Source organism: Hevea brasiliensis, chromosome 2, assembly GCF_030052815.1.
Source record: "Hevea brasiliensis isolate MT/VB/25A 57/8 chromosome 2, ASM3005281v1, whole genome shotgun sequence".
NCBI lineage: Eukaryota > Viridiplantae > Streptophyta > Magnoliopsida > Malpighiales > Euphorbiaceae > Hevea > Hevea brasiliensis.
In genome coordinates this window covers 17,966,482-18,038,570 of record NC_079494.1, presented here as the reverse complement: position 1 = coordinate 18,038,570, position 72,089 = coordinate 17,966,482, and the positions used below count along the sequence as shown (strand labels likewise).

The 72,089-nt window shown below is 33.0% G+C and overlaps 1 protein-coding gene and 1 pseudogene across 10 annotated transcripts; one reads left to right on the top strand and one right to left on the bottom strand.

Annotated features, from left to right (window-relative positions):
• Positions 1-14,606: 14,606 nt before the first annotated feature.
• LOC110659958 (probable aldo-keto reductase 2) lies at positions 14,607-51,897 on the top strand (annotated as a pseudogene).
• A 14,840-nt stretch (positions 51,898-66,737) lies between these two features.
• On the bottom strand, positions 66,738-69,165 carry LOC110660008 (cell division control protein 48 homolog D-like). Of its 10 annotated transcripts, none has more exons than XR_009143268.1 (3): positions 68,722-69,165; positions 68,572-68,614; positions 66,738-68,448 (listed from the first exon to the last, which is right to left on the bottom strand). XR_009143268.1 is itself a non-coding variant. In XM_058134739.1 (3 exons), the coding sequence occupies exons 1-3, from the start codon at positions 69,069-69,071 to the stop codon at positions 66,904-66,906; spliced, it is 318 nt and encodes a 105-aa protein (XP_057990722.1). In that variant the 5' UTR covers positions 69,072-69,158; the 3' UTR covers positions 66,738-66,903. The 10 variants fall into 10 exon arrangements, 1 of the variants encoding a protein (XP_057990722.1); XM_058134739.1 differs by lacking the exon at positions 68,572-68,614 and having other exon boundaries at positions 66,738-67,020; positions 68,722-68,887; positions 69,037-69,158; XR_002495856.2 differs by having other exon boundaries at positions 66,738-67,020; positions 67,127-69,165.
• Between the last annotated feature and the right edge of the window lie 2,924 nt (positions 69,166-72,089).

Genomic DNA, 72,089 nt, shown 5'->3' with positions numbered 1-72,089 from the left:
ATAGTGTCCGTGTCACCTCACCATCTTCAGTGCATTGGTAGGACACTAGGTTTCATTTTGGTATTTTGTAACTAACTTTTATTTTCTTTTGTGAAATTAAAACTTATGTAATGTATTTTGATGTTCATGTAAATAATGGAAATTGTGTTTGTGAATGGAAAAGTGAATATTTATTTATGACTTTTACATGATTATTACATGAGATGAACGATTGAGAAATGGAAATGTTGTTGAAAAATATTGAGATTTTGATATGGGAGTTTGAGATGATTGAATATGATTATAGGAAGTGTTTTTCACAGGTTCCGAAGAACTGTTTTCTCCATTTATAGCCGGTACTCTGCCGGATTTTCTATAAAATTTTCGGAATCCCAAATAAATTATAATTTCGATAAATGGCTTAAATAAATTATATTTCATAAACTATATTCAAAACTATGACAAAAATTGATTAAGGTAAAATAGAGTGTGCCGATACACCGTGTGGCATTGCTTACTCGGATATTCTGTACACGGGTAAGGGGTGTCACATGCTCAAGGTTGGCAACACATCAAACTCAAAATTTACAAATCTCAAAATCATGCAATAAATTCTTAAATGCATAAAAAAATTTATATTTAATTTATATAATTTCATTCAATAAGTTAAAGTTCTCAACACAATAAAAATCATAAATCATATAATAAACTTATTCAAATCAATTTGGAAGTGAAAAATAACAAAAGAGTTAGTTGTGTACAAACCTCTTTCGTTGACTTGTTTTAATCAAATTTCCTTTCTTCCTTCGAAGATCCCATTTCAACTGAAACACGAAGTTTTAAAGTGTTTCAGTATCCATTCCAAACCAACTATAATAATTAATTCCACTAATTCATTTTTGCATACTAAATTTACTTAGAAAGTTTTCTCCTAAGAATTGAATTCTTGTATGTGGTATGTTATGGTTACTATTCATTTGACCAATTGGTCAAAATGTTGACTTTTCCATACTTAATAGATATGCCATTTCCAAATACCCTATAATACCACATTTTGGGTCTTAATTTTGTTGGCACTGGTTGCCAATTGGATTTCAAAGTTCCTTAAGTAAAATTCCAAAATTTCAGTTTTTGGGTACCCAAGTTTACTGTTCCATTGACCATATCTACAGTGGAAATTTGGCCACACTTCCTTCATCAAAGTTGTTTCTTAATGTCTTAGCTTTAATTCTATTTTTGAATCACTCCATTTGGAGTTTTGTAGCTCAAGTTAGGCATATTTTTCTAAGGTTGGCTGGATTGGTCCAAACCCAGAATTCTGGGTACCATTTTGGTTCTGGCAGTTTTGAGCAATCAACTTTGATTGACAATTTGACTTAGTTATGGGCAGAATTTGGGATTGTGTTCTTCATCAAAGTTGTAGTATTATGTCATAGATTTCCAATGGTATAAAATTTAGGTCATTTGGACCTTCCTAGACCAAGTTATGACCATTAGAACAAGTACTGTTCTTATGATCAGTTTTGTACAGGGGCAGTGTGCCTAATCTGGATTTGACCTAATTTTACACCAATTTTTGTTCAGTGTTAGGGCAAGGTTTCTCCACCAAAATTGTTTCATTATGTATTAATTTCCATCTCCAATTAGCCTCACACTAATTGGGGTAACCAATTTTCAGTTATAACTATTTGAATGGGTAAGGGTCAAGCTATCTAGAATTGGACATCACACATTGACAATCCCATTTCAATTTTAACCATTCAAACACATTCTAAATGACTCCAATTGACTATTTCAAACCTCAATTAGGTCCAATTGCATCAAATCTCAAAATCTCTAATTTTTTCCCCAATTTCTCATGGTTCAAGAACCATAATTTATCAATAACTCTAATTCATACAATTTAATGTCCACATCATATATTTAACATTACACAAGTTTTAAATCATGATATAACTTCATCAAACACTTCAATTCCCATCAACCCTAGGCTGGCCGAAATTTATGTAGTCTTTTAACATGTCATTTTGTTTCATTTTTCAATAATTTCTTACTTAGTTCAATTGGCTAAGCATGAATATAAAGAGGAAATTGGAAAATTCATCACTAACCTTTTTGTTGGATTTTCCAAGTCTTTATTTCTTCAATTTTTCCTTTTCTTTCTTGCTCCAATCTTCTTTTCAAGACTCAAAGACAAGGTTTAATTAAGGGGACTATGAGATTTATGGCTAGAATGAGGATTTATGGAAGCTTGAAGGGAGCTTTCATGGTGGAAGCGAAAAACAAAGAGAGAGATCAGAGAGAAGTAAGGGACGACATAGGTAGGGAGGAAGACAACTTTTTTGTTTTCTTTTAATTTTTGTTATTATTTAAGTGTAATTATCCCCAAAATAAATAAATTACAATTTAAAATAATTTTTGTCTCATGCTTGCATCACTTAAGTGATGTCATGGTGATGTCATTAAGTTTGATTTTTAATTTCTTTTCTCTTCCTTTCCATAAACTCTTCACTTTAAAATCTAATTTTCATAAATTTGATTTCTCACATATTAATGGACATTTAGGCCAATAGTCACCTCTAAGGGTGAATTGACCAATTTGCCCCTCGCTGGTCTGATCCAGTTTACCAATAATTTAGTATTTCTTCCGAAACCCTGATCTAATTATTTGACCTACTTATCAACTCTTTTTTGTGATTTTTTCTTTTCCACTAGCTTCACAATAATTCTTAGGACTGTGGTGTCATAATTTCCCATTCAAAATTAGGGTTGGAACTGACCTCGCAGTCACTTTCCGGTAAGGTCACGCATCGCTGTAACTCCCGGCTCATTTAACCTTTTATGTTCTATTTTTCTTATTTATATTTTGCCTTCTGGTAATTACTATTAATTTTTGTTCAGGGCTTTTCTAGGTGATATAAGCATATGTCTAGACATCCTGACTATCCGGACAGACACGGGTCACCGAAACAGTGGAATGTATAGACTGCTTAATATAAGGGTGTTACATTGTAGATTGCTTTGTCGTTGTGTATAACATGGCATTGATTGAAAATTTTATGTCATGACCTAAGTTGCGTGAATTGTGGCAACACCAATGTTTGAAATTATTTGATAAAATATTTTTGAAAATATGAGCGTTAGATGAATGTTGAAAACTCTTATTATATTTTTGGTAAATTGTGCTTACTTCAAGTATTAAATTATAGTTGTGCACCACTGAGTATAATACTCAGCGATAACTTGTTTGCTGTCGCAGGTAGGAGTAAGAAGAAGTCTGCTTAGACGGCTGAGTGAGTTGTAGATTGGAGCCTTTTTGTGGTCTCATTTTCGGGTATATTAGAACCACCCATTGTATTTTTCTTTTTGATGTAATTACAATACATATATGTATATGATCATGAATATTGAGCAGTTGTATAAAAAGTCTTATATAATATTTGAGTTTGCAAATTTTGAAATCTTACTTTTGTATATATGTGTTGATTGCTTGAAATGAATTGTGACATGTTGAAAATGTTGAGTTGGATTTGGATATTATTGCAAATTGATTTTTCAGGTGAATTGAAGAACTATTTTCTTATATTTATAACTGTTATTCTGTCAAAATTTTATAAAATTTTAAAAATGCAAAAAAAAAAAAAAATTTATGACATCTAACCAAATTTTAAAAGGACACTTTAACCACTATTTTATGATCACTTAAAACTCTCAAATGTGTTAGAATTGTTTTAAAATCTATTGTAGTATATTTAATGAGTTATCAGTAGGTGAAGTTCAGTAATTCATTAGATATGCTACGGGATCATGTTATGCCTTACAAAAGGATAAGGTATGACAGAAAAGTTTAGAGTAGTGCCAATTGAGGATAAGTTGAGAGAAGGGAGATTAAAGTGGTTTGGTCATGTGAAGCGTAGACATACAGAGGCTCCAGTTAGATAAGTAGAGCACATTGGGTTAGAGGATAGAAAGAAAAGAAGGGGTAGACCTAAACTGACTTGGAGGAGAGTAGTACAATATGACCTAGAAGTATTACATATTTCCAAGGATTTAACCCAAAATCATTTAGAGTGGAGAAAGAGAATCTATATAGCTAATCCTAATAAATTTTTGGGATAAAGGCTTAGTTGAGTTGAGTTGAGTTGAGTTGTTGTGATATTGAATTGGAGAAATTGGTATAATGACAGATTCCAACAATTATAAAAAAAATATAATTAAAAAGTTATTTTAATTGTCATTTCCTATTATAATAAATTGCTTAAATATTCAATTTTTTAATTATTATATTGATGTATTGTAAATTTTTATTATAGTTATATCCCTTGAAGATGATGAAGTAGTGAAAAATGAGGTTGTTGACAATAAGACTCGATATGTTAGTCGAAATGAAAAAGATATAAACGCTCTAATGAACACAGTGGTCTACAATGAAGGTGAGGCATATAGGCTATATAATGATTATGCTATTGGAGTTGGTTTTAGCATTAGGAGAGGAACCACTAGATATCATGTTGGCATAAGGGATATTTCACAAAAAGAGTATTACTGTTCAAATGAAGGTTTTAGTAAAAAAGTTAAACTTTATGAAACAAGATATCGTAATAGATTTGAAACAAAAATTGGTTGTCCAGCTATGGTCCGTTTTACAATTGTAGATGGCATGTGGAAGGTCACAAAGTTTACATCAGACTATAACCATAAATTTGCATCACCTAGTGAAATTCACCTCTTGAGGTCTAATAGAGAGTTAACTACTTCCAAAGCTAGTGTCATAAACTCAATGATCAATGCAGGTATGAGTACCAAACATGCTTATGCTTATTTGTCTAAAGAAGTTGGGGGGAAGTGAATGTGTTGGTTTTACCAAAAGAGATTGCTATAATTATATTAATAAGCAAAAAATGATTTTGATTGCAATAGGTGATTCTCTTGAGTTTTGGTATATGTTAGCTGGTATAATCGAGTCAGTATATAATTTCTCCATAAAAATAGTTACTCAATAAAAATAAAAAGATAAAACTCATTATTTTATTAATGAAAATATACAAGTTCACCTAATAATTTACTCTGATCCATATCTCGACGTCAATATTGGAGTTTTTTGACATTGGAATCTGGCCAAAGCGTTGTAGCTCCTCACATGTCAATCTTGGTTTATGGTGTTGGTCCATGATCATGGAAGTGAAAAATCATGCATAAAAGAAGAAAGAGTACCACGTACGCAACAAATTTTCTAGTCCACTTGCTTCTCTTTGTGTGACAACACGCTCTCTGATGACTTTACATATTGTTTGTTTAAAAAAATAATAGTATGCAACAAACAAAAATCAAAAGGTGTAAGTGTACAATAATATATTTGTATTATATATAAACCATTACATTAAATAAATTCTCCCGATACGCCTTGGAATTCAGATAAGAGTCGCAAAAGGGCGGCATTTAGAAGCACCATGATGCATGTTCCATGGCATCTTACGTAATCAATCAAATAGGGACAATGATGCATGTCCCATGGAGGATATCTCTTGAATATATAACAAATTATTATTTTTTAAAATTTAAATTTTATACTTATAATTATAAATTTTTATATTTAAAAGTAATTTTATTCAATATTTTTTGAAGTTAACTTTTCAATTCAAGAATTATTTTAAAAAAATTTTTTTTTATACATTATACTTATTGTTCATATTTGTGATTTAATTTTTTTTATATGTAATTTTAAAAATTTTTTATACTAATTAACTAATAAATATTAAAATATTTTAAATTTTTTTTATTTTCTTAAGTATATATATTATATTAAAAATTAAAATACCTCTTATAAATTAATGAAGACTATAAAATATAACCATTTATATATTAGCAGTTTTAGATTATCATTTCATGTTCTTCTAAATATTCTTTTGTAAATCAATGAATATGAAATTTTTATAATATTTTTTTGTTATTGCATATATATATATATGTAAAATAAAATTTAATTGGTTATTGAAAATCATAATTAATTTTAAAATGAAGAGAATTCTCTTTATATTATTTATAATATTAAAAAATTAAAAAAATAATTAATTATAAAATCGTTAAAAAAATTCTTTTTCTACTAAAATTTTATTTTAATTAAGTTTAAAAGTATAAAATCATTGGAGAAAAATGGGAGTTCTTTATAACTTTACTTTGATTGAATTCAAAAAGTCATAGTAGGTAAAGTGTTAGGTTTAGGTAATGGTTAAAACGCTAATATTTTTTTTACAATCTATGCATGTAAGAATAATCTTATACATAAAATTTAAAGAATTAAAAAAAAAGAAAATAATAGTCTATGTACTTGAATGACCATACCACCAAAAAACAGGCCATCTGCGACGGCAAAATCCGTTTCTGAAAGGGCTATTTTCCGTCGCTAAAGATTTTAGCTACTAATTTACGATGGACAAGTTTTCATCGCTAAAACACTCGTCAGAAAATTTTGCGACCAAAATTTCTAGCCGTCGCTAACATTTAGCGACGGACTTAGCGACACTATATGCCTTCACTAATATAAATGAAACCGAATTAATTTTTCGTTGCTAGTGTCGTCAGAAAAATGCCATCGCTAATCCATAAAAAATATGTATCTAATTTTGTTACTAAATCCGTCGCTAAAGTCATATGATCAGTCGATAATGCATAAATAATTTTTATAATTTTAAATAATTTTAAAATTTCATCACTAATTCGTCGTAAATCTGTCAAAAAAGTAATATTATTTATCATTAAATTTATTATTTTTTTAATTATTATGTTATTCCTGTAGAATAAATTAATAAAAAAATCTATAAATAAATACAATATATTAATTATAATTTTCCTAATCAACATAATTAAAATGCATATATTAATAAAGTTGTAAAATAGTCCATACAAAGTAGCCAATATTAACAAAATGTAAGTTAAAATACAATCATATTCAGAATAAGTACTATTAATATTTCACACATAATAATATCTTTAAATGGAAACATAAATAACATAGTCAATTATCTAGATTATCCTATGGATTTGTGGAGTCTGAAGTGATTGTATGTGAAGATGTTGCAAACTGAGTACCACCTGTGGTCTTTAACTCCTTTCGCACCTGATTAAGTATTTCTGCCATCATCTCAGCCTTCATTCGTGATGTTTTTTCATCTATAAGTTGCTGAATTTTCTCTTATGTCATCGCAGGCTGAGAAGATGACCTAGGATAAACAGATGTGCATGATTGGGAGGTAGATGATCCACTTGTTTGAGATTTTGCAGAAGACCCAAAACTATACACCCTTCCTTTATTAAAGCCTCCAAATACTTCTATCCACTTATCAATATCAAATATTGGTGGGGATTCAGAATTAGAACCATATTTCTCCATAATTGCACTTGCATAATCTTCCTGAACACATGTAATACAGTAATATCTTATTAAATAAATAGCCAACACACATAACCTTACATTATAGTCCAATATAACTTAATGACAATGAAATTAAATTGGAAAAATATTGTGGTAAAATTAATATTTTCAAAGAAACTTACATCGACCCGTCGTGATTTACCATCAATGAAAACACCATCAGTACCCTTTTTGGTGTGAGTTGCTCAAAATACTTCAATCTTATTTGGTGGCCTACCTAACTTCTTTGTCTACAAAATAAAAATTATCATATTGTATAATCAACAAAATACATACTAAACAATTTTACAACCAACAAAATGCATAACTATAAATAAAACGATGATCTGAGTTAGTTAATTTTGAAATATTTTTTGGGTGTCTTGTTGGCTTTCTATGGAAATAAATGGATGTTGTCAGCAATTCTTTCATAAAATTGTTGAGGTTTTCACAGTATTGGAGTTGATTTTTTTGTTGAAGTAAGCGTTTCAAAGTGTGTATTTTTCTGAAGTAGAAGCAGTTTTGAGTTATAGAACACAGAAATTGGAACACAAAAATGAAGCGAAGGTGAACGAGAGCAGCTCAATAAAGAAAATGAATTGCTGTAGCTCAAAATATTAGATAAAATGGGAGTTGAGCATGCACTTAAGAGGTGTGTGAGAGAATGCATTAAGCTAAGAGAGTTGAGTTCTAGAATTGAAAAAGAGGCTAACGAATTGAATACATTATTGCAAGGTGTTGCATTTTACTGGATAAGTAGGCCATCAATGAGCTTAAGGGAAATAATTGGGAATTAGAATGTTCAAGATTGAAAGATGAAACCGAGATGGACATTTATAAAAGGTAATTTGATGAAATGGAGTTATGAATTTCGAGTTTGGAGCAAATACAATGTTGTTGATTAAGCTTCTACAATTCTTAGGATTTTTGGGGAGCTTTTTTGGGAAAAAAAAGAGAAGAATTTGTACAGTGAAAATATAAAAAGGTTCATCATTCAAATCAGGTCAGTTGATAAGGGAATGATGCAATTTCAAATAGTCCAACAGGATACTTGTTATGAGTAGTGCAGGGTAGTAGAAGGGTGTGGGAATTAATGGGCCTGGGAAGCTTAAAGTATATACTAGAAGGAGATTCAAGGAAGTTGTATCAGATGGGCCATAAGAGAATTATAGATGTTGATCATTATTTCTACAGCCCCCTACAGATGTTAATTAAGTTGCAGAGCCAAGCTTGTGTCCCAGAGAACCTACCTTGTTTTACCTTGCAATTAATAAGCAACTTAAAATTGTTTTGTGATCAGAAACATACAAGAAATATAATTAATGTTACTTTTCGTACATCATGATATTTCTTTTCCAGATTGAGTCCTCATTACTTTATTCCAAACACACAAGGGGTGCACCTAATAATTTCTCCTTATGGTTAATTATTAGATGCATCGGGAATATTAAAAAATAGTGCTCATTCTCTCACAAAAAAATGAGTCATTCCTACAATTTCTCCTTATTGGAGCCATTTTTCTCATTCAAAGCTACAATTGCTGCCAAAATCATCTACATAAAACGGCAAAACTCTTACAGAATTAGAATAAATTGTGACGTGTCCTTATCAGAAAAAATCAAGAACCTGCAAAAAGTCTACATTCTTACAGTAAGGGTTTGAAGGGAAATAGCTTGCAGTAATATTCTAAGACCCCTTTTTCATAGGGTTGCCATAAACTAAGCTAGAGAAAATTTCATTTGATTATACAGAAACCCTTTTCCTTTCTTGGGAAATATGACTACTGAGCACTAGCAACTAAAGATAAAGAAACTGAAATTGACTAAAAGCAAACCTGTGATCACGAAAATGCAAAGTGAGGATATGCTGAATAATAATAAAAGAAAAATTAACCCATATGCAACAAAGAATTTAACGCTATTGCTTCAATAGATGCCAAAATCATCTCAACACCACCAAAACACAAAGAGAAATTAAGAATTTTGCAAATTAGACAATGCAATTTACCAAAAAAAATTCCAATACATGCATGATGAGAAGGTTTAGAAGAAAGTAAACTTTTCAGGATTACAAAAAAATAAAATTGAAATCGTTATTTTCCATTTGAACACCACAAATTGAATAGCAGTGACACAAACTAAGGCAACGAAAACCAAAATTGTGTTCAAAAGAATGCCCAAGTTTTTTTACTCTTAATCTGAGAAAGTTAAAAGTGTAGCAGCAGCAACAAACCATTGCAAACTCAAATCGGGTAATTCTATAGAAACTCAAGAAAATATCACTTTTTTTTTTAATGTTACAAACAAGAAAAGTAATGAAAGATGAACAATAACGTATCAATTAGAACAAAACCCATTAAAAATTATTAAGACAATATTAAGAAATATTAAAGACAATTTTCTTTTCTTTTCTTTTCTTTTCTTTTCTTTTCATTTTGGAGGGAGTAGAAAGAAACAGTGATGTGGATGTACATCAAGGTAAGGAGGGAGTGATGGAGGTTCATTAACCTCTTCAGCAGCCATTAATATTTCCCAGGAGAGAGCGAGATAGAGTGGGAAAGTGAAAACTTCTTTCACTATGCTTTTGGGATCATCAAGCCTAAGTAGCAACTGATGCAGTAAGATATTTTTTAGTGAAATATCTTTCACTACTACGCTTTTGGGATCATCAAGCCTAAGTAATAGCAGATGTAGTAAGACATATTTTAATCCAATTCAAAATCAGACTAGTCTAATCTAAAACTAAAATCAAATCAAAATTAAAACCAAATTACTTACCTGTTGAGCGCTAAAACCACAAGCAGGAACTTGAAAATGACAGTTGGGCTTTGTGCACAATCGATAATGGTGACCTGTGATGGCAACGACGGTGGTGGATTGCCACAAACGGAAAGAGGGAGCAACTCATTATTGTCGAGAAAGAGAGAGGAAGAGGTGTTTTGAAAGAAAGAGGATAAAATGTGGCTGTCGACTTTAGGGATTAAAGTCTTAAAATCCAAAATTTTTGACGGATTTCTGACAGAAATATTATCCGTCACAAATTTCATTCATACTCCGTTGCTAATTGTTTTAATATCCATCAATATTCCCTTAAATTGAAATCCGTCACTAATCCGTTGAAAGTCTATTGCTAAAAGAAATTTTTGCTGACGGATTTATTTCCGTCGCAAATTCCGTCTCTGAAAAAACTATTTTTTTGTGGTGACTCATCATGTAAGATCTCATTCTCGAACACATAAAAATAAATATTAGTATTATATTTTTGAGGTGATATTATTTTTTAGAATATATATAAATATTGATACATTTGCAATTTGTTAGCAATTAGCCTTTTAGTGCAATTTTTTTTCCATCTTTTTAGTTTTTCATTTGTTTTAAAATTTCATCGTTTATTGCACTTAAGTAAACAATGACGCTATTAATATAAAATTTCTTATCATTATATTTTCATACATTACAATAAAGTAATAAATTTTGATAATTAATTAAAAATTTTCCATAAAAGACAAAATCATAAAAAATAAAATTATCATTTAAAATTTCAATTTGATATTCATCAATATTTTTAAAAATAGAAAAGTTTTTAAAAAAGTAAACTTTTTATTTTTTCAGTTAAATTTTATAAAAATATCAATTTTATTTTAAGAAAAGTGATTTTTTTAATTTAATTTTTATAAAACAAACTAATTTTTTTTAAGAAAAAGAAAGCAATGATTTTTATATAAACTATCTTTTTTATAACGTGCGTTATACATTGTATTCATTGTAATTTCTAATAATTTAATTTTTTTATACAATTCTATAAAAATTTTAATACTAATTAACTAATAAATATTAAAATATTTTGTAAATTTGTTTCTGTATTTTGTTGAGAATATGTTTAAGAAATTTTCCTTTATTTAAAATTAATTTTACTTATTAAAATAATGGTTTTGATTAACTTAATTAAGTATTATTTAATTACGTTTTTCTTTTCTTTTTTTTTTTTTAACTTTTTTATGTTACATTTAAATTACATGTATTTGTGATTTTAAAACTTATAGATTTAGTTATGTGGAAATTGGTTTAAAATTCTATTAGAATTCCTATTCTTTATTAAGATTTCATTAATTGATGTATTGATTACTTTATTTTTATTAACCAATTAAAATAAAATAAAATAAATTTTTTATTATCATAATACTAAATTATTATGGGTAATTTTGACAATTTTTAATTATATATTTTAATTAGTTTTCTTGCAACGTGTTGTGGTGCATATTCATAATTAAACTTAATTATGCAATTTCATTCCATTTAAATCTTTGGTTTTATAATTTTATTCAAAATTTTATAATTTTATCAATTTTATTATGATTTTATAATTCAATCACAATTTCATTTAACAAAATTTATTTAATTATAATTAAAATATATAGAAGAATTGTTTCAAAAATATACATATAACTAAATTAATTTATAGGCATAAACTAACGCTAGTATAATTTAAATGTAATATAAAAAAGTATAAAAAAAAACAAAAAAAGTAACTAAATATTACTTAATTAAGTTAATAATTAAAACCATTAATTCAAGAAGTAAAATGAATTTTCAATACAGGAAAATTTCAACAACATATCCAATTTTAAAATAAAAACTTATATAAAATAAGAAATATTATATAAAATTATAAATAGAATTCTATTTTAAATTAAATTAGAAAAATTGATTAAAATATATGTGTTATAACAAGCACGCAAATCTAAGGTACACACACAAATCACACAATCACATAGTAAACACACTCAAATCGCATAATCGCACAGTATTAAAAAGAGAAGAAGAATAACACAAGATTTAACGTGATTCAACCGTAAGATCTACATCCACGAGTAAGATAAGAGAAAAAATTTTACTATAATGAAAATAGTAAGATACAATCAATCAGAACTCTCAAACCCTAATCTCAGTTTGTTTCCTGAATATCTCACAACTCTACTGTAAATTGTAGAATATTACAATATTTATATTAGTCCATACCACGGGGGCGTTACCCCTATTGGCCCGTACCTTCCGATACCACCACAGATCTCACTTTTTATCCCAATCGGGTCGCAGCGTGAAACTTTTAGGTCGGTTTACAATTCGGGTCCATGGAAAAACATATCCCAAAATTCAAAACCACAAAATAACAATATGATTGAAATATTAATAGTGTACTAAAATGATAAATTAATTAAATATAAATAAAAAATAGTTTTGTGGAAATTGGTTTAAAATTCCTATTCTTTATTAAGATTTTATTAATTAATGTATAATTAATTTAGTTTTTAAATAAAATTAATCTTTTGTTATCTAAATGCTAAATTATTATTAGTATTTTTGATAATCTTTAATTATATATTTTATTTGATTTTCTTGCAACGTGCACATCGCACGTTATTTGTGCATATTCATAATTAAACTTTTATATAAGCAATGTTTTGTTATTTCTCTTCTTATAATAATAATAATAATAATAATAATAATAATAATAATAATAATAATAATAATAATAATAATAATAATAATAATAACTAATTAAAAAATCATCCAGTAACGAAAAATAAAAATATATCTTACATTTTTTAATTAATCATTATTGTATTATTGTAGTGGAAAAAACTTCTTTTCCATAAGGTAAGATTGTTATTTTATTTTTTTATTATATTTTTTATATTATAAATCTTTTAATATTATAAATAATATAAAACTTAAAGATATTTTTTATTTATTTTAAGTTGTAATAAAAAAAATTTCATTGAGTGCAAATTACATAGAATTTAAGTACAAATAAAATTAAGAATTTTTAAATTTATCTAAACTCTAAATTAATTTAAATAATAAAAATTTAAAAGAAATTAATTTTTAATAGTCAATTTTTTTTATTGTTATATTAATAAATTATTAAGGGCATTTTGGGCAATGCTAATGTTTCCTCTCCCCTTCATATATTTATATATAATGTAGAAAATTTTTGATTTTAGTAAAATTTTTTGTAAAATTTTATTTTGAATATAATAAAAAAATTAATTAAATAGAATTTAATTGTAAATAGAATTAAAAATTTTAAATATATATATATATATATATATTAATTTTATTAAAATAATATTAAAATTTTAATTTAAATTAACTATTATAATATTAAAAAATAAATTATGAGACATTTAGCGGCAAATATTTTACCACTAAAATTATTATTGATAATGTAGAATATTGTATCATTATAAAAGATTTAGAGACAAATTTCTGTCGCTAAAGATTAGCAATGATAATTTTAAAATATTTTTATTGCTAAATAGTATTAACAACTAATTTATATGTATTAGTTGTTATTGACTTTATGTATTATTCGCGACGAATTATTTATTTGTCACTATAAATACTTTTTTTATATTTTTATAAATAATAAATAGATTAATAACATTTATTAATTTTTATTTATTAATTTTTTATTTTAGTTAATTACTTCTTATAAATTTTTATATTTAATTAAAGTTAAGTATGAATAGGATTAATAAATTTTAAATTCATATGAACTCTAAAATTAATAATTTTAAATTTATATGAACTTTAAAATTAATTTTAATAATAAAAATATAATTATAATTAATTTTAAAAATGAAATGTAATTTGGATTAAGTTAATGTTCCCTCTCTCTTCATACATTTATATAGGATATCGATAATTTTTACATAAATGTGATAAAATTCTTTGATCTTTTTGTAAAATTTTATATTATATTTATATATTTTCATTATATATTATTTAAAATATATTTATGCGAATATAATATGATTTGGATTAATTTCAAATCATTGAAATTAAGTTAAGTGAATTGAAAATTAAATTGAACAATATTTTATAAATTCAAATTTATCAAAAAAAAGATCAATTTTAATATTTTTTTTATAAATTTTAAATTAAATAGGATTGAAATGATAATTTAATACCATTTAAACTAATCTTATTTTAGAAAAGACTGAAAAAAAAAAATAATTATTGGATTCATTCATCCCAATCATTCTCAAACTGAAAAACCAAAATTAAGCTGGCCCTTTAATTTACTTCGAAATCGAACCAAAGTGGCCATGCGCACATAAATTTTTCCTAACACTAAATACACGTACAGAAATGAGCAAGCCTGCAAGTGAACATCAACTTTATTCTTGGCACAAAAAAGAAAACATCAACTTTATTACCACATTTTGGTGGCTGCTTCTTCTACTTCTTAGTTCTCACAGAGAATTTTTTTGTTAGAAATGTCAAGAGTAGCAGTGAAGAGGATAAAGCTTGGATCGCAAGGGCTGGAGGTATCAGCACAGGGGCTTGGGTGCATGAGCATGTCAACCGTCTATGGCCCTCCAAATTCCGAATCCATTATGATCACTCTCATTCACCACGCCATCAACACCGGCGTCACTTTCCTCTATACCTCTGACTCCTATGGACCGCATACCAATGAAATTCTTCTGGGCAAGATTTGATTTTGCCATTTTGGCTCTAGCTTTTTGTTGTTATTATTTTTATTATTCTTTTATGGGAAAACGAATGAGCATTGAATTTGCATAGGCACTTAAAGGAGAGATGAGAAAGACAATGGAATTGGCCACCAAATTTTCCTTCAGCATTAAGGATGGGAAGGTGGAGATTTGAGCGGATCTAGCCTATGTGAGGGCTGCTTGTGAGGGTAGCTTGAAGCGCCTTGATGTTGATTGTATTGATCTTTATTACCAACATTGCGTTGATATCTTTGTTCCCATTGAAATCATAGTTTGCCCTTCTCTCTCTCTCTCTCATATGCAATTCTTTTTTAGTTAATTTCTTTGATAAATTAGGCAATTGCACTTATCTAATATTACCAAATATTATGACTTTATAGGAATAATCTTAACATTCTGAAGTGAAAAATGAAAACCAACTGGTCTTCATTAATTTTGAGGGAAGTGAGGGGAAATGAAGAAAAATGAAATTTGTTTGCTGTTTATGATAATTAGGAAGAAAACATAGCAAAAGAGAGGGAGAAATTTTCACTACAAAATGGGTATCAACGATGGATTTTTCAGTGCTCTTTTTTCCAACGCTGTAGTTGAAATGGATATCAGATGAACAAAAATCTGTCGTTGATACCCTCATCAGTAATTTTTGCGACAGAACTTTGTTGCCATTGGTAAATTTAGTGACGCCAAACTGCCATTGCTAATATTAGCAAAGCAAGCCACCATCGCTCAGTCCATAGCTAAATCCTTGATGTTCTTTTCTTGTTCCTTGGTGGTGGTGGTGTATCCGTAAGGGTAAGTCCTTGAAAACTTACCAAATCCAATTGCCTCCGACAAATTTTCAGCATAGCTTGGCAAACAAAAGTTTTTTGTTTTTTCTTTCTTTTGTAGCATCTCTATTGTTCATCTCACATCCAAAAGAGCTCAAAATCAATTAACATGCAAGGATCTTTTCTTCCATCTCAGAACTGGATTTATCTTCCATAGATTTGCATTCATTAAGGGCCATCAATTCCCTTATTCTAATATGAGGTCATCATTACTGTGATTGCAAGCTCAAGGCATAAATGACAGTTGTTCTTTTTCTTCTTCTTGAAAGGATATGGCTAGAACAAATTGAATTATTGAGAATAAAGCCTAGCTCATTTAGTTAAACTTCAAATTGCTGATTTTGGCACTGAATTTTTGCATTTACATTTGAAATCATCTTCTTCGATTTATTATTCTTCTGAGATGATTTCTTGGTGTAGGGTTCTGAAATTATCTTCTAATTCTTCTAGATTTCAAGAATCGGTATCTTTATCCATTTCCACTTGCTAAGAGCTTGTATTCATTGATGTGAAGATGGTCTAAATTTTATAAACCTATTTCATTAGAAAATAATTTAGTTGGCTAACAACTTAAGAATTGTGGGTGTGTCAAATACTATGTACATTAACTGTGCACTTTTCTGACTTCTCTCAAATGGTTGTGGGAACTGACTAGACTTAATACAACTTCATCAAAACTCACTTTAAATTGAACAATTAAAGTAGTTGGAAATTGTATTTGAATAGCAGGCATGTAAATTTAAGACACAAACATAAATCGCACAATCATACAGTATAGAAAAGAGAAGAATAACACAAGATTTAACTTGGTTCAACTGTAAGGTCTACGTCAACAGGCAAGATAAGAGAAAAAGTTTCACTATGATGAAAAAGCAAGACACAATCGCTCACAACTCTCAAACCCTAACCCTAGTGTGTTTTTCGAATATCTCACAATTCTCTTACAAAAGGTAGAATATTACAATATTTATACTGATCCATACCATGAGGGCATTGCTCCCGTACCACCATAGATCTCACTTTTTATCCCAATCGGATTGCAATGCGAAACTTTCCGATTTGATCACAATTCGTGTCCATTAATACATATCCAAAATTCAAGCCACATGAAAATGATAATTCTTTCCCTTGGTTTGAATTCCCTCCATCATCAACAAAATCACCACAACACTCTATCTTGCCATATGCCATCGTAACCAAGTCTAAGCAATGCCTAAACTTGCTGACTAGGACTCCCTTGGTCATCATATCTATTGGATTATCATGTGTATACACTTTTTGCATAACTACAGTTCCCTGAGATATAATGTCCTAAATGAAGTAATATCTGACATCAATGTGCTTAGTTCGCTCATGGTACATCTGATTCTTTGTGAGATGTATTGCACTCTGACTGTCACAAAATACTGTTGGCTTATTCTGTACCAATCCGAGGTTACCCACCAAATCCTGTAACCATAAAGCTTACTTTATTGCCTTTGCTAAAGCCATATAGTCAGCTTCTATGATAGACAAAGCAACTGTAGCTTGCAACGTTGCCTTCTAACTGATAGCACTTCTAGAGAGAGTAAACAAATAACTTGTCAGAGATCTCCTCTTGTCTAAGTCTCCTACAAAATCTGAATCCACACAGCCAACAACTGAATCACTCATCTTGGCTTTGTCAAATGTCAGACCAACATCTATAGTATCCTTCAAATACCTCTGAATCAATTTCACTGCTTGTCAATGCTCTTTTCTAGGACACGACATGTATCTACTCACAATACTAATTATATGTGAAATGTCATGTTTGGTGCAAATCGTAACATATATGATGCTACCAACAGCACTCGAATAAGGAACACTGGACATATGCTCCATCTCCTCATCTGTTTTTGGTAACATGTCTGCAGATAGCTTGAAATCGGTAATAAACAAAATAATCACAGGCTTAGCATTATTCATATTAAAATGCTTAAGAACTTTTTTAACATATGCCTGCTGAGACAAGAAAAGCTTCCTAACACTTATATCTCTGGTAATTTTCATTCCCAATATCTTCTTTGCAACATCCAGATCCTTTATCTCAAACTTATCACTCAACTGCTTTTTCAGAATGTTAATCTGTGACGTGTTTTTAGCAATAATAAGCATGTCATTCACATACATCAACAAATAGACAAAGGAATCATCTGAAAGCTTCCTATAATACACACAATTGTCATATGAACTATGAATAAAGCTATTACGAACCATGAATGTATTAAATCTTTTGAACCACTGCCTAGGCGATTATTTCAGACCATATAAAGATTTCTTAATCAAGCAAACATGGTTTTCCATACCTAGAATGACAAATCCCTCAGGTTGACTCATATAAATTTGCTCCTTCAACTCACCATTCAAAAATGTTATCTTCACATCAAGTTGCTCGAGCTCTATATCATAAAGAGCAACCATAGCAAGTAAGAACCTGATAGAACTGTGCTTCATAATTGGGGAAAACACTTTATTAAAGTCAATCCCCTCCCCATGAGTAAAGCCTTTTGCTACCAACCATGCCTTATATTGAGGTGCTTTAACCCCTGGAATGCCTTCCTTTTTCTTGAACACCCATTTGCAACCTGCCACTATTTGTCCCTTAGGCAATGTTATAAGCTCCCAAGTATGATTCTTGTGAAGAGATTCAATTGCTTCACCCATAGCACCGACCCACTGATCTGCATCTGAACAAAAAATAGCTTTCTTATAATTGTTGGGTTCATGCACATCAATTGTCTTAGTAACTAACAAAGCAAATGCAACTAGATTTGCATATGCATATCTCTGTGAGGGTCTAATCTTTCTTTTCTCTCTACTAGTTATAATGCTATATGGTTCCTGTTGTTATTGCTCAGGTGCATCCTTTTATTGATCAGGATCTTGGACTGCGTCTTTTGAATCACTGGACTGAACTGCTGAAGTATTAATCTCAAGCTCCACCTATTCCCTAATACCATGATTTGATTATGTTATTGACTTCTCCTTTTGACTATCTAATGAAGCAGACTTATTAAATATCACATCTTTGTTGATAATTAATCTTGGAGAATTTGGATCATTGCACCATAACCTGTAGCCTTTCACTCCAGATGCACACCCCAGAAATATGCATTTTCTTGCCCTCGACTCAAGTTTACCATCCCTCACATGAGCATAAGCAGGACAACCAAACATTCTCAGCTGAGAGTAATCAATAGGTGAACTGGACTAGATGTTAAAAGGAGTTTTGCACTCAATAGCTATAGATGGAGATCTATTAACTAAGAAATAGATTGTATTAATTACTTTAGCCAAGAAATCCTTTCCTAATCCTGAATGTGAGAGCATGCTTCATGCTTTATCACAAAGCGTTCTATTCATATGTTTTGTAATACCTTTCTATTGTTGTGTCATTATATAAGTACGGTGTCTCATTATACCTTAATTGTTGCAGAATGCATTGAACTCACGATTGCAAAATTCCAACCCATTATTAGTTTTAAGACACTTGACCTTCTTTTCTGTCTGCTTCTTAATCATCGTCCTCCATTTTACGAAGGTTTAAAATGCCTCATCTTTTATTTTCAAAAAATACACCCAAATCATTCAAGAGTAATCATCAATCTAAATCATGAAGTACCTAGCATCGCTCTTAGAAGATCTAAGTGGATATAATCCATTGTTCGTTTAGTCTTGTGCATTGCCTTTTTATAAAACTTCACCCTAGTCTGTTTGCCAAACACACAGTGTTCATAAAAGTCCATAGATTTTATTTTTTGCTCGTCTAACTAATTCCACTTGCTCAACACCGATAACTCTCTTTCACTCATATGACCAAGATGTAGATGCCACGACTGAGTCTGATTCTGATTATTGCTTCTGGATGCTATTGCAGCTTTCCCTGAAACTATTCTACTTTGAAAAAAAATACAATCTTAAAACCAAACTGCTCTTCATGAGTACCATAGAGCCCTTGCATATTTTGAGAACTCCATTCTCTATATGGTATCTGAATCGATGAGAGTTTAGTGTCCCAAGAGAAATGATGATCCTTTTCAGTCCTGGAACATGCCAACATTTCATAATTTTGATAATGCCATCAAACATTCTCAATCTGATATTGCCAATTCCTTCCATAAGTAATGCACAATCATTGCCCAAAAATACCTTACTACTCATCTGTTTATAAGTGACAAACCAATTTTTGTGTGGACACACGTTATAAGCAGCACCAGTATCAAGAATCCAGGATTTTGCCCATGATCTGAACTCACAGATAAAATTTTCCCTACATTGTCATTGCCATAAGAATCACTAAACCTGTCTACCACATTCGCAGAACTTTCTAGTAACTTTCCCTTTTTATTTTTCAACTTGGGATAGTCTCTCCTATAATGACCTTGCTCCCTACACTCAAAACGATTAGCTTTTTTAATTCTTGACTTAGTTCTAACCTTAGATTTCTTCCTATTGGAAGAATCTTCCCTTGAATTTGTTCTTCCCCTGCTTACTAAATCTTTCCCCTCAAATCTTTCTCTATTATTTTGAAAATTCTTGTTTAACTCCTTCGATTTTAGAGAATTACAATATTATCTAGTGAAATATCGTCTTTCCCATATAACAGAGTATCAACAAAAATCTCATAGGAGGGTAGCAAAGAACATAACACAATAAAGGCCTGATCCTCATTATCAATATCAATATCAATATTCTTCAGGTCCATAATGATTGAATTAAATTCATCCATATGTCTTTTAATGGGCATATCTTCACTCAATCTCAGATTATAAAGCATTTTCTTTAGATACAAGTGATTGGTTAGCTATTGGTAGAGTATAACTGCTCTAATTTCTTCGATGCTATAGATGTTGAGCTTTCACCAGCAATCTCACATAAGACATCATTAGTTACGCTTATGAAAATCACACTCAAGGCTTTTTTCTTTAAATCAGCCTCTTTTGCACCCTCTAGAAAGTTATTCAATTGCCTTTCATAGACCTTATAGGATCAAGAAAGATTTCATTTTAATCTTCCATAGACTGAAACTCAATCTGCCATCAAACTTCTCTACCTCATACTTCATTGAAGATAACGCCATCTACAAAACCCTAGATTGCACACACAACGCTCTAATATCAGTTTGTAATAGCAAGCACGCAAATATAAGGCATATACGTAAATCGCACAATCACATAACATATAAAAAATAAGAAGAATAATAAAGGATTTAACGTGGTTCGATCATAAGATCTACATTCACAGGCAAAACTAGAGAAAAAGTTTCACTATAATGAAAAAGCAAAATACAATCACTTTGAACTCTCAAACCCTATCAGCTCATGCCCTCAGCTACCATCGCAGATCTCACTTTTATCCCAATCAGGTCATAGCGCGAAGCTTTTAGTTTGGGTCAAAATTTGAGTTCATGAAGACATATCCAAAATTCAAGCCACATAAAAATAACAGTATTGATTGCTGAAAATTTAAGTACAAGGCTTGAAAAATAAATGTAAGACTGAAAAAAAAAAGATAGATAAAATTAAAGATAAAAAAACTGATGGTGTCTATTGTTGTTTGATTGATTGAGTAGTTGGGGGCTTTTTACATTGCAATATCTCTAACTCTTATAGCTTTCTTGCAGGTACCTAGAAGACTCCTGGAAGACTCTGGAACCCACTCTATTACGTTCTACGGTTATTGCTAGTCACCTGCCCACTTCTTGGAACTGCTTAGAACCGCTATAAACTATCATGCAAGTATCTAGAATATTCCTGGAAGACTCTGGAATACATTCTGCCACATTTCGCCTTTACTTGCAGTTACCTTCTCACTTCTTGAAACTGTTTGGAACTGCTATAAACCGTCATCAACTTTCTTATCTCAGATAACTATCTAGTAATCACTATTAATTCACTTATTAATTATCTCAGGCTATAAATTAATTACATTAATTCCAAAAAAAATTAATTTAATTAACTCTTAAGCCTAAAAATAATTAATAAATAAAATAATTATTTTTAGTGTAAATAATTGCTCCCTGCATCTGGATTAGCTTATTAAGCCATTCCGAGTGGACAAGATTTTATTTAAGCTCATTTTTTTGTTGTTTAAAATTCAAAAATAATTAGTTATAACCTGTAATCCTTTTAGGAATTTGAAATTCAAGCTAACTTTATTCAATAAGAATATAATTTTCACTAGAACTCTAATCTCTGCCCATAGACTTCTAATCACTACAAATATCTTATTACTGCATATTTATCTCTCCAATCAAATCCTAGTAACTTAACTATCACTTAAAAAAACCCAATACACACACACACACACACACACACACACACACACACACACACACACACATATGTATATATATATATATATTCTCTCTCTCTTTTTTCCTTTCCCTTTCTGTTCCATCTCTCTCTCTCTTTTCTTCTTTCTTTCTTTTCTCTCTTCCCTTTGGCACACAACTTCTTTTTCTCATTTTCCTTTCTTTTTCCCTCACTCGATTCTTCTTGTGTGATTGCCAATATTTCATTCTCTAGTTGCCTTCCTCACTATCGCTTCTTGTATTAGAACAACACTCCATTACCATTTGGGCGAGTTTCTTGCATCATGATTTTTGGTCCCATCGACCATTGTTCATCAGCGCACCATTCTACCATCACAAAAGTCCGATTCATTCAACTACCATACACCCATTAGCACATCTCTTTACCATTGACATCAATTCCTTGCTGATTCTCCTTCATCCATCTTGCACTGTATTGCACCTAGTTCACAATATTCTCCTTGCCATTCTTGCTTGAATTGGTAATTTTAAGATTTTTGATGTTCAATGATGGTTGAGAATGTGATTGGGCCATGTTGATTGCTTCTAGAATTGGTAACTTTATAGGTACCTACTCAAGTACCTGCAGAATATTGATTGGTATATGCAGTATATTAGTTAGCACTCGTAGAATGTTGGTCAATACCTGCAAATGTGTTGGTTGAAACTTGCAGTCAATACTGATGTATAGGTTGGTAGCCACAAATGTGTTGATTGGTACCTACAGTTAGTACCTGTAAATGTGTTGGTCAGTACCTACAGCTGGTACCTGCTAATTCTTGCATTTGTTAAATATAAGTATTGTAGAACTTTTGCATTTCTTTTTTACTTTTATTGTTTGAAATGCTTACCCAACCCCTTGTATTTGCAGTTATGGCATCAAACCCTTCTTCTGGTTCATAAGTACCGACTGGTACCTAGGTACTTACCCAAGTACTAGTAGTTACGTAGGTACCATTGGCAATAACACATGTTTTTTCTATTAGCATGGTGTTCCTAAGTTGAGTGCTACTTCTTCTGCCTTGCAAGTATACACTCCACCAGCCTTTCCCATGCCCAGTTCCAACTTATTTTCTTGCGCTGCTAGAGGTAATTTCTAATCTTACCATATATGTGAGCTTCATACAGGTTGTGTTTGATCATTGGTTATAAATTGGCTAAATATTAAAAAGCTAATTTTTTAGTTGTTTGTATTGCAGAGGAGACTCTGTCAAAATCTTTACTGAACAGGTACCTTTATTGACTCATAGGTGTCTTTACAGGTAACTTGAAAGTACCTCTATAAGTACTTGGAACTTGGTACCTCTACAAGTGCTTTTGTAGATGCTTAGCTTTCATCCGCCCTTGTTAAGGTTCCTACAAGTACTTACAGTCTCCTAAGACCATAGTACAATTGAAGAGCTAATTTCTTCAGGTGCTTTTCACAAGTGCCGATATCAAATACTGGGGAGTTGTCTATCCAACCTTGTTCTAGAGCTACTTATTGACTCCATACTTCCTCTAAGAATTTTTTTTCTGCATATTGTAGTTGTTTTATCCTGATGCAATAAGTTCAACAAACATGTAAATACTTGGATATTTATTAAATAATAAGCTGTATTTTAGCTTTTATTTATGAATAAAAGAGGCCATAAAGCCTACTTAATGGTTGATGGTTGATGTAAGAGTTTCCAATGAACTAAGAATTCATTTGCAAATCTCATCTTGCCCCTGAACTAGGTCAGTAGATAAGGTACGTAGAGTTTCTACAGTAGGACTTTCCTTCGTGTCCTCAGACCTAATGGTTTCTTTGACAAGAAAGCTTTGGGGTTTTGGAGGCATGGTGTTGCCTGTAAAAGGAATGAGAATAGTAATATTGAATGAAATGAGATCATGATCCCACTGGTCATACTAAAAATTATTTGCTAATTTTTGGTGAAAAACAGTGGTGATGTGTGTTGAGATAAGACTCAGGTCCCACTAGGTGTGCTAAAAATTATTTTATTTTGTTAGAAAACAATTTGCCTGGCTAACAGCTTAGGAATTACGGGTGTGCCTGTTACTGAGCACTTTTCTGACTTCTCTCAAATGGTTGTAGAAACTTGACTAGATTGAGCACAGCTTTGTCAAAATCTCACTTTAAACTGAATAATTAAAGTAACTGAAAATTGTATTGATTACCAAAAATTTAAGTACAAGTCTTAGAAAATAAATGTAAGGCTAGAAAAAAAAATAACAGATAAAATTAAAGATAAATAGATTACTGGAGTCTGTTGTTGGTTGATTGATTGAATGGTTAGGGGTTTTTATGTTACAGCATATCTGACTCTTATAGCTTTTTTGCAGGTATCTGGAAGACTCTAGAACCCACTCTATCATGTTTTATGGTTACCTACAGTCACTTGCCCACTTTTTGGAACTGTTTGAAACTGCTACAAACTATCGTGCAGGTATTTGGAAGATTCCTGGAAGACTCTATAATGCATTTTGCCACATTCTACCTTTACCTGCAGTTGTCTGCCCACTCCTTGGAACCACTACAAATTGCCGTCAACTTCTTTATATCAGATAACTATCCAGTAACCATAATTAATTCAGTTATTAATTATCTCAGGCCATAAATTAATTAAATTAATAAAATAAAATTAATTTATTTAATTTCACAAAAAAATTAATTTAATTTGCTCTTAGATCTAAAAATAATTAATAAATAAAATAATTATTTTTGGTGTAAAAAAATCCATAGGAAGGCATCACAATTTGCAAATGCGGACATTGCACTATCTATAGCAGAACCAAAGGCTGCAGAGAATGATTATCATGCAGTGTTTTAGGGTATGTGATATGACATAGTTCTGATACACTTGAATTGTATAGATTTTTTTAGCACATTTGTATTCTAAATCATAATATTTAGACAAGTATTTTCATGTATAGTAGTTGATTTCATTAATTTTCATAAATTCTGTTGCCAAGCCCTTAATTCCATATTTTCTGCATTATTTTAGGTGTTTGGGTGAAGCCCCAAAGGATGGGAGTGCAAAGGAAAGCTTGGAGAGGTAAAAAGACAAAGAATTGCTGCTGATACAAAGTACACAAGGCGTGTAAACCAAGCCTAGACCCGTGTAAGTCTCTACCAAGAACAAGTTTGAAGAACCTTATGGGAACAATAGTACACGGCCCGTGTAATCATGCCCGTGTAGTTGGCACAGACCCGTGTAACTCTCTGTGCCAAAACAAGACCACGTGATTCTCCTCCAGTAAGTTACACGGCCCTACTTTACGGGACCCGTGTAGTGACACACGGGCCATGTACTATGCTACAGCCTGTTTTCTGACTCAAATTTCCCTCCTGTTTTCTGATTCGAACGAGACTCATAAAGCCTTTTGGACTCAAAATGACCTAACCCTAGAGCAACCAATATAAATAGAAAAGAAAACATCAGGAAGAGAGGTCAGTCACTGTCATCGGGATTGCTGCTGAAGGTTGCTGTTGTCGGGCTCTACATCAGTACCAAAAGAAGTTTCCCAGCTGAAGCTCTACAAGATCAAAGCTGCAAACTCTCTTTGGTTCCTTCGTTTCATCTCCTTAGACAGATTTTTACTATTTATTTCTTTTGCATAACTCTCTTTTTATTGTTTTTACTTTTTATCATGATATTTGTTGAACTCACCATGAGTGAGTAGTTTTCTTATTCTGGATCTGGGAGAGTAGCTCTTGTAATTATTATTATGGATGAACACTGAGTTTTATTTATTGGATTTGAGATTCGTTTCTTGATTTAATTTCTTGTGATCTTAATGCATGCTATGTGTTGGTACCCACTTAGTTATGATTGTAGATGTTAATTGAAGGACTGAAAGGTGAAGAATAACATTAGAAAATCAAGATCTTGAACTTAGGAATTCTGATCTAGACATAGGCTGATACCTTTGTTGAACTTAAAAATTGGTCAAAGGTCTTAAAAGATTTTAATTAATTTGATCACCATGAAAGTAGGGTTCGAGTTAATTAGAATACACCCTAGATGCCTTGAGAGAGGATTTAGGATAGCTTAGGACTAATTTCCATCAAAGAAAATGATCCTCAATTAAGTAAATAAACGAGATAACATCCCTAGTATGATTCAAGTGTGAAATCTTAATTCCAGAATTGCTTCAAATAAATCATTTCATTTTAAGTTTACCATTTTAGTATTTAAAGTTAATAAACTTCATTCCCTAAGTACTCGATAGCCTAGACAGTCAAGATTTCTATGTAAATTGGTACTGGCTAAATAAAATTCCTCGTGGGAATGATACTCTACTTATCACTTTATTACTTGTTAGCGATATGTGCACTTGCGGTGATTGCAAAATAGCGAAACAAGTTTTTACCACTGTTGCTGGGGAATTTTTGGTTTTAGTAATATCAAGCGATAGGCGATTTTGATTTAGGCAATTATATTTATTATTTTATTTTATTTTACTAGTTGTATTTCTTTTCTTTTCTCTCAGGTGCCCGATCTGGTATATGACCAGAACAAAGCCAGAAGAAATTTTGAACTGTGATCCAGAAATAGACAGAACCCTAAAAGCCATCAGGAGGGAAAGGAAACATCAAGAGCATGGTCAAGGAGATCCTGAAATCCCAACCATGGCCGATAATAATGACAAACCAAGACTCTTAAGAGATTACGGAGTTCCATCTGTCCAAGGATTTCAGCCCAGTGTCACTAGACCCACAGTGGAAGCCAATAACTTTGAATTAAAACCAGCATGGCTCCAAATGATTCAACAAATCCAGTTTGCAGGTTCACCAACAGAAGATCCACACTATCACCTCCAGTGATTTCTTGCCCTATGTGATACATTCAAGATGAATGGAGTGTCTGATCAAGCAATAAGACTCAGAGCATTCCCATTCTCCCTTCGGGACAGAGCAAGGAAGTGGTTACTTTCTCAACCGGCTAGAACATTCAATACCTGGGAAAACCTCTTTCAAGCTTTTCTAGCAAGGTATTTCCCACCTGCAAAGACCGCAAAGTTGAGGCTTGAGCTCAACACCTTCAAACAAAAGGAAGGAGAGTCACTCTATGACACATGGGAAAGATACAAAGACCTGCAGAGGGAATGTCCACACAATGGCATAGAAGATTGTTTATTGGTGCAAAATTTCTATAATGGATTACTAGCCTCTACAAGGAGCACAGTTGATTCAGCTGCAAAGAGTGATCTAATGGAGAAAATAGTACCATAAGCACTTGAACTTCTAGAAAGGGTTGCATACCATAATTATGAGTGGTCAAATGAAAGAGGAAATGTAAGAAGAACTGCAGGGGTCCTGGAAGTAGATGCCCTAAGCATGATAAATGCCCAGTTTGATCAACTCACAAAGAAACTCGAAAGAATGCAGGCCAACATAGTTGGTACAAATAGTCAACATGAGGACAGCTATGAAAGAGGATACATGAATTCAGAATACAGCAATTTCAATGAACCTACAGAATAGATGAACTATGTGAATAATGGAGGAAACTTCAACCAGAGGCAGCCAAACAATCCGTATTCAAATACTTACAACCCTGGATGGAGAAACCACCCAAATTTCTCATGGTCCAATCAGCAGAACCAGCCAATAAACAAGCAACAAGGGTACAAACCTCCAGCACCCCCTGGATTTTAGAACAGAGGTCAGAACTTTGCACAGCCATCACTATCTCTCCAACCTCAATAACCAGAACCAAAAATGACCATGGAAACCATGATGGAAGGATTCCTAGCAGCTCAACAACAACAAACTGAATTGATTAAACAGCTGACTTCCAGAATGGACCAACTTGCTACCCATAATAAGATACTAGAGAATCAAATCGCTCAGCAAGTAAGTTCTTCAAGTAAGGCTACTGGCAAACTGCCTAATCAACCAGAAATGAACCCAAAGGAGCATTGCAAAGCAGTTGCACTGAGGAGTGGGAGAACTCTAGTACAACTAGAGGTAGAATCGATAGAGGAAACCATAGAAAATTCTAAAGACTAAGCAGAGAAAAAGGAGGAAGAAGCTAAGAAAGATCAGGAAGAGGAAGCAAGAAAGACAAAGAAATTACAAGAACCATACCAGCCTCCCTTACCTTTTCCTCAGAGATTTCAGAAAACTAAACTGGACAAGCAGTTTGGAAAATTTTTGGAAGTTTTACAGAAACTTTACATTAACATCCCCTTCACTGAAGCACTTTCTCAGATGCCATCTTATGCCAAATTTCTTAAGGAAATTCTGTCAAAGAAAAGGAAGCTAGAAGACTATGGAACAGTAGCTCTAACAGAGGAATGTAGTGCCATTCTGCAAAACAAACTGCCTCCAAAGTTAAAGGATCCAAGAAGCTTCTCCATACCCTGTATCATTGATAACAAGAAAATAGATAAGGCCCTCTACGATCTTAGGGCAAATGTCAGTCTAATGCTTCTATCAATATGCAAAAAGCTGGAGATCGGGGAACTGAAACCCACAACAATCTCATTGCAATTGGCTGATTGATCCATTAAATATCCTGTAGGGATACTTGAGAACATCCCTATAAAAGTGGAAAAATTCTTCATTCTAGTGGACTTTGTTGTCCTTGAGATGGAAGAAGATGCCTAAATTCCTATCATCTTGGGAAGACCATTCTTGGCAACCACCGGAGCCATCATAGACATAAAAAATGGATGATTAACCCTCAAGGTAGGAGAAGAGGAAGTGGAGTTCAACTTGTTTGACACAATGAAAAACAAATTTGAACCTGATGAATGCTTCAAGGTTAACATAATTGACGAACAAGTTAAAGAGGAATTTCATAAGACACATCCTTAAGATCCTCTTGAAGCATGTATTGTGCACAGCCACACAGTGGATAATGAAAATACAGAAATAGCAGTATGTGCACAATAGTTGGCAGCTCCTCCACTCCTACCCTTAGCTAAGGCTTCCGAGATAGAGAAATTGAAGGAGGAACAAACCAAAGGTAAGCTCTAGGAAAACTCCAAACAGGTAGAGCTTAAACCTCTCTCATCTTCACTAAGGTACACATTCTTGGACTCAAAGTCTAATTATGCTGTTATAATCAATGCTAGCCTGTCTAAGTTAGAAGAGGAAAATTTGTTAAGAGAACTTAGGATCCATAGCAAAGCATTAGGGTATAAAATAGAAGACCTGAAAGGGATCAATCCTTCGATTTGCATGCATAGGATACCCATGGTAGAAAACAGTAAACCCACAATCGAACATCAAAGAAGACTAAACCCAAACATGAAAGAAGTAGCCAAGAAAGAAATTTTAAAACTATTAGATACAGGTATCATATACCCAATTTTTGATAGTAAATGGGTTAGTCCAGTACATGTAGTTCCTAAGGAAGGTGAGACAACTGTTATCCAAAATGCAAGCAATGAACTAATCCCTACTAGAGTAGTCACTGGTTGGCGAATGTGCATTGATTATAGGAAATTGAATAGTGCCACCAGAAAAGACCATTTCTCCTTCCCCTTCATTGACCAAATGTTAGAAAGATTAGCGAAACACTCTTATTTCTGTTACCTAGATGGGTATTTGGGATTCTTTCAAATTCCTATTCACCCAGAAGACCAAGAAAAGATAACATTCGCTTGTCCCTATGGAACATTTGCATATAGGAGAATGCCTTTTGGTCTTTGTAATGCCCTTGTTACCTTTTAAAGATGCATGATGGCTATCTTTTTTTATTATATTGAAGATATCATGAAAGTTTTTATGGATGATTTTTCTGTCTATGGAACCACTTTTGATGATTGCCTAGCTAATTTATCTAAGGTGTTGCAAAGATATGAAGAATCAAACTTGGTCCTAAATTGGGAAAAATGCCATTTCATGGTAAGGGAAGGCATAGTTCTAGGACATTTGATATCAGAAAGAGAAATTGAAGCTGATAAGGCAAAAATTGAGATCATTGAAAATATGAAACCCCCAACATTAGTCAAGGGAGTGCGAAGCTTTTTGGGACATGCAGGATTCTACAGAAGATTCATCAAAGATTTTTTCAAAATAGCTAAGCCACTTACTAACTTGTTAAGTCAAGATGTTCCCTTTGATTTTGATGAAAATTGCCTTGTCTCCTTTAATAGAATCAAAGAGGCCATGATATCATCACCAATAATATAGCCACTGAATTGGGAGTTACCATTCGAGGTGATGTGCGACGTGAGTGACTTTGCAGTTGGAGCAGTGCTCAGGCAAAGAAAAGATAAAAAGCTCCATGCTATTTATTATGCTAGCAAGACACTCGATGATGCGCAAATTAATTATGCTACCACAGAGAAGGAATTCCTAGCAGTGGTATTTGCAATGGACAAATTCAGATCTTACCTCATCGTGTCAAAAGTCATTGTATTTATAGATCATGCTGCAATCCGATACCTTATGAACAAAAAGGAAGCAAAACCAAGACTGATTCGATGGATTCTACTCCTGCAAGAATTTGACCTTGAAATCAAGGACAAAAAGGGATCCAAAAATGTAGTAGCTGACCATCTTTCCAGAATAAAATAGGAGTACACAGAGGACTTTGAAGATTTGCCAATTGATGATTCATTTCCTAATGAGCAATTACTTGCATTCTCCAAAGCTCCATGGTATGCTCACTTTGTTAATTTTCTTGTATGCAGGGTACTGCCTCCAAACATGACTTATCAGCAAAGGAAGAAATTCCTACATGATGTGAGATATTACTTATGGGAGGAACCCCTACTGTACAAGAGATATAATGACGGGCTGATAAAAAGGTGCATACCAGACGAAGATATGGAAAGTATCATTTATCATTGCCATTCATCACTATATGGAGGACATTTAGGCACTTCAAAGACCGTAGCCAAGATTTTACAAGCAGGGTTTTACTGGCCATATTTATTTAAGGATGTAAGATCCTTTGTGCTAGCTTGTGATCAATGCCTAAGAACAGGTAACAGTTCAAGAAGGAATGAAATGCCACTACATGGTTTACTTGAGATAGAATTGTTTGATGTATGAGGAATAGACTTCATAGGCCCATTCCCCTCTTCCCGTGGAAACAAGTATATTCTGGTTGGAGTTGATTATGTGTCAAAATGGGTAGAAGCTATTGCAACACCAACCAACGATGCTAGAGTGGTCACCAAGTTCCTTAAGAAGAACATCTTCACAACATTTGGCACACCACGAGCGATAATCAGTGATGGAGGAAGCCACTTCTGCAACCAACAATTCGAAACACTACTGAAAAAGTATGGAGTAACTCACAAGGTGGCCACACCTTATCATCCTCAAACCAGTGATCAAGTAGAAATATCAAACAGGGAACTGAAGCAGATTCTAGAGAAAACTATAAACAGATCCAAGAAGGACTGGTTCATGAAGCTTGATGATGTACTATGGACATACCGCACTGCATATAAAACCCTAATTGGCACAACACCCTTCCTACTGGTTTATGGAAAATCATGTCATCTCCCTGTTGAACTTGAGCATAAAGCCTACTGGGCAATTCAGGTACTAAGCTTTGACCTCAAAGCTGCTGGTGAGAAAAGGCTCTTACAACTGAATGAGTTAGAAGAAATCCGATAAGATGCATAGGAAAATGCCAAAATCTTTAAGGATAAAACCAAAAGATGGCACGACAGGCACATAGCAAGGAAAGAGATAAAAAAAAGGAGATCTTGTCCTCTTATTCAACTCTAGATTGAAACTCTTTCCAGGAAAGCTGAAATCAAGATGGTCCGAACCTTTCAAGGTCACCCAAGTCTTCCCACATGGAGCAGTAGAGGTATGGAGTAAAACCTCAAGCGCATTCAAGGTCAATGGGCAGAGGCTGAAGCCTTACTTTCAGGGAGAACCCATAGAAATGGGAGTAAATTGCACTCTCAATCCTCCAATTAACAGACCATAAACAAGCAAAGTTCAGCTAAAGACTATAAACAAGTGCTTTTTGGAAGGTAACCCAAAATTTTTCTGAACTTTTCTTCTTTTCTTTTTCTTCAATATTGAATTTTTGTTTCGTACTCATTAGCATTTCATTTTGTAGGATTTTTGAAAAGGGGAATAGAGATCAAGAGAGGAAGGGAATCACCAAGTCAAAACCACAAAAGGGAAAATTGAACAAAACCGGGGAAGTAACTCTATTGTTAATCTTTGCATCCATTTCATGTGTTATGATGATAAAATTTTTCATCTGCCAAAGATTTGAAAAATTAGAAAATTACACGAGTCGTGTACTGGGAGTACACGCCCCGTGTAACTTTTTGGAAGTCCATAAATTTCATACAATCTTGACCCTTCGGGAGACAGAAATTTACACGGGTCCATATCCCAAATTACACGGACCGTATAATATCTCTAGCAGAATAGCTGAGAGATAGAAGGTTACACGGGGCTCCTTGAATTTTACATGGGCCGTGTAACATATCCAATAAAGTAACCCGAGAGACAGGAAGTTACACCGGTTTCATAGCTGATTTACATAGGCCATGTACTACGATAGATTTTGAAAATTTTGGGAAAAAATTTACACAGCCCTACATGTCGGGACCCGTGTAGTGATACACGACCCGTGTATTTCATCGTAGACGTAACTCCTGGGGTGCAAAACGCGCGAAACGAAGAGTCTTAATGGCTCTTTAAATACACCCCTTGCATTAAAACCCTTCATAAATACAAAACCCTTCATCTACTCCCTTCCTAGCCTATAAAAACCTCTCAAATCTCATCTCCCTTCACCAAAATCATACTCTTCTCCTTCCCAAAAACACACTAATGGCTCCTGCGAAGAGATCTGCAAGGAGGATCGGCTCTTCTTCAAGACAAAGAGGAGAATCCTTACCTTCTCCACCCCAGCCTCCAACCCAACGCCCAAGAACGAGGGTAGCCACTCCCCAACGATCTCAACAAGCCCCTCCCCCACAATAACCATAGCCACAACCCACTCCACAACCTAAAATCTCTATTTCTTTGGGATTTCGAGATGATGCCCACAAAGCAATGTGCACCCGACTTCATGCCCGAAAAATATCTTCCATCAAATACATAGATTTTTCGCTTTTAGATCAACTTGGGTTGCAAGAAGAAATCAATAGGCTACTTGATAGCATTGGGTGGATAAGGTTCACCCAACTCCAATTTTCGGCTTACAAAGACACAATGCTAGAATATTTGGGTAGCTTCAAGGCCAAATTATGGCCCACCGATAGGGAAGACTGGGGCAGAATTGAGTTTCACCTACTTGGTGTAGACCAGGTAATGAATATGGACGAGTTTAATGCCATCTTTGGCTTTGACAGTACTGGCCACTAAGAAATCCCAAGGAACCGCATGCTATACAACAATATCAACTTTTGGGATTCTATTGCACCAAACACAGAGCCCTACAACTGCAGCAAATCCAAATCAACGTGCATCACTAGTCCAGCATTGCGATACATGCATCGGTTCGCCGCCCTCACCATCATGGCCCGTGGCGATAGCCTTGGCATTTTCAACACTAGTGAGCTATTTTTCCTATGGTGCATGGTCACCGGGTAGTAGTGTAGCACTGGCTTTTTCTTGTGCAACCATCTCCGATGCCTTTGCCATCAGCCTACCAGGCACATAGTGCTTGGAGGCCTTGTCACCACTATTGCCCTCCAGTTCGGCTTTGTTCTAGGACATCATAGACTGCGCTTTGTTACTGGAACATCGAGAATTGATCAAACTATCTGCATATCCATGGGGATATAAAAGAAGGTGGGCAACAAATGCTACTTGGTGGATGCTGAAGGAAACACCATCCCTCGGAGAGACGAGGCAAGGGAGGGACCCGGTGAGACTTCACAGCCTCAAGAAGAAGGGCAAGAGTAGATGTTCAAAGAGTCCCCTGTCCGAGTGCCTCCATACACATCACCGCCGACAGACTCAGTCCCTTTATACCTACAACACATGGAGACCACAATATACGGCAGGATGCGAGCTCTTGAGGACAGCCTCCAGTAAGCACACAACAACCTGGACATTCTAATGGACAAGCTAGATGAGGAGGATGAGGAGGAAAAGGAGCAAGGATCACTAGCATCACCATCATCATCATCATCGAAAGCCTTTTAGAGATAAGACTATAGGATAGGATCTTTATTATAATATCTTACATGCCCTAGTCCTAACTTGCAACCATAGGTCTCTTTTATTTGCTTTATGTTCAAAAATTTTCCATGCTTAATAAATATTATGCTTCCTTAAAATTTTTGTATGCTTGATCTGATTTTGCATATTATATTGACATTGAGGACAATGTCTGGTTTGAGTTTTGGTTGGGGGGGGGGGGGGGGGGGATACATTTGCACTTGCATATCATTACATGCACATCATTGTATTGTTTAAATTCAGCTACATTATTCTTGTGTATCAAAATTTTTGAAAATTTTTGGATTGTAAATTGTGAAACTTAGAACTATAACCAAATTTTTTGTAAGCTAATAATTGGACTCCACGGGATAGAGGAATGAACGTATCTAGATGGGCAAAAAGGGATTCTAACATGTTATTTGTGAAGAAGCTAATCTCTTTTATGGAACTAGACTAGCTAAACCTCTTCATAACTATTAATCTATCACATTGAACTTGTAAAATTAGGAGAACAAATTTTGAAACACAAGCAAACTCAAAAATTGCCTCACTAGCTCTAGAACATATCTCCCAGACCTATCGAGGCGAAATCCTAGCATATGTTTGATGAAGAGATGATTAAGGCATTCTTTGATATAGCCTTACTAAGCCTTAGCCACCCCTAAATTAAAATGTATATCCTTTGTAGCCAACTTGAAGCCTATGTTCATCCCTTAAAATTTATTGCTTACCCATGTTATTCATCTAGCCCCTAACCTAAACAACTACCATACCCTTTTGAGGAAGAAAAATGCATAAAGAAAATGAAGAGAGGATGTGGAACTCAAGAAAAAATGCGAGTGTGCAATTGAAGCCAAAGAAAAATTTGCCTTTCTAACTCAGCAAAAGCAATGAGTTTGAGGGAGAGGACAAAAAGGAAAAAGAAAAGAAGTCTCGAGATAAGTGTCATGGAAGCATGCTTGACAATATAAAAAGCCAAAAGCCTTTCCTCTCCACATAAAATATGTAGAAACGAACTCAGTATACTTGGATTTTATGCATACATGCTATCCTCATATTTGCATTCCCTAAAAACCTTTCATTGGCAACCAAGTTTATCCCTCTAGCCCCATTACAACCCTTTTAAAGACCTTTTGATCTTTTGAAAAAGCACATGCTACATTAGTAGAGATAGAAAATTGAGATATGTCTATAGAGTTAGAATTGAAATACTTCATCTCAATTACTTACGAAAAAGGCAGATTTGGGAGAGTTAGTGTTTCTTAATTTTATCTCAATAAAACAGGTTGTTTGTGGCTTATTAATGGTCTTGTATAGAGGAATAATTAGCTAAAACACCATGAAACGAGGTGAAGTTCCAAACAGGCAGCTGTTAGAACCCTTATGCCTTGAAAGAGGGGAGTTGGTATGAAGGTTGGAGAAGTTCAATTCTATGCTTATTAAATTGATGGTTGTATTCCTAAGTATCCCCTGAAATGTGCTTTAAAACAGAGTTTTGTTTTGCTTAAGGACAAGCAAAAGTTTGAGTTTGGGGGCATTTGATACACTTGAATTGTATAGATGTTTTTGAACACATTTGTATTCTAAATCATAGCATTTAGGCAAGTATTTTCATGCATAGTAGTTGATTTCATTAGTTTTCATAAATTCTGTTGCCAAGCCCTTAATTCCATATTTTCTGCATTATTTCAGGTGTTTAGGTGAAGCTCCAAAGGATGGGAGTGTAAAGGAAAGCTTGGAGAGGTAAAAAGACAAAGAATTGCTGCTGATACAAAGTACACGAGGCGTGTAAACCAAGCGCCAGACACATGTAAGTCTCTGTTGGGCTCAAGCTTGAAGAACCTTATGGGAACAACAGTACACGGCCTGTGTAATCATGCTCGAGTAGTTGGCACAGACCCGTGTAACTCTCTGTGCCAAAACAAGACCATGCGATTCTCCTCCAGCAAGTTACACGGCCCTACTTTACGGGACCCGTGTAGTGACACACGGGCTGTGTACTATGCTGCAGCCTATTTTCTGACTCGAATTCCCCTCTTATTTTCTGATTCGAACGAGACTCCTAAAGCCTTTCGGACTCACAATGACCTAACCCTAGAGCAACCAATATAAATAAAAAAGAAAACATTAGGAAGAGAGGTCGGTCACTGTCATCGGGACTGCTGCTGAAGGTTACAGTTGTCGGGCTCTACATCAGTACCAAAAGAAGTTTCCCAGCTGAAGCTCCACAAGATCAAAGCTGCAAACTCTCTTTGGTTTCTTCATTTCATCTCCTTAGACAGATTTTTACTATTTATTTTTTTTGCATAACTCTCTTTTTATTGTTTTTACTTTTTATCATGACATTTGCTGAACTCACCATAAGTGAGTAGTTTTCTTATTTTGGATTTGGGAGAGTAGCTCTTGTAATTATTATTATGGATGAACACTGAGTTTTATTTATTTTTCTTGATTTAATTTCTTGCGATCTTAATGCATGCTATGTGTTGGTACCCACTTAGTTATGATTGTAGATGTTAATTGAAGGATTGAAAGGTGAAGATTAACATTAGAAAATCAAGATCTTGAACCTAAGAGTTCTGACCTAGACATAGGCTGATACCTTTGTGGAACCTAAAAATTGGTCAAAGGTCTTAAAGGATTTTAATTAATTTGATCACCACGAAATTAGGGTTCGAGTTAATTAGAATACACCCTAGATGCCTTGAGAGAGGATTTAAGATAGCTTAAGACTGATTTCCATCAAGGAAAACGATCATCAATTAAGTAAATAAACGAGATAACATCTCTAGTATGATTCAAGTGTGAAATCTTAATTCCAGAATTGCTTCAAATAAATCATTTCGTTTTAAGTTTACCATTTTAGTGTTTAAAGTTAACAAACTTCATTCCCTAAGTACTCAAAAGCCTAGACAGTCAAGATTTCTATGTAGATTGGTACTTCCTAAACAAAATTCCTCGTGGGAATGATACTCTACTTATCACTTTATTACTTGTTAGCGATACGTACACTTGCGGTGATTGCAAAATAGAAAAACAAGTTCTAACTAGATACTTACCTAAAATAGATGACAAAAACTGTAACACCCTCATTGTAGCAATTCCGTACATTCTACTATTCCGGTGACCGGTGTCGGTCTAGATAGCTAGAACTTCTAGAAAAATATTTAGACTAGAGTGAGGAACTCAAATAATGATAAGAAAAATTTAGGAAAGATTTTAGAAATAAAATACAACCAAGTTAAACAAGCTGGTGCCCTAGCGATGGATAACTTAGTGGGAAGTTGCAGTCTTCACAGCTAGAAGCCCTAAACCCAGTGAAAAATTCATGAAATAATTTTTGAGACTCCAGAGGAGAGTCATTGAGGTTTCTATGGCATTAGAATGCTAAGAAAAGGCTTAGAAAAATTTTTAGATCGGTACAGATGATTTCAGCTTAATAAGCCATACGGAGAGCATTTTGGTCATTTCGTCTTCAGAGATGATTTTTGGCCGACTTGTCCAGTTAAGTAAATAATTATTATGACATAAAATATGAATAAATATTACTAAAAATTTATTTAAAAATGAGTAGAAAAGCAGGAAAATGAAAAAGAAAGAAATGTTAATTATTACATCATGCTTATGTAATTAAAAGGTACTCCACCAATCATACTTAGACAACACACTTAAGAGATATAAAAGAAACAAATTAAAACTAATTTGTGTCATCTTCTTCCATTTGGATTAGCCTTGGCCGGAAACCCTCCTCATGCTCTCTTCTTCCATTTTTGCTTACCCAAGCTTCTTAACCTTAAATTCTTTCCATCTTTTTCATAAGTCTCAACACTAAAAATAATTCTTAGATCTTCCTAGAGTGGTTGGCAGCCAAGAAAGAGTTAGAAAGTGAAAGAAAAATTGAAGTTAGCTAAGGGAAATTCTGCACACAAAGGTTAGTGCGATATTCTTTGCTTTTACATTTTTCTAAACATGAATTTAAGCTAAGTTAAGTTGAAAATTTGATAAAAAAATTGAATTAATGAGGCATGATTATGTTCTATGAAATTTTGGTAGCCTTCACATGAGTTAGGGTTAGGAGAATTCTTTGATTTAAAGTGACATACTAGCTGCCCCTAGTATAAATTATATGATTAGTATAGCAAATTAGGAGTAAGATACATGAATTGGAGGCTTGGTCAATTAGGGTTAGGGTTTTGAAATTTAATTTTGGGGGTGGATGAAAATGGACATAAACTAAAGTTGTAATGGTCAATTAGTGACCATTTTGCTATGATTAATGAGTAATTGAAGTGATTAGTGCCAATAGAATTGAGGATAGAAATGCTGTCCAATGTGCTCTGCAGGTCTATATGTGAGTCCAGCATGTTTGGGCAGCTATAACTTGGGTTGTGTAGATTCAATTGGTGCAAGGTTAATTAGACATAAAATTAGACACATAATGGCACAACTTTGATGAAGGAACCCTGTCTAGAAACCAAACTTAGGATGCCCTAAAAATTAACCAAATCCGGGTAACACACATTCTGCCTGGGCAAAATGACCAAAAGAACAGTGTTCATTCATTTTGTCATAACTCGCTGTAGAAATGTCCAATTAACCTGAAATTTATATCAATGGAAATCTTAGACAATTTAGGACAACTTTTATGAAGGACACAATTCCAAAGTTTGACTAGAACTTAATGAAATTTCCCACCAAACTCAGGACACCAAAACTGGCATAATGGATTCTGCCCAGAAATTCTGGGTACTGCCCTATCCGGCCAGTAATGGTATTTAAGCCATAACTTGAGCTACAAAACTCTAATTGGAGTGATTCAAAAAGAAAATTAAAAAAGACACAATAAGGAACAACTTTGGTGAAGAAAAGTTAGCCCAGTTTCCACTGTAGAATTGTCCAATGGAACAGTAAACTTAAGTAATCAAAACTAAAAATTTAGAAATGCATCTAGGGGACTTTAAATTGCAATTGGCAATTAATACTAACAAATGTAAAACTCAAAATGTGGGATCTTGGTGTAATTAGAATTAACATATCCATTAAGTATGAAAAAGTCAACATTTTGGTTATGTAGTAAGGTGAATAGTAATCAAAATGATTAGCAAATTAAGATGAAGACGTAGAACCAATTCTAAGCTTAAATGCAATGCTTAGAATTGTATGACAAATGCGGACTATGCATCTTAGTCAAGATTGTTAGAGGCAAATTAAGGCCATAAAATTGAAATCCATGAGATGTTTATGGATTGCTTGAAACATGAAAAGTAAGTCACCTAATTGATGTGAATAGGTAGTTAGGGATTATATGCCTATCACAAATAGAATTCATAAAATATTAGTAATTCAACTTGAAATATAAAATTTGTAATTAAATAAGTAGATTTTCGAATGTATAAATGAGAAAGGAAAAATATTTTGAATATAATGGTACATGTGAACCATTGTTTTGAAATGTGATCATTATGGATAACATAATGAATATATAAATTACGATGAATGCATAAATTATGTAAATATTAGACTTAGAGATTTATGTTTCTATTATGAAAAAGATTAAAATGCTAGAAATTATAATTAGAACCTATAATGAAATAATGATACTTATGAACAGTTAATGGTACTATGTGCTCATGTATCGCCTAGACATGTGTGTCATATTGGATAGATTGGTATGCCAATAGGATATTGTTTAAGCAGTACTGCGAAAGGCTTTATGCTTGTATTCATGACTTTATGCCTGTATTCATGGCTTTATGCCCGTATTCATGGCTTTATGCCTGCACCCATGGCTTTTATGCCCGATTATGTGTTATCATGGCTTTTTAGCTGTCACACCTTACCCCTCTGTAAGGCATAACATGATCCCGTAGAATACGTAATGAACTATCAAACTTCACCTACCGATAACTCATTAAGTACCCTACAAGGGATTTTAAAACAATTTTCTTACTTTTGATAAGTGGTGAGCATTTTCTAATAAGTACTTAAAACATTTAGTTAAAATTAAAACTAGTTAATATTTTTGGCCCATTTTATTTTTACGCAAATTTTATAAAAATTTTGACAGAGTTCCCTCTGTATTTTGAGAAAACAGTTCTTCAAATACCTGTAAAATGCACTTCTAAAAATTTTTCTCAATAACTGCTTCAATTTCATACTCAATCTCAATCAATTTCTCAACACATTTATCAACTTTCAAATTTCAAATCCACTATCCAATGATCATCAAAATACTAGCAATCCATTTCATTCAAATTAAATAAAATAGTTCCATTCATATTTCATTAGAAACAAAACAATTTAGATACATTATTACAAAATTTGCATTAAGAGAATTTCAAACTACAATATATATTACAACTTTATACAAATTTTATACAAACTGCTCAAGACCCATTTTTACATGTCCATACATTTATGTGCAATATATACATCAAAAGAAATATTTACAGTTAGGGTATAAATTATACCCGAAGACTTCAAGCTGAATGATCCTCAATCTTTAGCAGCTCAGTCTGCTGCTCCTCTGGTATCTAAATCTATGACAGCAATAAAAGCTATCGCTGAGTACTAGGACTCAGTGGTGCACAACATACTAAAATAATCTTTATACAAAACTTAAATCACATTTATTCAAAATTTGAACTGAGCATGCGAGTTAAACACAAAACATAATTTATGAGGTTTTAATCCCAAACAATTTCTTTTTGAAGTATCAAATCACATTTCATAAAACCCACAGTTAGATCATGCCATTCGAAACAAATAGAATCTCAATCGCCAGAGGCTAAAGAGAAATCACATCACAAGGCTAGCTAGCTCAAATATATGGATATCGATTCATATCCTCTTGTACTGGCACACCTCAACACTTCTCCAGAGAAGGAATCAAAATTCGAAACTAATTACCCCCACTAGTCATGCTAGTGAGGTGTTCAAATATATGGTCATGACACTGTGGTTTCAAAACTTATCTTAACAATTTGCTAAACATTGTCATTTCAATATACATAATAACTTTCAACAATTTAAATCAAACATCATAAGAATGCCATAATCCAATATTTCACATTATTCAAAACAGTATGCAAAAGATGATTATAAAAAGTACACGTTGTGCACAAACCTCAAGCGAGTCGCCTCTTGGCCTTGACTCGGTTCCTCGGGTTCCTTCCCGATATTCTTTTCAATTGAAACACACAATTTTACAATGTTTCAGTACTAGAACTTAACATAAATCCAAAATAAATTTAGCCTCATTTTTACCTAGCTCTAACGTGCTAAACTCGACGTTCTCGAAATTTTGTGTTTCGGGTTACTATTCACTACACTAATCAAGTCAAATTGTTGACTTTCTAAGGCTTAATAGGTATGGGAACTCCAAATTCACCCACATACCACATTTTGGTTACTAAACTTGCTGGTTTTAGTCATTTTCTCAAAACTTAGGTCTTTTAGGCAAAATTGCCAAATTTTTAGTTTTGGAGTCCTAAGTTGCACTGTTTCATTGGTCATTTTACTGTTGAAATTTGGCAAAACTTCCTTCATAGAAAATGTTCCCTATTGTCTTAAGTATATTCTCCTTTTTGAATCACCCCAATTGGAGTTTTGTAGCTCAAGTTATAAGCAAATTACATTTACTGTTTATGCTACAGAATTTTGGTTCTGCAGATTTGTTGATCCAACTTTGTTCAGCAATTTGATCAAGTTAAGTCCATAATTTGGTCTAATTTTCTTCATATGAAATGTTCTACTATGTCTTAGGTTTCCATCAGCTCAATAATCGCCTAAATCGTAGTTTTCTAGAGAGAGTTATAGCCATTGAAACTTTACTGTTCAAATGGAAAATCTGCAATCTGCAGATTCAGTGACCCAACTTTGCTCAGTAATTTGATTTGGTTAGTGGCATAATTTGGGTTTGTATTCCTCATAAAAGTTTTAGATCTATATCTCATCTAACTACTGGTAAAATTTCAAGTCATTTAGACCTTCCTAGCTCGAGTTATGACCAAATGAACAAACTCATTTGGTCAGTTTGTGCAGTGGCAGCCTGCAATTTTTCAACTTTGATCAATTTGTTCACTAGGTTTTAGTCACTTTTTGGGCATGCCTCCTAAATAAAAATTGTGTCATTTAGTGCCTATTTTCATCCCCAATTGGTCCCATTTCCATTGGATTTGTAAAATTTCATTTTTGGTCCCTCAAAGGGAATTTTGGTTATGCTGCCAACACATGACCTTATCCAATCCGAATTGTCTTTTAATTCCAACACTTCTAACACATCTCATTTGGTCACAAATGACCATTTTTCACTTCACATTAGGTCAAAGACACCATTTACAAATTTCTACAAACTTTTGCCTCAAAACCCTAGGTCTCAAACCCTAACCACTCTAATCCATTGCAATTAACTAATTCAAAGCATATAAACACAATCTTTCGACTTATTCAAGCATCTTAACATGTTTAACTCAATCAAACTCATGCAAATCACTCTCCCCTCCCTGCTGGACGAATTTCAGTTTAGTCCCTCACACATATTTTTTTTATTTTAAGTTTATTTCTATGCTCTTGATGCTATACATACACTAATTAAAGAAGTTTGCATTACTTACCTTGTTAGGTGTCTTTGAACTTTCACTTCCTCTCAATTTTCTTCAATTCTTTGATGACCAATCTTCCTCTCAAGTGATTAAATCAAGTTTTTGTGAAGCAAGTATGGGAGGATTTGGGGTTTAATGGTGATTTCAAAGCTTGAAGCAAGCTTTAATGGAGGTTTACAATGGTGAGGGAGAGAGAAACATAAATGGTGAGGAAGATGAGGCTTTTTACTTTTTTTTTTCTTTTCTTTTCTTTTGTTTTTATCCTTATGGAAGACTCAAAAATCCATTTAATTAATTTATTAATTATATGACTTATGGCATCATGCATGATATCATGCATGATGTCATCTTCCTACACCTTTTTAACTTTTTCATTTTCTCTTCTTTTTTTTCTATTAGTTCTTTAATTTAATTCTCGATTCCGAAATTTTCTTTTCTCGGATTTTATTTGACAGTTAGGTCAGGAGTCAGCTCTCGGGGTTAATTGACCAAATTGCCCTTCGCCGGTTCAACCCGGTTTGTAAATAATTCCATATTTCTTTCGGCTCCCTAACCTAATTATTTGACTGGCTTAACAGTTCTTTTTCGTGATTTTCTCTTTTCCACTGTGTTTATAAGGGTCCTAAGGACCGCGGCGTCACATTTTACGGTTCGAAATTTGAGTTTAAAAAGACTTCGCAGTCCTTCCCGAGAAGGTCACCCATCGCTGTAACTCTCAGCTCGTTTAACTTCTTCTGTTCTGTTTTTCTTATTTATACTCAACTAATTGAACATTACTAATTATTTGTGTTTATGGTTTATCTAGTTGTCTTAAGTGTTGTTCTAATCCCCTTAATTGTCCGAACCGACTCCGGTCACCGGAACAGTAAAATATACCAGGCTATACAAATGGGGGTATTACATTAGCCATTCTGACTGCATACGTGGTTGACGTTCCTCGTCCTATGGTATGACGGCCCGAGGCACCGCATTGTTCAGTGCTAACGACCCGTTATTCAGTTTAGTCAGCCTATCATAGGTTACTTAGGCAGTGAAATTTATTGAAATAAGTTAAGAATATTAGCAACTGAAAATATTAGCAATTAAATAAATGAGTAAGAATATTTAATTATTATGAAAGAATTGAGAATAAATGAGTAAGAATATTTAATTATTATGAAAGAATTGAGCGCTTTTGAAGAGGAATAAATTAGAACAAAGGATAGTTAATACTAGAAGTATTATATGAAATTAGATTAAATTCCAGAGTATCCAAATTTTGATCCATTTTTTTTATTGTATATTATTTTCTTGTTATATTATTGCTTCACTAAGCAGCAATGCTTAGCGCAATGGATTTGTTTCCTCGCGCAGGTACTGAAGGTAAAGCCCAACAAATATTAAATAGAAATTCTGAAGTTCTGATCTGCAGAAGTGTCTGAAGTATTCAAGGTTGTCACCTCCTCAGCAATACATGTAGATAGGACCCATATAGGTCATAATTTGTATGTTGTATAAAATGCTTAGTTATAGTATTGTAATGTAAATTATGGAAATATAATTAATAGGTATGTGATGTAAATTAATAAATCGGTTAATTCATATATGATTATTTTGTATATCATGTAATTTATAAATTTATGTCATTAGTTTGTACATTGTGTAATTCATGAAGATTTGAAAATATCGATATATGAATTAAACATGGAATGAGTTGAAAGAGTTAAATATGAAATGATTATGATGAGCAGGGATGCTATTTTTATTGTAAAATATTATTGAATTTCAAACAGGTAAATAGTGAAACACGTCAAATGATAATAAAATAGGAGAAACTCCGTTAGTTTCTCCGTCGAAAAATAATTGATATTAAAAGATAATAACTTGAAAATGATTAAAAGAATAAAGTAAGATAAGATAGGGTGCTTTGGCACCGAGTGTGACATGCCTAACTCGGCTACACTGTAGTCGGGTGAGAGGTATCATATTTATTGGTATCAGAGCACGGTTTAGGCATTCCTAGGCATAGATAGATGGAAAGGAATAATGTGCATAACATGCATTACATTCATATGAGTCAAAATGACACTAATACAGATCTGTTTTCTCTATTAAGGTGAAGAAATAAAGAAGTAACAGATCCTCGACTATTTACACAGAGTAAATTTCGAGGACGAAATTTTTGTTAGAGGGGATGAATTGTAACACCCTCACTGTAGCAATTTTGTATATTTTATTATTTCGTTGACCAGTGTAGGTCTAGACAGCTAGAACGTCAGAAAAAATATTTAAACTAGAGTGAGGAGTCATAAATAACTCAAATAATGGTAAGAAAAATTTAGGAAAAATTTTAGAAATAAAATACAACCAAGTTAAACAAGCCGGTGCCCCAGCGATGGGTAACTTAGTGGGAAGTTGTGGTCTTCGCAAGTAGAAGCCCTAAACCTAGTGGAAAATTCATGAAATAATTTTTGAGACTCTAGAGAAGAGTCATTGAGGTTTCTATAGCATTAGAATGCCAAGAAAAGGCTTAGAAAAATTTTTAGATCGGTACAGACGATTTTATCTTAATAAGCCAAGCGGAAGGCATTTTGGTCATTTTGTTTTCAGAGATGATTTTTAGCCGACTTGTTCAGTTAAGTAAATAATTATTATAACATAAAATGTGAATAAATATTACCAAAAATTTATTTAAAAATGAGTAGAAAAGCTAGAAAATGAAAAAGAAAGAAATGTTAATTATTACATCATGCTTATGTAATTAAAAGGTACTCCACCAATCATACTTAGACAACACACTTAAGAGATATAAAAGAAACAAATTAAAACTAATTTGTGTCATCTTCTTCCATTTGGATTAGCCTTGGCCAGAAACCCTCCTCATGCTCTCTTCATCCATTTTTGCTTACCCAAGCTTCTTAACCTTAAACTTTTTCCATCTTTTTCATAAGTCCCAACACTAAAAATAATTCTTGGATCCTCCTAGAGTGGTTGGCAGCCAAGAAAGAGTTAGAAAGTGAAGGAAAAATTGAAGTTAGCTAAGGAAAAATTCTGCACACAAAGGTTAGTGCCATATTCTTTGATTTTACATCTTTTTAAATATGAATTTAAGCTAAGTTAAGTTGAAAATTTGATAAAAAAAATTGAATTAATGAGGTATGATTATGTTCCATGAAATTTTGGTAGCCTTGACATGAGTTAGGGCTAGGAGAATTCTTTGATTTAAAGTGACATATTAGCTGCCCCTAGTATAAATTATATGATTAGTATAGCAAATTAGGAGTAAGATGCATGAATTGGAGGCTTGGTCAATTAGGGTTAGGATTTTGAAATTTAATTTTGGGGGTGGATGAAAATGGGCATAAAATAAAGTTGTAATGATCAATTAGTGACCATTTGGCTATGGGTAATGAGGAATTGAAGTGATTTGTGCCAATCGAATTGAGGGTAGATATGTTGTCCAATATGCCCTGCAGGTCTGGATGTGAGTCCAGCATGTTTGGGTAGCTATAACTTGTGTTGTGTAGGTTCAATTGGTGCAAGGCCAATTGGACATGAAATTAGACACATAATGGCACAACTTTGATGAAGGAACCCTGTCCAGAAACCAAACTTAGGATGCTCTAAAAATTGACCAAATCTGGGTAACACACATTCTGCCTGGGCAAAATGACCAAATGAACAGTGTTCATTCATTTGGTCATAACTCGGTGTAGAAATGTCCAACCTGAAATTTATATCAATAGAAAGCTTAGACAATTTAGGACAACTATCATGAAGGACACAATTCCAAAGTTTAACCAGAACTTAATGAAATTGCCCGCCAAACTCAGGACACCAAAACTGCCAGAATGGATTCTACCTAGAAATTCTGGGTACTGCCCTATCCAGCCAGTTATGGTATTTAGGCTATAACTTGAGCTACAAAACTCTAATTGGAGTGATTCAAAAACAGAATTAAAGAAGACACAATAAGAAACAACTTTGATGAAGAAAAGTTAGCCCAGTTTCCACTGTGGAATTGTCCAATAGAACAGTAAACTTAGGTAATCAAAACTGAAAATTTAGAAATGCATCTAGGGGACTTTAAATTGCAATTGGCAATTAATACTAACAAATGTAAAACTCAAAATGTGGGATCTTGGTGTAATTATAATTAACATATCCATTAAATATGAAAAAGTTAACATTTTGATTGACTAGTAAGGTGAATAGTAATCAAAATGATTAGCAAATTAAGATGAAGACCTAGAACCAATTCTAAGCTTAAATGCTTAATTGTATGACAAATGTGGACTATGCATTTTAGTCCAAATTGTTAGAGGCAAATTAAGGCCATAAATTTGAAATCTATGAAATGTTCATGAATTGCTTGAAACATGAAAAGTAAGTCACCTAATTGATGTGAATAGGTAGTTAGGGATTATATGTAATTACATAAGTAGATTTTTGAATATTAGTAAAATATTAGTAATTCGAATAGAATTTATAAAATATTAGTAATTCAACTTGAAATATAAAATTTGTAATTACATAAGTAGATTTTCAAATATATAAATGAGAAAGGAAAAATGTTTTGAATACAATGGTACATGTGAACCATTGTTTTGAATTGTGATCATTATGGATAACATAATGAATATATAAATTATGATAAATGCATAAATTATGTAAATATTAGACTTAGAGATTTATGTTTCTATTATGAAAAAGATTAAAATACTAGAAATTATAATTAGAACCTATAATGAAATAATGATACTTGCAAACACTTAATGGTACTATGTGCCCATGTATCGCCTAGACATGTATGTCGATTGGATAGATTGGCATGCTGATAGGATATTGTTTTAGCAGTACTGCAAAAGGCTTTATGCCTATATTCATGGTTTTATGCTCGTATTCATGGCTTTATGCCTGCAACCATGGCTTTTATGCTCGATTATGTGTTATCATGGCTTTTTAGCCATTCTGACTGCATACGTGGTTGACGTTCCGCGTCCCATGGTATGACGGCTTGAGGCACCGCTGTGTCCAGTGCCAACGACCCGTTATCCAGTTTAGTCAGCCTGTCATAGGTTACTTGAGCAGTGAAATTTATTGAAATAAGTTAAGAATATTAGCAACTGAAAATATTAGCAATTAAATAAATGAGAAAGAATATTTAATTATTATGAAAGAATTGAGCACTTTTGAAGATGAATAAATTAGAACAAGGGATAGTTAATACTAGAAGTATTTTATGAAATAAGATTAAATTTCAGAGTATCCAAATTTTGATCCATTTTTTTTATTGTATATTATTTTCTTGTTATATTATTGCACCACTAAGCAGCAATGCTTAGTGCAATGGATTTGTTTCCTCGCGCAGGTACTGAAGGTAAAGCCCAGCAAATATTAAAAAGAAATGTTGAGTTCTGATCTGCAGAAGTGTCTGAAGTATTCGAGGTTGTCACCTCCTCAGCAATGCATGTAGATAGGGCCCATATATGTCATAATTTGTATGTTGTATAAAATTCTTAGTTATAATATTGTAATGTAAATTATGGAAATGTAATTAATAGGTATTTTATGTAAATTAATAAATCGGTTAATTCTTATATGATTAATTTGTATATCATTTAATTTATGAATTTATGTCATTAGTTTGTACATTGTGTAATTCATGAAGATTTGAAAATTTTAATATATGAATTGAACATGGAATGAGTTGAAAGAGTTAAATATGAAATGATTATGATGAGTAGGGATGATATTTTTGTTGTAAAATATTGTTGAATTTCAAACAGGTGAATAGTAAAACACATCAAATGATAATAAAATAGGAAAAACTCTGTTAGTTTCTCCGTCGAAAAATAATTGATATTAAAAGATAATAACTTGAAAATGATTAAAGGAATAAAATAAGATAAGATAGGGTTCTCCGGCACCGAGTGTGACATGCCTTACTCGGCTACACTGTAGTCGGGTGAGGGGTGTCACAAAAATATTCTATTTTTTAATATATCTAGACCTGTATGATTATTTCATTTTTGGAAAGCAATTTAGCTGTCTCACAGCTTATGGTTGCATGGGTGTGCCAGATACTGAGTATATAACCTGGGATTGTGCTTTGACTTCTTGGATAAAACGATTGTGGGAACTGACTCTACGATACATTGCTTCGTCAATCTTATGAATAACAAGTAATTAAAGGCAAGTGAGCTGGAATTGAATACTTTGATTGCTTAAAAGGAAAGTACAAGGCTTGAAATTAAATGCAAGAGCTTTGAAAAAATAAAAGACTGATAAAATAAAGATAAAAAACTGCTAAAGTCTGGTTGAGTTATTGTTGTTTGATGTTGTTGGGGGGTCTTTCACATTGCAGCATATCTTACTCTTATAGCTTTTCTTGCAAGTACCTAGAAGACTTTGGAAGACACTTTATCACATTCTACAATTACCAATAGTTACCTATCCACTCCTTGGAACTGTTTGGAACCACTTAGAACAACTACCAACTTCCTTCTTTTAGATAACTATCCAATAACCACCAAATCTTTAATTATTTATTATTTTAGGCCATAGATTAATTAAATTAATAAAATAAAATAAATTGAATTAATTTCACAAAAAATTAATTTAATTAATTCTTAGGCCTAAAAATAAATAATAAATTAATTATTTTTGGTGTAACACCATAGAGATAGTGTTGAATGATGATCAAAACTTTTGCATTTCTAGGCTTGATTGGATTGAAATTTGTTTTATTGCAACACAATGGTTCATTGTTTGAAAATATAGAAATGCTACACTATGGTGTGCAGTAAAATTTTGTGAATGATCTTTTCTTATTAGATGCAAAAATTATTACTCTTATTATTTATGCTTTGAATCAAAATTCACTTACTTTTGGCACTCTTAATTCTTCTTTCCTTTTGTCTTGTCATGATAAGGGAACTCAAGAAACCAGTTGAAGAGGGTAAAATAAAGTATATAGGTCTATTTGAATCCTTTGCCTCAACAATCAGACGAGTTCATGTTGTTCACCCTATAACAGTCATGCAGTTGGAGTGGTCTTTATGGTCAAGAGATATGGAAAAAGAGATTGTTCCTACATGCCGGTGAAACATCAATAATAGAAAAATTAATTGTTTATGGAGTTCAAAATGAATAAAAATCTATCATGTTTATAAAGCATATATTAATCCTAATTTTGATCTTATCCTTCTAATTCTTAGAGAACTTGGCATTGGTATTGTAGCATATAGTCCTTTGGCATGAGGATTCTTCTCATTAGGGCCTAAATTGGTTGAAACCCTTTCCGAGGGTGACTATTGCAAGGTTCTTAAATCTTTACTATTCTTTATGAACATATAAGTTCTATTTTACTTCTACATTAAGCATGTCAAATTTTCCTAACATCAACATTTAATCATTACATAAATTCAGGATTTTTACACAAGTTCTCCTTACATAGTCTTTTGTAGGTTACACAATGGTTACATAATGATCTGATTACATGTAGTAGAAAGCTTTGCATATCCAACTTATTAAGTTGCTTTTGTAGTCATAAACTTCTCATTAGTAGTTAACCAAAATTCACCTTTTTTATCCTTTCTAATTGGTTATATCCCCACCATTTGATTGCACATCATTGTTCAGATGGTCTAGATTTTTATGGTTTCACAAATTATGGAACTAATAATTCACAAACACTCTAGGTCTAGCAATTGAAATTTATTTTTTTACATTCTAAAACTTATCCAGATTTTATACTCAAATATTTACTACATTTCTTCTAAGCAGTTCAGTTTCTTATGGTTTATCAAAACTAGAGTCTAATTTTCTATGATGGTTTAATGTTTCCTTGAAGAAGCCTTAATTTGTCCTAACAAACAATTCTATATTCCCAAATTTTTTTTTCCAAATATATTAATGTTTAAATTAAATTAGAGGACAACACCTTATTTCTCTATTGCCTCAATCTGTTATTTTGGTTCTCATATGCACTGATCACTTTCATATTTAGCAATTCATTTACATTTTAAATTACTACTACTTGGGATATCAATTGGCCCACTTTGCTCTTGGACGAACTTGTTTAGAACACTATTTCTAGACTAGTTATACACTGCTATATTATTTTTATATGGTTTAAATTTTGGATATGTCTCTTAATTATAACTTGACTTGAAAACTTTGCTCTGCGACCCGATTGGGATAAAAAGTGAGATCTTTGGGCTCAGACCTAAAGCCCACCACTAATCTTATTGGATCGATATAACTATTAATATTCTAGTCGTTGTGGTAGAGTTATGAGATATTCGAGAAATACACTAGGATTAGGGTTTAAGAGTTCTAAGTGATTGTATCTTGCTATTTTGATGATAGTGGAACTTTTTCTCTTATCTTGCTTGTGAACGTAAACCTTACAGTCGAACCACATAAATCCTATGTTGTTTTTCTTTTCTTTTCTTATACTGTGTGATTGTGTAATTTTGTGTGTCTTAGATTTACGTGCCTGTTATAACATGCTACAATTTTGTTCACCTATCATATAAATTCAGTGAAAACAATAATTAGCTTGCTTAAACTAATGAAACCTGGACAAAATACCAAATCATGGTCATGAAGAATCTAGCTTATTTGAGAACATCTGCATCATCATTTACTGTTTTGCAATATTATGGGATAATTGGTCGTGTTACATCTACTATTTGAGAATTGTGTCCTGTGTCAAACATTGGATAGACTATGATACCTTGATTATTTACTTTCTGTTTTAGTAGACTTTCGATGCTGAGGAGTATTTTTGTTGTCACAGCATCGACCTAAGTTCCAACTTGAAAGTCTAGAGCACAATAAACAACTTTTTGAGTGAATTAATGAAATTGCAGCAAGGAAACAATGCATTCCATCACAGCTTGCACTGGGCTAGGTTTATCACCAAGGAGATAATGTATATCCCATTCCTAGAACTACCAAGGTAGAAAACTTCATCCATAATGTTGCAGCTTTGTTTGTAAAACTCACACCAGAAGACATGGCTGAGCTTGAATCCATTGTATTACCAAGTGTTGTGAAAGGTGATAGATAGGGAGACGACATGCTTACATACAAAAATTTTGACACTCCATCATTGTCTTCATGGAAAACTGTGTAGAGGCATATTTTTTCGCTCTTTTCTATTATTCCTTGCTATCTTTTCTTTTGTATTTTCATGGCTGTCTTTAAATCTGGAGAATCAAGATAAAAAGATTCAGAATTTGCTCGTAAGATCCTCTATCAAAACATTATCCTATATTCTTATTTTGAATTTGCATTTGACCTTCTGAAATCGTGGCATGAAATTTCCTTATCTATAATTAAGGGTTATTTAGCCTTATCATTCAAGTTGTTGTTGAGGGGGAAAAACCATTTTAAATATATTAGTGAGAGGATATTAAAAATAATTACTTTTAAGTTATACATAATATTTATTAATAGCCTATTGATTGAAAAACCCTTGCTTAATTTTTCAAATTCTATTCGATACATTATATTTTATCCATTTTTACATGGAATTATATCCTTAATAGCAAGTGTGTCCTTCCATTATTTTCTGGCTAATTATTTCGATAAACTTAGTGATGTAGAATTTATAAAAAAAAATAATAATAATATTTTTTAAAAATTGTATTAGAAAAATATAGCTTATTAGGGTGAGCATTCGAACCAAAAAAAAAGACCAAACTAAAAAATTTTAGAAATTTGATTCGATTTTTATGAAAATTTAGCTCAATTTAGTCTTAATTTTTGTATTTTTAATTTATTCAATTCGATTTTAGAGAGAAAACTTTTGATTAAATGGGACCTCACCAAATTAAGGGAAATGTTGCCACTTAGTAAAAAAAAAAATTAATAATAATAACATAATAAAATCTCTCAAAACTCACCACATATTCCTTAATATTTCTCCTGCTTGCCACTTCAGTGCTTCATTCTTCCTTTTCCTTTCTTCTCATTTCACCATGCTACCCCTCATCCTTTGCTCATCTTTTCTTCTGGTAGTCATTTTTGCTCATGCTTTCTCATCAATCATTCCGACATTTAGCAACAAATGCTTCAGCTTCACCTCAAGCTCCCACCCCTTCCCTTCCCTTTAGCTCACATTTGTAGTGATTTGTGGAATTGGCATTTTCTTGATTGTTGACTGCTTTGATTTGTGGATTTGAAGACCATTGCCCCAATCTCATTATGTTTCTGCTTTGATTTTTGGATTTGAGAGGAACCCTCAACCATTTGCAAAGATAAATTAATTGCTTAATTAGTGAGTGACTAACCCTCTGTTTAGGATAAGGTAAAGTAAAGTAAATTTTTTTTTTTTAAGTAAAATTTTTTAAAATAAGATTTTTCGAGGTTTTATAAATTTTATAACTTTTTATTATTTGGGAGGAAAGTAAAAGAAGGTAAGGTTTAGTAACTTATTATGTTTAGTTGGGAGGTAAAGTAAAGTAAGGTTTTTATATGCTAATGACAAAAATATCCTTGTTATTAAATTTAAAATGTATTAAATGAAATCATATTTTATTATTATTTACAAATTAATTAATATCAAATCCATCCAAGATAAATTAATATCTAATAAATGGATTTAATTAATATCCTTGTACCATGGGTGTGCCAAATTTTGTAGACTTTTTGAATAAAAATAAAAGCATATTTTATGTATGATTTTGTAAAATTAAACTTTTAAAAAAGTCAAAATAAATCAATAGATCTGTACATTTTTATTTGCATAAGTACAATCGAATTGTAAATGTTCAAGCCACCTGAATGTAATGATTTAAGTAGCTTTCCAAGTAAAAAAAATTCAAAATATTATATAAAATATTTTATAATGTAAAACTTCATAAATAATAATATTATATGAAATTCATTAACTAAACCAAATGACATTTATAAATAAAAATATTAATATAATGTAAACATATTATCCTGATTACAAAATGTTCCAAAAGAAAAAAACCTAATTGCATTTCATTGCGTTTATTCAACTCTCAACTTGACTAATTTCATAGTGCATTACAACCAATCATGTCCATCAACAAGTCTTGGGATTTTCCCAAGAACATCCAAGTGAAACTATCAACATTCCAGGCTTTTGAATAAGAAAAAGATAATAAGTAGAAATACGATTTTGTTCAACACCCAAATCTACTAGAAGACTCCATACATCACTTTCTGGTATTGGAAGCTAACTAAGTTTTATCAATTCAGAAGTTAAATTCATAATAGCTTCTGACATTTTATCAAGTCCTTCCTTGATTAACATTGCTGCATCATCAACAGATTTATTCTTAGCCTTCTTATGTATATGGGAATTTGCAGCCTCACAATGAGCTCGAGATTTCACAGTTGCTTTAGGAGATGTCAAAATTTCAACATCATCATTACAATTTTGTAACACCCTCCCTGTAGCAACTCCGTACATTCTACTGTTCCGATGACTAGTGTGGGTCCGAATAGCTAGAACATCCGGAAAAATATTTAAACTAAAGTGAGGAATCATAATTAACTCAAATATTAATAAGAAAAATTTAGGAAAAATTTTAGAAATAAAATGCAATCAAGTTAAATGAGCCGGTGCCCTAGCGATGGGTAACCCGGTGGGAAGTTGTGGTCCTCGTAACTAGAAGCCCTAAACCCGGGAGAAAATTCATAAAATAATTTTTGGGACTCCAGAGAAGGGTTATTGAGGTTCCTATGACATTAGAATGCCAAGAAAAGGCTTAGAAAAATTTTTCAATTGGAACAGATAATTTTAGTCTGTTAAGCCAAATTGAGGGCATTTTGGTCATTTCACCTTCATAGGTGATTTTTGACCGACTTATCCAGTTAAGTAAATAATTATTATGACACAAAATATGAAATAAACATTAATGAAAATTAAATTAAAAGGGGGTAGAAAAGAAAAGAAATGAAAATAAAATAAAACTCACATTTATGACATAATCATGATGTCATAAATGAATAAATTTAAAACCCTAACTAATGGGAATTTGCCAAGTCACTTAAAAGGGAAAATTATCACTAATTAAGACTAGAAAAATGAAAGAAAAATATGTTCTTCTTCTTCATATTTCCAGCAGCCCGCTCTCACATCTCTAAACTACCATTAAAATCTTCTCGACTCTCTCTCTTCCATAACCCTAGTTCCATACCATAAAACCTCATTCTCCCTTCATGAAAAATTGTCCCTACCATTAAAGCAAGCCTTAGACAGCAATTTGAAGAAGGAAAAAAGAAGTTTTGGAGACTTGGAAAAGTTAGCAAAGGAGGTTAGTGTCCAACTCTTACTCCTTTTGCTTTTTTTCATGTTCAATGGCATGAATTGTATAGGAAATATAAGGAAATAAAGCAAACAAGTGTGTGTGTGTGTGCAACTTACAATTTTTGGCGGCTAGGGTTAGCTAGGGTTTGATGATTTTCCTTGGTAAAAAATTGGTTATGAGCAGCCTTTGGTAGTGGATGGGGTATTGAACATAATTAAGTAAGTGAAATGCAAGAATTGTGCATGTATGAAATGAAAAAAAAAAAATTCGACACTTGAACAATTCTAGGGTTGCTCATGTAATGGTTCATTAACCTTATAATGGTCAATTAGTGACCATTTGAATGTGTATAATGAGGAAATGAAGTGATTTGAGGCTTGGCATTTGTGTATGGGTGAGCTGCCTTGGCTGACCTGCAGGACTGAACATGAGTCTAGCAGGTTTGGGCAGTTATAAATGGAATTGTAGAGGTTCAATTGGTGCAAGGCCAATTGGACATGAAACTAGACACATAATGGCATAACTTTGGTATAGAAACCTTGCCCAGAAAACCAAATCAAGTTGACCTAAAAATTGCTCTAATCCGGGTGACCTGCATTCTGCCTGGGCAAAATGACCAAATGAATAGTATTTATTCATTTAGTCATAACTCAGTGTAGAAAGGTCCAATTAATCTGAAATCTTTCCAGCAGAAAGATGAGACATAGATCTAAAACTTTCATGAAGAACACAAATCCATAACCTAGTCAAATTGCCAACCAAACTTAGGTTACCAAATTTGGCAGAATCAGTTTTGCCTAGAATTTTGGATTCTGTCCAATCCGGCCAGTTATGGTTTTTAGGCCATAACTTGAGCTACAAAACTCCAAATGGAGTGATTCAAAAAAGGAAATGTAACTAGACAAAATAAAGAACAACTTTCATGAAGAAAATTTTACCAAATTCCTACTGTAAAAATGACCAATGGAACAGTAAACACAAGACTTGAAATCTGAAAATTTTGAACAACTAGCACTAAGCTTAGAAATGGTATTGGCAACCAATACCAACAATTTTAGAATGCAAAATGTGGTATGTTGGGAGTATTAGAACCAATGTACCTATTATCTATGCAAAAGTCAACATTTAGTTGACTAATGAAATGAATAGTAACACCTAAACTTAAATTTCAAGAATTGTAAAATTTAAAAGTATAACATGCCCTAGTACACCTAGCAAGATTGGTTTGGATAGGTTGGCATGCCAATAGGGTTCAGTTAGCAGTACTGCACATGGCATTATGCCATTCTGTGATTTCATGGCTTTTAGCCATTCTGACATTGTGTTGATACTTGGCCTTGTGCCTAATGTTATTACAGCATATTAGCTGTTCTGTTGCACACCGGGAGATACATATGTGACCGATGGTGTGACGGCCCAAGGTACTTGATACCCAGTGCCAGTTTACCCATTTATCGATCCGTCATCGGTATAGGTTACTTGGGCAACCAAAAATGAAAGTGAATAAATTTAATGAAATTATGAATATAACAAGTACAAAATAAATAAGATTACCAATAATTATCGAAATTGTCTGCATAAGACATCAGGACATGCACTGCATATTTATTTTCTATTATTTCTTTTTATTTTATTATTGGCACCACTAAGCATTATTGCTTAGCGCGTTGCTTTTTGCCACGCGTAGGTCCTGGAGAGACCGACCGAGAGCCCAGTAAACCACAGACTGGGTAAGACCTTTTGCAGCTCTACATAGTGTCCGTGTCACCTCACCGTCATCAGTGCATTGGTAGGACACTAGGTTTTATTTTGGTATTTTGTAATTAACTTTTATTTTCTTATGTGTAATTAAGACTTATGTAATGTGTTTTAGTATTGATGTAAATTATGAAAATTGTGTTTATGAATGAACAAGTGAATATTTATTTATGACTTTTATATGAATTTCATATGAAATGAATGAATGAGAAATGGGAGTATATATGAGAAATATTGAGATTTTGTTGATGAAATGGAGTTTGGGATTGATAGAAACTTTTGGAAGTGTTTTTCATAGATTCCGAAGAACTGTTTTATCCATTTTTAGCCGGCATTTTGCCGGATTTTTTATAAAATTTGCGGAACCTCAAATAAATTATAATTTCAATAAATGACTTAAATGAATTATATTTTACAAATTGTACTTCATAACTATGATAAAATAAATTAAGGAAGAATAAAATGATTGAGATAAAATAGGGTGTTCCGGTACACTGTATGACATATCTTACTCAGCTATACTGTAGACGGGCAAGGGGTATCACATTTAGTGGTATCAAAGCACGGTTTAGGCGTTTCTGGGCCCAGATTGAGTCCATACCATGCATTGTATTTGTAAGAGTCGAGCTGACACTAATGCAGATCTGTTTGTCTTTGTTATTTTGAATAGGATATGTACCCTACATCATAGAGGGCAGTTGAGGAGGAAGTGGAGTGTCTTGCTCACCTGCAGATCGAGGCCCGGGGGTAGGGGAGAACTGCTCGCCCGACTCAGTGAGCTGCTTAGCCTCCACAGGCCATGTTCCTGCAAATGGCCGAGTTTTTTAGACAAATGGCTGGGGTAATGTCACCACCACCACCACCTCCACAGCAGAAATCAGATTCAGAAAGATTGAGAAAATTTGGAGCAGTGAACTTCTTTGGCAAGAGAGAAGATGATTCTGTTGCAGCCGAAAACTGGTTGAACAGAACAGGGAGGGTTTTAAAACAACTCCACTGCACTCAAGAGCAAAATCTAGAAGCTGTTGTATCTCTGTTGTAATATGATGCCTACCAATGGTGGGATACAGTGTCTAGTGAAGTGCAGCCAGAAGTAATAACTTAGGACTTCTTCCTCTCAGAATTCAAGAAAAAATATGTGGGTAGTGTATACCTAGAAGAGAGAAGAAAAGAGTTCATTAATCTGAGGTAGAGACAGCTGACAGTGGCAGAGTATGAAAAGAAATTTGTCAGACTGAGCCGCTACGGAAGGGAGATAGTCCCTAATGAGGCTGAAAGGTGTAAGAGATTTGAAGAGGGATTAAATGATAACATAAAGATCATGATCACTGCCTTGGGAATCACAGACTTCACCAAGTTAGTGGAAGCTACAATAAAAGTTGAAAAGGTAAGAATAAGTGAGCAGACCAGAAGAGAGAGACAGCAAAAGAGAGGCCCAAGTCAGTCTAGCTCATCTCCTGCACCAAGAAAGAAGTTCCAAGGTCCACCTGCACAAAGTTCAGGTCAACCTCAAGGTCAGGGTCTGTCTCAGGGGCCCAGGCCACAGTTCACCCCTAGGAGAGGTCAGTCCACACCATCAGTGGGCAGCTCTCCAGGGACAGGGTTCAGGGGACCAGCCCCAGCATCTTCTGCATGTCCACATTGCCTGAAGTGGCATAAGGGAGAGTGTTGGAGAGTGACTGGTGCCTACTTAAGGTGTGGGTCGACAGAGCATCAGTTGAGGAACTGTCTACGTAGAATTGCTACAGCTGCTCAAACACAAGTAGATAGACCTGCTCCTGCACCACAAAGGGGTAGGAAATCTGGCAAATCTGAGGTAGTGGGACCATCACAGAGGCCTGCATCTGAGCTAGCAGAGAGGCCTGAGGGCAGACCACCTGCCAGAGCCTATGCCATAAGAGCTCAGGAGGAGCAAGATGCCCCATACATCATCAAGGGTACGTTCTCCCTCTACAATACATTTGTGCATGCATTGGTGGATCTAGGATCCACTCATTCATACATTTGCATCAATCTACCTGTAGAAAGGGGGATATTAGTAGGGGAGAGTGACCAAGACATTCTAGTCACTAATTCACTAAAGAGGATCTCATTGAAAAATCCTGAAGGTAATGAGATTACAGTTGTGGGGGAAAGGACAGATTTCTTATCCAATGTCATCTCAGCCACAGTTGCAAGAAAACTGATGAGAAAAGGCTGTGAAGCCTACCTAGCACATGTGGTGGATACTAGGCAGGCTAAGCCAGATCTATGTGACATACCCATAGTAAGAAACTTCCTAGATGTGTTCTCTGAAGAATTGCCTAACTTGCCACCAGAAAGGGAAGTCGAATTTGCTATTGAGATACTGCCGGGTACAGCACCAATCTCTATTGCTCCTTATAGGATGGCACCCACAGAATTGAAGGAACTGAAAATCCAGTTACAGGAGTTACTGGATAAGGGGTTCATACGCCCCAGTGTGTCACCATGGGGAGCTCCAGTGCTATTTGTAAAAAAGAAAGATGGGACTTTGAGGTTATACATTGATTACCGGCAGTTGAATAAAGTGACTGTGAAGAATAAGTATCCATTGGCTAGAATTGATGATCTGTTTGATCAGTTGAAGGGAGCAGGAGTATTTTCTAAAATTGATCTCAGATCAGGGTATCATCAGTTGAGGATGAAGAATGCAAATGTGCCAAAGACTGCATTCAAGACCCGGAATGGGCATTATGAGTTTCTGGTTATGCCCTTTGGCCTAACAAATGCACCAGTGGCATTCATGGACCTTATGAACCGTATCTTCCATCCATATCTAGATCAGTTCATAGTGGTCTTTATTGATGATATTTTGGTGTATTCCAAGACCAGTGAAGAACATGATGAGCATTTGAGGATTGTTCTGCAAACCCTGAGAAAAAAGAAGCTGTATGCTAAGTTGTCCAAGTATGACTTCTGGTTAAATGAGATTGCATTCCTTGGACACATAGTGTCAGCTGATGGGATTAGAGTGGATCCCAAGAAGATAGAAGCAGTGATGTAATGGAAGCCTCCCAAGAATACAACTAAGATTAGAAGTTTCTTGGGGCTAGCTGGGTATTACAGAAGATTTGTGAAGAGATTTTCTTTAATAGCTGCTCCAATGACCTAGTTGTTACATAAGAATGTCAGATTTCGCTGGAATGACAAGTGTCAGGCCAGTTTTGAGAAGTTGAAGGCTATATTGATAAAGGCACCAGTGTTAACACAGCCAGTGTCAGGAAAGGACTTTGTGGTCTATAGTGATGCCTCGCATAATGGGTTAGGGTGTGTATTGATGCAAGAGGGGAAGGTGGTCACCTATGCTTCCAGGAAACTAAGGCCACATGAACAGAATTACCCTACCCATGATCTAGAGCTTGCAGCAATTATCTTCGCACTGAAGATATGGAGGCATTACTTGTATGGTGAAAAGTGCTCCATTTACACAGACCACAAAAGTTTGAAATACTTACCAATCCAGAAGGAGCTCAACCTCAGACAGAACCGATGGATTGAGTTCCTGAAGGACTATGATTGTTTGATTGATTATCATCCTGGGAAGGCAAATATAGTTGCTGATGCTTTGAGCAGAAAATCCATCACAGCTTTGAGATCATTGAATGCCCATCTATCTTTGGCTCGAGATGGAGCTATTTTGGCTGAGTTGCAAGTGAGGCCAAACCTGTTATAGCATATTTTAGATGGGCAGAAGGTAGATGAGAAGCTAAAGGCTATTATGAGCAAAATCTTAGAAGGGAAAGAAACTGACTATGAAGTGAAAATAGATGGATGTCTGTACTACAAAGGAAGATTATGTGTACCAGATGATGGGGAATTGAAGGCCAATATTCTAAAGGAGACACACACCAGTGTTTATGCTATGCACCCAGGAAGTACAAAAATATATCATGATCTGAAGCTTTAGTATTAGTGGCCTGGTATGAAGAAGGACATAGCTGACTATGTGACTAAATGCTTGACATGTCAGCAAGTCAAGGCATAACATCAAGTTCCATCGGGTTTGCTACAGCCTATACGCATACCTGAATGGAAATAGGATCGGGTCACCATGGATTTTGTAAGTGGTCTACCTCTCACCCAGAAGAAACATGACGCAGTATGGGTGATAGTAGATAGATTGATGAAGTCAGCACACTTTCTGCCAGTTAGGACTAACTACTCACTGGAGAAGTTAGCAGAATTATATATCAGTAAGATAGTTAGACTGCATGGAATCCCACTTTCCATCATATCTAATCGAGACCCAAGATTTACATCGAGATTTTGGAAGAAGTTGCATGAATCCTTGGGTACACAACTCCACTTCAGCACAGCTTTTCATCCTCAGATGGATAGGCAATCAGAAAGAGTAATCCAGGTAAACAATTAAAACTAATTGAACTAATACAAATATTGAACTGAAATGAAAATAATAATATGAAATATATGTCAGGTCCTTGAGGATATACTGAGGAGTTGTGTCATTGAGTTTGAGGGAAGTTGGGATAGATACCTCCCACTGGCAGAATTTGCATACAACAATAGCTACCAAGCTAGCATCCAAATGACCCCGTATGAAGCACTGTATGGGAGGACATGTAGAACTCTAGTGTGCTGGACTGAATTGGGTGAAGACAAACTGGTAGGCCCAGACCTGGTGAAACAGACTGAGGAGAAGGTAAAACTAATCAAAGCCAATCTGAAGGATGCCTCAGACAGACAAAAATCCTATGTCGACATGAAGAGAAAAGAAATAGAATATGCGGTTAGTGACAAAGTGTTCCTCAAGGTGTCACCATGGAAGAAGGTACTAAGATTTGAAAGAAAAGGTAAGTTAAGCCCTAGGTTCATTGGCCCATATGAAGTCATTGAACATGTGGGTCCAGTGGCCTACAGGCTAGCTTTACCACCAAAGCTGAACAAGATCCACAATGTGTTCCACGTATCTATACTAAGAAGATACCGCTCAGATCCTTCACATGTCATCTCCATGGAAGAATTTGAAGTATAACCGGATTTGACATATGAAGAAAAACCCATACGGATCCTGGCTTGAGAAGTGAAAGAGTTGAGGAATAAGCAGATTCCACTGGTGAAAGTGCTTTGGAGGCACCACAACACCGAAGAGGCAACTTGGGAAAGTGAAGAGACGATGAGCCAACAGTTCCCTCAACTGTTTGCATCAGGTAAATTTCGAGGACGAAATTTAAATTAGAGGGGAAGAGTTGTAACACCCTCCCTGTAGCAATTCCGTACATTCTACTGTTCCGGTGACCAGTGTGGGTCTGGACAGCTAGAACGTCTGAAAAAATATTTAAACTAAAGTGAGGAATCATAATTAACTCAAATATTAATAAGAAAAATTTAGGAAAAATTTTAGAAATAAAATACAATCAAGTTAAATGAGCCGGTGCTCTAGCGATGGGTAACCTAGTGGGAAGTTGCGGTCCTCGCAACTAGAAGCCCTAAACGCAGGAGAAAATTTATAAAATAATTTTTGGGACTCCAGAGAAGGGTCATTGAGGTTCCTATGGCATTAGAATGCCAAGAAAAGGCTTAGAAAAAATTTTCAATTGGTACAGACAATTTTGGTCTGTTAACCCAAACGGAGGGCATTTTGGTCATTTCACCTTCAGAGATGATTTTTGACCGACTTGTCCAGTTAAGTAAATAATTATTATGACACAAAATATGAATAAGTATTAATAAAAATTAAATTAAAAAGGGGTAGAAAAGAAAAGAAATGAAAATAAAATAAAACTCATATTTATGACATAATCATGATGTCATAAATGAATAAATTTAAAACCCTAACTAATGGGAATTTGCCAAGTCACTTAAAAGGGAAAATTATCACTAATTGAGACTAGAAAAATGAAAGAAAAGTCTGTTCTTCTTCTTCATATTTCCGGCAGCCCTCTCTCACATCTCTAAACCACCATTAAAATCTTCTCTACTCTCTCTCTCTTCCATAACCCTAGTTCCATACCATAAAACCTCATTCTCCCTTCATGAAAAATTGTCCCTACCATTAAAACAAGCCTTGGACAGCAATTTGAAGAAGGAAAAAAGAAGTTTTGGAGACTTAGAAAAGTTAGCAAAGGAGGTTAGTGTCCAACTCTTACTCCTTTTGCTTTAATTCATGTTCAATGGCATGAATTGTATAAGAAATATAAGGAAATAAAGCAAACAAGTGTGTTTGTGCAACTTACAATTTTTGGCAGCTAGGGTTAGATAGGGTTTGATGATTTTTCTTGGTAAAAAAATAGTTATGAGCAGCCTTTGGTAGTGGATGGGGTATTGAACATAATTAAGTAAGTGAAATGCAAGAATTGTGCATGTATGAAATGAAAAAAAAAAAAATCGACACTTGAACAATTCTAGGGTTGCTCATGTAATGGTTCAATAACCTTGTAATGGTCAATTAATGACCATCTGAATGTGTATAATGAGGAAATGAAGTGAGTTGAGGCTTGGCATTTGTGTATGGGTGAGCTGCCTTAGTTGACCTGCAGGACTGAGCATGAGTCCAGCAGGTTTGGGCAGTTATAAATGGAATTGTAGATGTTCAATTGGTGCAAAGACAATTGGACATGAAACTAGACACATAATGGCAAAACTTTAGTATAGAAACCTTGCCCAGAAAACCAAATCAAGTTGACCTAAAAATTGCCCTAATCCAGGTGACCTGCATTCTGCCTTGGCAAAATGACCAAATGAACAATATTTATTCATTTGGTCATAACTCAGTGTAGAAAGGTCCAATTGACATGAAATTTTACCACAAAAAGCTGAGACATAGATCTAAAACTTTCATGAAAAATGAAAATCCAAATTCTAATCATAACCAAGTCAAATTGCCAACCAAACTTAGGTTACCAAATCTGGCAGAACCAGTTTTGCCTAGAATTTTGGATTCTGTCCAATCCGGCCAATTATGGTGTTTAGGCCATAACTTGAGCTACAAAACTCCAAATAGAGTCATTCAAAAAAGAAAATATAACTAGACAAAATAAAGAACAACTTTCATAAAGACAATTTTGTCAAATTCCTACTGTAAAAATGACCAATGGAACAGTAAACACAAGGCTTGAAATCTGAAAATTTTGAACAACTAACACTAAGCTTAAAAATGGTATTGGAAACTAATACCAACAATTTTAGAATGCAAAATGTGGTATGTTGGGAGTATTAGAACCAATGTACCTATTGTCTATGCAAAAGTCAACATTTTAGTTGACTAATGAAATGAATAGTAACACCTAAACTTAAATTTCAAGAATTGTAAAATTTAAAAGTATAACATGCCCTAGTACACCTAGCAAGATTAGTTTGGATAGGTTGGCATGCCAATAGGGTTCAGTTAGTAGTACTGCACATGGCATTATGTCATTCTGTGATTTCATGGCTTTTAGCCATTTTGACATTGTGTTGATACTTGGCCTTGTGCCTAATGTTATTACAGCATATTAGCTATTCTGTTGCACACCGGGACATACATATGTGACCGATGGTGTGATGGCTTGAGGTACTTGATACCCAGTGCCAGTTTACCCTTTATCCAGTCGAGTTACCCAGTATAGGTTACTTGGGCAACCAAAAATGAAAGTGAATAAATTTAATGAAATTATGAATATAACAAGTACAAAATAAATAAGATTACCAATAATGATTGAAAAATTATCTGCATAAAACATCAGGACATGCACTGCATATTTATTTTTTGTTGTTTTTTTTTATTTTATTATTAGCACCACTAAGCATTATTGCTTAGCGCATTGCTTTTTGCCATGCGTAGGTCCTAGAGAGACCGACCGAGAGCCCAGTAGACTACAGACTGGGTGAGATCTTCTGCAGCTCTACATAGTGTCCGTGTCACCTCACCGTCATCAGTGCATTGGTAGGACACTAGGTTTTATTTTGATATTTTGTAATTAACTTTTATTTTCTCATATGTAATTAAGACTTATGTAATGTGTTTTAGTATTGATGTAAATTATGAAAATTGTATTTATGAATGAACAAGTGAATATTTATTTATGACTTTTATATGAATTTCATATGAAATGAATGAATGAGAAATGGGAGTATATATGAGAAATATTGAGATTTTGTTGATGAAATGGAGTTTGGGATTGATAGAAACTTTTGAAAGTGTTTTCCATAGGTTCCAAAGAACTGTTTTATCAATTTTTAGCCGGCATTCTGCCGGATTTTCTATAAAATTTGCGGAACCTCAAATAAATTATAATTTCAATAAATTACTTAAATGAATTATATTTTATAAATTATACTTCATAACTATGATAAAAATAAATTAAGGAAGAATAAAATGATTGAGATAAAATAGGGTGTTCCAGTATACTGTGTGACATATCTTACTCGGCTATACTGTAGACGGGTAAGGGGTATCACAATTTTGAACATTTTTTAAATTTACTTCTTGTTGAGATACCATGAAATCAAGGCTATCCATGGTATCCATTGATTGAAATGCACCAGATTGTTCTCCCCTATTGTTTATTTTTCTTCGCCTTATTTCTTATGCAGTTTCAGCGTGTTCTCCTATAGACCATATAATTGCACTAACTTTTCATAATTTCAAATAGACTTGTTCTTCCATTCAGCAGCATCGAGTTTAACCTTAAAATGCTTAAGATAAATTTTCAATGTGGACCCACATAATAAAAATATGAATAAAAAAAATATATCATTAAGGAAACATACCACAATCACTTTTCCCATACTTCAAGTTCAACATTCCACTTTTCATTAAATGGATCCCAAGCAAAGCCACTCATGCCATTCTTAAAAACATCATAACATCTCTGAAATGGCATTTTTATAATTTTCAAGTGATTTTGGATTTTTTCTTTATCTAATGATTTATCAGGAAATTTGCTCTTCATTTCTTTCACAATATTATTCAATGCATGTGTAGAAAAGGTTTCATGAACTCTATTTCCCAAAATGTGTTGATGTAAGTATGAATTAGCAACAACATTATCCATCCGCAATGTCCAATTGCATAAACTATCTCCATTATATTCATCCACATTCTTTTATCTTTTGGTATCCTTATAACTACATAAAAATAACAAAAAAAAGTACTACAAGAAAATAAAAAGTTAGCAACTAAAATTATTGACTATTTTAAGCAGAATTTAGTTAGTAATTCTATTTACCAACTAAATACTGACTAAATATATATTATCCACTAATTAGGTTGTAGATAAATTTTAACTACCATATATTTTTAGTCAGTAAATTACCGACTAAACTATTAATCGGCAAAATTACCGATCAACATATTAGTAGGTAATTAGTTGGTATTATCGTGGTCAAATAGTAGGATATGAGGGTATTAACTACCATTTACCGATCATGTTTTTGTCAGTAATTACCAACTAAATAAATAATACCTAACTTAGTTGGCATTTACCAACTACGATATTTTTGTCGGTAATTATTGATTAAATAAATAATAGCTATTTTTTTAGCCACATTTTTATTTTAAATAATATAATGTTAAAATAAAATAATAAAAAATAACGAACTAATTGAATAGTAGCTAATTTTTTAATATAAATTTTATTTTAAACAATATAATATTAAATTAAAATAATAAAAAAAATCCGACTACAATATTTAGTTGGGATTTTTTAATTATTTGAGAAAATAAATTACCAACTAAATTAATGGTTAGAAATTTTTATTTGAAATAATGTAATGTTAAAATAAAATATCAACCACATAATTTAGTAGGTATTTTTTTTATTTTTTTTAATTAATTACCTATGCATTTACATAGTCAATTTTTTTTATTTATAAATTTTTCAAATTTTAAATAATTTTATTATTGATTCAAAATAATAATAATAATAATAATAATAATAATAATAATAATGAAATCCAATAATGGACTAGGTGGTTCTCTAGTATAAATTCTCCCATTATTGAGTGTAATATCCCCAAAGCAAAAGCTTTAAAAACCACATAGTCAGTCAGGGATATAAGAAACAAATTTGAAGGGAACTAACTAGATATATACAGGTAATGACTACATATGGAACTTTCTTACATAGGGAACCAACTTAGCTCTTCGACTTTAAGTGCTTTACAAGCCAATCAATAACAGAATCTATGCTGGTTGAGTTCTTGCAAGAGATCATGAAGCAGTAAACTTCTCTGTCAACAACTGACTTTAAACCCTTGCAATACACAAGGTAATTTTCAGTATCTGAACAATGAACATATCTATAATAAGCAACTTCAAATGTATCAAAATTCACTGAATAAGTGTTGAATATATCATACATTTCATCAGTCAAAGCCTGCTTTGACAGAGCTATGGGATCCCAATCAATGATGTTTTGCTTAACAAATCATAAAGTTTACTTTTGAGATGCTCAGATTATCAGGATCGATAACATCAACCAAGTACCTCTTGAAATAAACAAAATTAAACCTCAATAGTCATCATCTAATTAAGAAATAGCTTGAGCAAACAATAGCCAAATTTGACAGACAAATCATAACATCCATAATCACAACTGCAGATGGACAGGGAAGCCATGTCCATTATACATAACATCTGATTCAAACTAAGGATTTAAATTAGACATGAGAATCCAATTTTAAATGATCTAATCGAAACAAGAGAACCAATATAACATGCTGGACAATGTTTAGTCCTGCATTTCATATTTTCTTCGATACCCATTACCATGCCAAACAAATGAACGTAGTGTTTGGTGTAGCATACTGGACGATGAAAATTGAAAGGGGTGATCTTCCCATTCTGTCCCCTTCTTCTAGACACTTGTGAGAATTTAAATTTAATTAAATTAAATGACTAACAGCCACATAATTCTTATTTAATGTATAGGCACTTAGGAATTACATAAGTTACATTGTCCAAAAACATGAAATATTTTCTGCTTAGCTTAAATATCTTTATTGCAGAATGATACCCTATTAGATTTAGAGATCTCAATCTCATAGAGATAAATTAAGAGATACTTGGTAATTATGAAGCTATGTTTAATAATTTTCAAAAAATTTATATCAAATTATTTTGACTAAATAATTATGATAACTTATGCAGCATTCTTCATCATAGTGCCAACTGGAAAGTGCTTGTAAACAAGAATATGCTTGTAACAAATAACGAGGCCCCTGATTATACTAAATATATGAGCAAAAGTTGGTTAAGCAAGCAAATTGACAATCATAAGCTAAAATATGGCTGAAATTTACGTGTGAGAGACATGGAATAGTTGTACTTTAATGCTAATATATCATGTAAAGGCACAAAGAATGAAATTGTTAAAATAATAATAAAAATACCACAAACCAATAATACCAACCAGAATTTATACTGGTTGAAAGTACTCCAGATGCTGTTGAATTGGTATCCGCATCACAGTGGGTAGTATCACCCCTTATTTACTAACCATAAAAGCTACATGAATTAAGGGTTTCCATAATGCTTGTACTTGACGAGGAGCTAACCTTATTGCCACATCTAGATTTTCCAAATTCTGAAATCGAGAAATCATACCACAGCTCCAATACAGAGAATTGCATGATATTTATGTAATTTCCCAAGCCTCGCAGCAATAATGCCTATTTCAAAACTGCCAGGAACCCACACTAACTATTATGAGACCATCAAGAAAATAACTGTGAATATTTTAAATTTTCCAATGAAAATATAAGAAAAAGAAGGATTTCAAAAATCCCTCTAAACAGTTGCGTACATCAATATCCTCTAGATATGAAACACAAATCTGAATCCCAATCCTGATCGAACATAAAACTCAGCATAAAGATACGTAATCAATATCCAACAACCAGCAACAACTACTTAGAAAAATAATTCAAACTTGTAAGTGAAAAAGAATGAAAACCTTAATTAAGATCGTGTCGCGCTGAAAGAGTTGGAGCTTCTCCATGGTTTGGGGGTGGAGTGACACAACTGAGTTATCATCATTGGTAGCCCCATAAAAATTGAGCCAATTGGGTGCCTTCTGTCGCTCCAAAATTACAGAACTAAAATCCCTCCTTGTTCCCTTACTGCGAAAAATCAAGTATCCTTTAACAAATAAATCCTCAAAAATCGAAAAGCTGCTACAAAATTTATTCGTTGTTCTGAAAAAGAAATTGAAATCGAGGAATACAAAGGGATTAGATAAGTGAATGTAGATCTGGGAAATGGAAAGCACTTAGGAGAGTCGGAGGATTCGGCTTGGTTAAACATGGTCGAGAGATAAAGAGAGACAAACAGAATGGAAAAGGGTTTTTGGATTTGAGAGGAAAATGGTAGTGAATGGCGCTATTTTTTTCTTTTCTTTTTTTTTTTTTGATAAAAACAAATGGCACTTATTTTCTTGAAAGAAAATTGTTTGATTTGATTTTATTAATTAGTTGAAATAAATTATTTTCATTAATATTAAAATAAAATATTAAGACTTAACAAAATTTAAATTAAATGTTGAGTTAAATCTATAGAGAATTATTAAATTACAATAGTTATAAACATAAAAAAAAATAATTTATAATAATTACCAATTAATTATAGGATATTATATATATACCTATATGGAGGAGTTTTAATTAATTTTATTAAGTTAAATTTTAAATGTATAGTTAAATATAATATGGATTTTATTTAATTAATAATAAAATTTAAAAATTTTAAATTATTCTGATTAATTTTATTAAGTTTAATATACAGTCTTTTTTATATTAATTAATTAATTAATTATTATAATTAATATATTTATTTATTAATTACAATTTGATTTTATATATATATATATATATATATATATATATATATATATATATATATATATATATATATATATATATATATATATATAAACCCGAAAAGGGTAAGATACACAATCTGAGTCTAGCAAAATAAAATGAAATCAAAGGTTAGAAATAAGCCCAGGGAAACCAATCAACCCAAATCGAATCAAACTAACCCTACCAAATCAAAACCACAAGATCAACCCATAACTAATCTAAAAATCCTAAGAATAGAGCTAAGAAAAATAGTTGGAAGAAACACACCGCTGACCAGCTCAAGTGTCACACCTTACCCCTCTGTAAGGCATAACATGATTCCATAGAATACCTAACGAACTATCGAACTTTACCTACAGATAACTCATTAAATACCCTAAAGAAATTTTAAAACAATTTTCTTACTTTTTATAAGTGGTGAGCATTTTCTAATAGGTATCAAAACATTTAATTAGAGTTTAAAAATTAGTTAAAATTTTTGTCTCTTTTTATTTTTCTGCAAATTTTAGAAAAATTTCGACAGAGTGCCGTTTGTATTTTAATAAAACAGTTCTTCAAATGCCTGAAAAAAATACTTCAAATGGTTTATCTCATCAACTCAACAACTTTAACATCCATCACAACCAATTTCAACATCATTTTCTCAATTTGTAAAAATTCAAATAAGTAATTTTCAATTCAAATAACATTCAAAATAATACTAAGTAATTTCATTCAAATTAAAACAAAATACTTTCATTCATATTTCATTACAGTTAAAACAAATTACATTCATCCAAAATTTACATTAGAAAAATCCAACTAATATTATTACAAACTTTATACAACTGCTCATGACCAGTTCTACATGTACATACATCAAAATAATTATTACAATCAGGGTATAAAATATACCTGATAGAACTTCAGGGAAGGTGGCTCCACAATCCTCAGCAGCTCACTCTGCTGCTCCTCCAATCTCTCTATCTGCGACAGCAATAACAGTCATCGCTGAGTACTATGACTCAGTGGTGCACAACATACTAAAATAACCTTTATGCAAAATTTAAATCATACTTATTCAAAAATTAAACTGAACATGAGATATAAATTCAAAACATGATTTATAAAATTTTAATCCAAACAATTTCATTTCGAAAGTCTCAAAATAAATTTCATAAAAACACACAGTTATATCATGCCATTCAAAACAATAATCATCTCAATAGCCAGAGGCTTATGAGAAGTCACATCACAAGGCTAGCTAACTCAAATATATGGATATCCATTCAATTTCTTCTTCTACTGTCACACACCTCAATACTTCAGCCAGAGAAGGAATCAAAATTCGAAACTGATTTCCCCCACTAGTCATGCTAAAGAGGTATTCAAATATATGGTCATGACACTGTGGTTTCAAAACTATCTTAACAATTTACTAAACATTTATTTCCATTTCAAACATAAACAAATAATCCTTCAACAATTTAAATCAGAAGCATAGTAAACATTTCAAGACAATGGTGTCACAATTCAATATTTCAATTTATTCAAAACAATATGCAGAAGAAAATTTACAGAAATTTTAGGTTGTACACAAACTTTATACGAGTCACCTCTTGGCCTTGACTCGACACCTCGAGTTCTTTTTCGGTATTCTTTTCCACTGAAACACACAGTTTCACAGTGTTTCAGTATCATAACTTATCATAAATCCAAAAATAATTTCAAATCTAACTTTATTATGCTTAATTTGAAATTTTTTTAAAATTTGTATTTCAGGGTTACTATTCATTATACTATTCAAATCAATTTGTTGACTTTCTAATGTTTAATAGGTATAGAAATTCTAATTTCACTTACATACCAAATTTTTGTTACCTAATTTGTTGGTTTTGGTTGTTTACTCAAATTTTAAGTCTTTTAGGCAAATTTGCAAATTTTCAGTTTTGGTGTCCTATGTTGCACTGTTCTATTGGTTATATTGCTATTAGAATTTGGCTAAATTTTCTCCATAGAAATTGTTCCTTATTGTCTTAACTTTATTTTCCTTTTTAAATCACTCCAATTGGAGTTTTGTAGCTCAAGTTATAGCCATTTGAACATGGATGGCCGGATTGGCCTAACCCAGATTTTCTGGGCAAATTTCTAGGTTCTGGTAGTTTTAGGTCACTAACTTTGGGTGACTAAATGACTTGGTTAAGGGCATAATTTAGGTTTGTTTTCTTCATGAAAGTTTTAGGTCTATATCTCAGCTTTCTACTGGTAAAATTTTAGGTCATTTAGACCTGCCTAGCCCCAATTATGGCCAAATGAACAAATACTGTTCATTTAGTCATTTTTGTACAGGGCAGAATACCTAAGTCCGGATTTGGTCAATTTGTTCACTAAGTTTTAGTCACTTTCTGGGCATGATCCCCAAATGAAAAATGTGCCATTTTGTGTCTAGTTTCATTCCCAATTGGCCTCACACCAATTGGGTTAG

Coding starts and splice junctions, on each gene's coding strand:
- LOC110660008 (XM_058134739.1), bottom strand. CDS start 69,071: ATGTTTAACCAAGCCGAATCCTCCGACTCTCCTAA. Junction 68,888..69,036: donor GAATCCTCCGACTCTCCTAA/GTGCTTTCCATT, acceptor GATTTTTCGCAG/TAAGGGAACAAGGAGGGATT. Junction 67,021..68,721: donor GCGACACGATCTTAATTAAG/GTTTTCATTCTT, acceptor GTGTATTGCAAG/GGTTTAAAGTCAGTTGTTGA.